Raw genomic sequence first — 72,089 nt, 5'->3', positions numbered from 1 at the left:
TCACAGACAATGTTCAGCCGTGTCCTGTGTGATGTTTTGGCAGCCATGTTGGAGCACCTTGATGAATTCATCAAATTTCCTACTCCTGAGGAGTTGACAGATGTCAAGAGTGATTTCTATGCCCTGGGAGGGATGCCACATGTCATTGGGTCCATTGATGGGACACATGTGGCTTTGGTACCACCACAGGCACAGGAGCAAGCCTTTCGCAACCGTAAACATTACCACTCAATAAATGCCCTTGTGGTGTGTCTTGCTAACATGTTGATTTCCCATGTCTGTGCACGTTTTCCAGGATCAGCACACGCTGCCTACATCATGAGGCATAGCAGGGTGCCACAAATGATGCTGCAGCTGCACAACAAACAAGCATGTCTTGTTGGTGGGTATACTCTGTTGGTCCTGTGTGTTGCGGTATTTTTGGCTCTGACGGCATCTCCTGACCTACTTATTTACATGATGTTTCCATGTAGGGGACTCTGGTTATCCCAACATGCCATGGCTAATGACACCTCTACGCAACCCAAGAACAGCTGCAGATCACAGGTACAACAATGCACACGGGCAGACCAGGCAAGTGATTGAGAGGACGTTTGGCTTCCTGAAGCGCTGATTCCGGTGCCTTGACAAGACAGGCGGGTCCCTCTCATATGCACCGGATAAGATGTGCAAAATCTTCATTGTGTGCATCATGCTGCACAACATGGCCTTTGAGAAGGCAGTGCCACTCATCCGTGATCCTGATGAGGAGCAACACCCACCCGTGGAGGATCCAGGGCTTGGTCACGAGGCAAGTGATGAGGAGGATGATATCCGGAGTCAGCTCATATGCAACTTCGTCTCATAATGGTGAGTCACTGGGTATGAGTGTGCAAGCTTGTAACATTGAGTGGCATGTGTTGCAATGTGTGTGTCCAGCTGACTGAATGCAAAGTGACTTTGATGTGTGTACTGATGTGTCAGAAACCGGTCCTAGGAAGCTTGTTTCTGGTCCAGGGAAGACATGGCTTGGCAGTTCGGGCTGGACTGTCCCCATGAGGCACAGGGTCAGACTGATTTGCATATGGCCATGTCTGAACTGTGGTGGCAGAGTGGGCTAAAGAATGGTGATGGATTAAACCCAGATCAGTTGACTGGGGTGAGTGCTTGCAATGTTCAACGCTCCGTCCATCATTTCCTTTGGTTTTTGCTCGAGTGATGATGTCATGCCACACAGTTTTGCGGAGAGACTTTCTTTGAAATTTGCATGTGTCCAACATTGTTCATGTTTTGTAACTGACCATGTGTGCGGTGAGATTTGTTTTGGGTGACTTCTCGTGTGTCTGTCATTCCCAGTTTTTTGCACCTGTTGTCTGCTCGTGTCATCGTTGTCCTCCTGCTATTCCTCATGAGGATTGCAATGTGTGCTGAATCAGCGTTCCATGCACGGACATGTGGAAATGTCAGTTTGGGTAAGGATTGCAGCAAGGCTTTTTGGTGATGGTACGGGTTGGGAATGTGTGGGGACTCCTTCTGTGCATGTTGTGGTACCATGCATACATGTCTTCTCACCATGGAGCATATAACAAGTAGCATCACTCCCATGACATGATAGTCACCCTTCTTGACAGTCATCTGTAGTGGAGTGTGGAGTCTGCCTCTGAAACATTGCGGATGCTGCGGGTGGACATAGTGTGGGACATCACAACAACTGCCTCTATGGTGATTTGCAGCATCTCTGTGTGCAGCAGGATGTGTTTGGCTCATCCCCTTGACTTGTGTGCCAGTTCATTGGGATTTACAACATCCGTGCTGTGAAGGGGGGGTCCAGCGTATGTCCCACATGTTCTGTCATCTGACTTGTGAGTCTGTTCGTATGGATGCATTTCCCTTTGTGTGAGTTTGTGCACTAAAGGTGTTCTGCACAATCCAAAGTGCCTCATCTCTGTCACTGCAGATCTCTTGCCAGTTTGCATGCATCATCTATGGCATAATTGTCAAAGATTGAGCATATGAGTGTATGTGTACTTCGACAATATGCATGCATTTCTTCATGGCTAAAATTCTCTATTGTGCATGAAGTACCTGGTTGTGTATGTATTTGTGCAGGTTGCTCCCCACGACGGGACGTCAACGCCTGCTGAAGGTGTGTCTCCAGTGCGCAGCTCTGCATTTTGTTGCCTGATCCTGTGGCCGTCATTTTTGTTGATTCTACATAAATTTTCTCGGATTGACCCATGAGTAACCTGACACTCCTTCCTTTACATACACCTGTTGCACTGTGCCTTTCTGACCTCCTTGTCTTTGTGTGCTACTTTTTGCCTAGTTTCTCACCCCTTCAGCTTGCTGCTGCCTCATCTGCGGCACCGCCCCACCGAGTGCCCTGATTCGGCAACCCACACGCCTCCCTTCCCCCTCCACCCATTCTAAATGCAGCCAGGAGCTTGTCTGTGCCACTGTTGCACCAACGCCGTGCCAAAGGCAGGACCGTCTGTGCCTGCAACATGCACAGTGCACAACCCTCTGGTCCTTGCATGACCCACGTCACACAACAGGCTCATGCTGCAGCCACCCTCCAAGCAATGTCCTCCAGACAATCAACCGCCTGCTATCAGCCAACCCCTAAGCGCACACACGACACCTTTGCATGCTGAGTGTGCAACTCCAACTGCCTACACAGCGCTGCCCCGCCTACCAGACCCTGTCAGAACAACCAGGTCATTGGCCTCCTACTCCACACCCGCTCCGTCCACAAGCACGCCATTGGACTCTGTTACCTCCTCAACACAACAGCCCCACACATCACCTTCATGACAGTAACCTGGTCAAAAGCATCCTCAGCACACAACTTCTTCATTGCCATCTCAGATGGATACAAGATCACCCGCAGGGACGGCAACAACAATCCCGGAGGATGAATTGCAATTTATTCCCAAGTACACCCTCAGAGTCACAAATCCGGTTTTGCTCCAACCACCTGGCAACCCTCAGAGTAACACTCATCTACAGATCTCCAGGCCTACATCCACAATTCCGCAAAGCCATCAACACGTACATATGCATGCACGCCCTCACCTCCACAGGCTACATGTGGCAGGGGGCCAGTAACTTCTTGCTGGAGGAGAAACACACCACCATCCAACATTGGTCCATCAACATTTGCATCACAAGTAACACACTGCCCCACACCCCGCTACCGATCCCCCAAAGATGCTTGATGTAAGTCACCACAGACAAGCTGTGTGGGACACTCAAACCAACACCACCGCCACGCCCTGCAACCTCACACACTGGATCAGCTACTGATCCAACAATCTTGCCACATTGACGGACTTTCCTGTGAAGCACAACAACAGTTAAGCCACCTGGGACAAGGCAGACCTACTGGATTCATACAGATCGAGCCAGACTCTTGTGCAAACCTTGCAACACAAAGTACCTTCATTTACCTTACAGCCCTCGAAAACGCCACACACAGCCATCACCATATCATCAGCAAGGACTAGTGGAGATCCTTCAGATAGGGCCGAGGCACCAAAACACACGACATCAAGGAGCTCATCAGCATTGTGAGTGAACAGACAGCAGATCTCCATCCAAAAGACACCCTGCCCTTTCAAGGCAGATCACATCCCTTGCAACTTTCTACCACTGCAAGCTCATGACCATACACGACAGCCTTGGCCCACAGAGGCAGACAGCACTATTATCCACGTGACAAACCCCCCTCAGGTTCTGGACTCCCGTCAGCAACAAATACACCACCTGGCTCATGTGCACCATCCACTCTGGCTCTCCATCAGGCCCCTTCCCACACAACATCTCAACCACATCATTCCCCATCCTTGAAGCCCACGTCCAGGGTGTCCTGAATGTCTCATTTGAGTTTGCCACATTCCATGGGAGCTGGACCCAGGCCCTTCTTCAACAACGGATGGCAGTACCGCAGGATCTCCTGGAACATCACCCTGCTTCCCTACCCAGCAAATGTCATCAGGAAGACACTCAACGAGCGACTGACAAACTTCCTCCGTGCAAACAGCTCCAGGCAACCAAAACCAGAACATCTTCCACAGTAATCACACCACTGCAACCGTCATCATTGCCACCACCAACGACAACTTAGCCCTACTCAACAATGGTGAGACCACCCCCCTTGACCTCTCAACGACATTGTACACCATGTGCTACCACACTGTCAGCTCACACATCTCCAACACTGGTATCCAGAGGAGGGCCCAGGATTAAATCACCAAGTAGCTCAATAGCAAGGCCCAGGCAGTCGGCCTCCACCCTGCAGCATGTAGTACACTGGGGTCATTTGGGATATGCCCCAGGGCTAATCTCTCAGCGTGACGATCTTCAATGTCTCCATGACCCCCTCTCCACCATCACATGTGCACACAACCTCATCATCATCTCGTATGCCATTGACACCCAGCTGCTCCTCAACCTCACCAAAAACCCAGCCATTGCCAGATCCAACCTTCAAGAAGGCATGAGATCCATTGACGAATGGCTGACCATCAGCCACCTGAGGCTGGACTTGGACAGGACTGAGGTCATCATCTGAGGATTGTCCCCTTACGGCTGGGTCAACTCCTTGTGTCCCACCAGCCTGGGCACCGCACCAGCACCCAGTGGCCACGCACACAAGCTGGTGTTCATCATGGACTCATCGCTCACAATTACCATGCAACTCAACACCATCTGTACCTCATGCTGCAACACCCTCTGCATGCTGCAAATGATCCACAGATAGATTCACTCCAAGGCAAGACAGACTGTCCCCCAGGTCCACAACACCAGCCGGGTCAACTACAGCAACGCCCTCTACGGAGGAACAACAGCAAAACTGCAAGAGAAGTTGTCCACATCCAGGGTGCATCCGCACACCTCAACTTCAACATCCCCCGCCCCAGCCACATCAGCGACCACCTGAGATAGCTAGAATGGCTCACTGTCTGCTGCAGGATCACCTTCAGACTCCTGAACCACATTCAGGAGGCATTCCACAACCCCAGACCCAAAACCGACCTTGGATGTCTGTCATCCAACACCCCGTTGGCCCAACTCCGTGCAGCCCACCTTGCCCTGGCCACCATTCATCACATCCACAGAACAACTGCATGCAGGAGATAGTTCTCCCACCTCGCAAAACAGACCTGGGACTCCCTCCCCTGGCACCTCAACATGACCCATGACCTCTACACCTTCATGATACTCTGGCAAATCGGTCTGTCTGAGCAGAATTGCAAGCCCCCCTCAGCAGCTTGAGGCCATCACGGGTGAGGATTGGGCTCCATGTCTGTATTTGGTGGTACATTGTGACCCATGTGTGTCCTCGACTGGACTCAGATCCAAGTGTATGGATGGCTGGAGTTAGTTCCAAGGCATACTTTGACATATCACCACATGTATGTTGTGGACTCATGCTAAATGACTGCAACATAAAATTACAAATATAAAATTTTTTATTATAGGTCTGGGACATGATTTGTGCACAGAAAAAGGTGCAATACAGGGACCATAGAATCCAAAGTTCACAGGGGAAGATGGGATCCTTGGCATTCGAAGTCATCAGAGTCCAGGCCACAGTGTTTGGCATCATTGGTCAGACTGTGACCAGCATGTCCATGTGGCAGATGATGTCAGTCAATGAGGTGATGCTGTCTCACATGGAGGCCAGGTGCCATGCCAGGTGACCTGGGAGATGTGGATTGTCCGCAGCCTCTCACGGTCTTTTCCGTGGATGACCCACCTTCCTCCGGGGACCCTCAGATGCAGGCCTTCACGATGCTTAGGACGCTCCGTCGGACGAATACTCCTCCTCCTCCCTCCCTGTGGCTGGTGGTGGTCTTCGCCTGGTGGCACAGGGAGGGTTTCCCATGTTGTCGGCGATCCGACGGAGTGAATGGCTTATGTCCCTTTGCACCGCCAGGAGCTCAGCCAGTCTTGCCTCCATCCGTCCTTGGTGTTCTTGTTGACTGGCGTGTTGCTCGGCCGGCTGGTTCTTCATCTCTGTGAGGGTCACCACTACCTGGCTGAACTTCCTGGTGTCACTCCGGTATGCGTCCATGATGTTGTCTATGTGTGACATACCGGTCCCTTCAGCTGGCTGGTCAGGTTCTCGCCTCCGCCTGCCTCCACTCCCACAACCCCTGCCCACATGAGCCCGGGCTGCCATTGTGGGCACATCGGGTCTACGGGACTCCTGAGGGATGGCAGTGGCAGTGTTGTCTGCCTCCTCCTGGGTGCCCGGCGCACCTTGTCCCTCCTGGTCAGACTGGCTCAGGTGTTCACTGCGGGCAGGGCTCCTCGGTGTCTCCAGGGATGTGGCAGGAATGGGGGTGGTGGTTGGCACAGATGTTCCTAAACCAGGTGCTGCAGGGGCTTGGACACCAGAGGGTCCAGGTTGGTCGGGGTCATCCACGGAGTGTTGAGAGGCGTCGCTGCTGGTGGGATCAGGTTCCTCCCGAGCCTGGGACTGTGATTGTTCACCCCCATTGTTGGGGGGAGAATCATCACTTTGCCCTGTGTGTGAGAGACAGACAATGTTAGTGCTGTTTCATGCAACATCCATGTTTCATACCTGTTCCTCCAGGTAGTGGTATGTGCCTAGCATTCTCCTCAATGTTCACTTGTGGATGGGTATGTTGCGGGGGACAGATTGATATGTTCTCCTGAGTCTTTGACATGTAGATTTTTGGCTTGGATGCTTCTTCGGCTATATATTGGTGTCGTTGTGTTACATGTCCATTGTGACAGTGGGTAAATCCATTGCCTGTCCTGGGGGTGTCTGCTTGTGTAAGGGGTGTGTGTGACAGGGCCTACTGGTGGGTGTAGTGTGATTTGGCAGTGGGGCTCCCAGGTGATGTAGCTGTTCCCCCATGGCGCATGCTGCCATGACAGTGAGTGTGAGTTCCTGTCCTAGATATCTGACCTTGTTGTCTTGGTGTTTGTGTTTGCACTGGTCACAAGAGGGCCTTGTTCTGCCTACACCGGGGCTAAGTGTTAGCTATCTTGTCAGTACTTTCCCAATCCCTGTGCATTGCGCATGGTGCATGGGTATGTACCTGGGCCATATGGGAGGAGGGCAATTGTGTCTGGTTTGGAGTTCAACAATGCATTTAGTGACACCAACACTCCTACCATACGGGACATCCATTCTCGGGTTGGTGCTTCGTGTAGCATGGGACATAGCATGGCCTTGCTTTCTCAATGGGGCATACACATGTTATTGGCATTAGAGTTGTTTTTGACTGTGGTTGTGGCCAGTGAGGGCTTGGGGGTAGTTGCGTGCATTTTGTGTAGTTGGGGTGTGAATGCCATTACCCCCATGTTACGTAAGTTGTTTGTGTACTCACCAGGCTCTGGAAGTCCTTGAAGTCCATGTACTCCCAATGGCGGAAGCAGGGCCATCACCTTCTCCTCCCAGGGATGGAAATGTACTGGTCTGCGGGGCCCACCCCCTCCAGTGATGTTGCTCTGGGCGTAGTCGTCATTCATTTTTCGCTTGACCACCCTCCGCAGATCGTACCACCTGGCTTGGCATTCAGTCCTGGTCCTTCTGATGGGTGCAACAGCATTCACCCCATCGACAATCCTCTGCCACAGGCGTGATTTTTCAGCTATGCTGATCTGTCTGACCAATGTTCCAAACAGCTGTGGCTCGACTCTGATGACTTCATTGACAAGGATCTCCAGCTCCTCCCTTGTGAACTTTGGATTCTTGTCTGTGGGCATGGTGTGAGGTGAGGTGAGGGTGTGGATGGTTGTGGGTGTGTGGGTGTGAATGTGAAGTTGTGGGTCTGAATGTGAAGAGGGGGTATGTGTGAAGGAGGTTGTGTGAAAGTGTATATGTTAAGGTGGATGGGTGCAGCTGTTGGTGTGTGCTCTCTAGCTGCAGTGAGTCTGTTGCAAAGGCTCATGGTTTGTGTGTGTGGGCCCTTTTTATTGGTCCATTTGTGGGTGGGCCTCAATTAAAATTTTTGGTGGGTGTGTTATAAGGGGTGGTTGTGAGTTTGCCCCTCTGTTTGCCTGTTTGGATGTGGCCAGGTCAGTCATTTCCATGTTTTGTGCACTGTAGACGTGTTTTGTGGTGCTGTGTGAGTCAAATAGACCCTCCTTGTGCTGTTTTACATTGCCTATGTACGGTGCGTACATACGCGATGTTGTTGTGAGGTGCGTACATATGCGATGTTGGGGTACGCACCATACATATACGATGATGTTGTTGTGAGGTGCGTACATATGTGATGGTGTTGTTGTGGGGTGCGTACATACGCGATGTTGGGGTACGCACCGTACATACGCGATGATGTTATTGTGAGATGCTGTACATACGTGAGGATGTTGTTGTGGGGTGCGTACATACGTGATGTTGGGGTACGCACCGTACATACGCGATGATGTTGTTGTGAGGTGCGAACATACGTGAGGATGTTGTGGGGTGCGTACATACGTGAGGATGTTGTTGTGGGGTGCGTACATACTTGAGGATGTTGTTGTGGGGTGCGTACATACGCGATGTTGGGGTACGCACAGTACATACGTGAGGATGTTGTTGTGGGGTGTGTACATATGCGATGTTGGGGTACGCACTGTACATACGCGATGATGTTGTTGTGGGATGCATACATACGGGATGTTGGGGTACGCACCATACATACGCGATGATGTTGTTGTGAGGTGCATACATACGCGATGTTGGGGTACGCACTGTACATACGTGATGATGTTGTTGTAAGGTGTATACATACGCGATGTTGTTGTGAGGTGCATATATATGCATGGGGGGCCTGTGCGACTCGCACCCCGGGAACTACTTTTCCTGGGATACGAGTCGTACAAAGTTTGCTTTGTAGCGGGTAATGTCATTCCCCGTGTATGGGACGTTTTCCATACGAATCCTAAATCGGAAGCCGGTCCGGATCGTACTTGTACGATCGGACTGTATTTTTAGGCTTCGTACGGAAAAGTGTCCGTGTCCATCTCGCACAACTTTTACCGATCTAATTCGTACGGATCGAGCCGATCCATATGTATTTTTCCCATACAAATCGTACTTCACGGGTGGGACGGGACTTGTACGATTAGTACGGGAAAAATTACGGATGCGAGTCGTACGGAAAAAAAAAATACAGGATCGGAATCGGCCCCTATATAGTAAACCTGCATGTGTGAGGATCTTCTGATAAAAAAGATAGGAGAGATGGATATTTCCACTCATTAGTTTGTGAATTACACTTTATAGTAATCAAGTGATACTATTGCAGCACTACTTTGTGTACTAGAAAATGCAGTTTGTGAATCAAGCCAAGTATGTGCATTCATGCGATGCCATCATACTGTTTGGGACAAGAGAAGGACAAATCAAAAGCCATGCTAAGTAGAGACATTTTCTCTAAGGTTCATTAGAAATGGATGCTGTATTTAGACCTAAAGTTAATCCTTACCCGAGTAACCCTTGTATGCCCATACATTTCTCAAAACTAGAAACTCACTACTCAAGCAACGTGTGGCATGCAAACATCCATCACTTTCTGTTACCCAGAATGCCATAAAAACCTAATTGAATGGATGTAAAAAACAATTCCTTAGATTTGGGTGACCGTGTTTACCAGGATCTGCAGTGTGATGCAAAATTGCCTCCCCTCCCAAATTTCACATTTTCCTCAATAAAAAACTATATTCCACATGTGTGGCTGAGCCTATTGCATAGGGCAGATAAAAGCCAAATCTAAGTGTTATTTGGACAAATAGAAATGGTTTCAAATTTACTTGAACGTTTTCTGCAAATTTTGGGCCAAAGATCATCCCAAGAACCCCACGACATGGAGACATTTCAGAAAATGGAAGCTAGTGGGGAAATACCACCAATTTCCCTTCCAGTATAAATCTTATAAATGCCAAACTATATCAACAAATCATTCCTTATATCAAATCAAAAGAATTGTGTCCAAGACAACTTCTGATAAAACCCACATCCACATTTGTGTGGGCCAATAATACAGGACTGGAAAGGGCCAAAACTACAAAAAAATCTGCAAATATGCAAAGTGTTATTTGTATAAATGGAATGGTCTTGATTTCCTGTGTGAAATATCTGATTTATTGAACGCAGTCAGCTGGCACCATAGGAAATCTAAGAAGGCTAGACACCCATGAATATCCTGGAAGGCATGACTTGCTTGGATACTACTATATGTTTCTATTCAGAATGAGTGGCAAATGTTGAACCATGGTAAACTAAGCACAGTATCCTACAATTTAGACACCAGACAATCGTAAAACACCCACAATATATCATTCACATTCTTGTTAAAAAGAGTACCTAATGTGTTCAAACAGAAGTCAAAATTTCAAATGATTACACCATTTGGGCTTAGGGCAGTTGTAACCAAGGAACCCCTACCAATCACAGACTTTTCTGAAAACTAGATAATCTGAGGACTCCATAGAAGAATTGGCTGCCTAGATCCCACTGTTTTTTCTTACCCAGAATTTCATCTGAACCTTCCACTACAGGGTTAATTTAAGTTCTTGGCGATAACTAGACAGACCACTGCATACAACACCCTGGTGGAGGAACCTCCACCCCATTTGAGAGATCAAATACCTGCCTAGTGGGGTTCTCTGTGCTTTTTATGGAACCACCCAAGCACACTGTCAGAGGATTACAACAGCAAAGTCAGTTGAGACACCACAGTCAAAGTACTTCCCTCTCCTCTTTGTAGAGTAGAGGAACCCTGAGTTTGGTGAAGTAGGAGAACTGCATGTTTACGGCTCTTCTCCTGCCCTGTCAAACTCTAAATGAACCCAATATGTTTAAAAAGCACAATTTCTTGAGGAATGTGAAAAAGGCACAATTTGCAGTGAATGGAAAAGGTCCTACCAACCAGCATCCCACCACATCATCTGATAAAAATGACACCAATATCTGTTTTTAGGACTATTGAATGATAAAAGAATGTAAAAAAAATGCAACCATGACAATTGTTATTAGGAACAACAGAATGGTCTCAAATTCTCACGTCAATCGGTTACAGTATTTGGGCCCAGTGTCATCCCTTTATAATGCCAGATATTTCAGAAAACCAGAGATCCTCTGGAAACCAGTGTGGTGTATTTTTCATAGATATCACCACTATTTCTTATAATGAATGCCCTGCAAATATTTAACTATTGTTAAACAAATCACAATTTATTTTCAATTTGGCGAAGGAAACACCAGTATTTGTGGAAAACTGCAGACATTCTTCAATCCACTATTCTAACTCTCCAAAAATGGAAATTATAGTGCATTGGGTCAAAATGTGCCAAAGCAGCTACCAAGCCCTGTTTTGATTGTGGGTGAGTTGCGCAAATACCTAGAAAAAAAAAGAGATGCACTAAAGCTTCATGACACTCAAAGGATCACAGTAAGACGCAACAGTAAGCTGTCAGTCCATGAAGCAAATGAGAAAGGTTTTAAGGTCTTTTCTAATTGAGATCAGATGTTCCTTTTGTTAAAGGGGATTAGGTAGGGCATTCCACAGCAATGCAGCTGCAATAAAGAATGCTTTGCTAGCACTTCTAGCCTTAGATGACGCAGTGCCCTTAAAATGGATAATTTTCTGATCACTTTCACCTGGTACAGGTATAATTTGAGAGAAACAGCAAACGATGATGGAAGAAATGGTTGCGAATAATCTAAATACTAGCAATCACTTGGAGTAGCATTCCAACATATCATTTTTGCCCACTTTGCTACTCTAGACAGAGGCTCAAAAACAATATTGGGCTGCTTGTATTCTAGTTCAGACCTGGATTGGCAGTTCAGACTGAGCCATTCCTAGGGAGGCTGGACCAAGGCTTATTTGTATTTGGCTGGGTCTAATCTGAGGTTGCATGGTGGGCAAGAAAACAATGGGTTTGATAGCTAACCTGAGGGATTGCCAATAGGTAAATTATTTTCAAGCATTCTTCCCAACACTACTTGTGTGTTTGACATTTCCGGAGAAGGCTGTGAAAGAACAGTAGGTTATTCATAGGAAAGGGTTTATAACAGAAGCAAAGAGCCTCAAAATGTATATGTCTCTTGACGGGGAACCAGTGAAGGGACAGCCGAGCATAAGAGAATGTGACAGATTATCCTTAATGCAGCATTCTGAATATGGTGATGCTTATGTATTACTCTGTCTGGATGGTCCAGATAATATGCATTTGTATTGTCCAGACATGGCATTTGCTAGCACTGCTTTTAGATTAGTAGGTCTGAGGATCTGGGAGCACTTTATAAAATGGATGTGGGGCCTTATCATAGAGTACACTTGATGATACTATCGTGGGACCAGTCAGTATTGTTTGCTCAACCTTATGCCAAACCTGGGTAGCTGTGCCTGTGAGCAGTAAGGCTTGGCAGAGGAACTTAATGTGAAGCATTCAACAGCACCAAACAATGAAATAAGAAAATCACACATCAATAAAAACACAAATGAGCAATTTATAAAGATAAAGCGTATTTTTATGAATTTCAAGACACCTTGTTCATTAAAATACACCGGGGGTTCCAGAGTTACAGAATTTCAAATGTTTTAACACTTTTAAATGCAACCTCAAACAAGCATTGGTCATCAAAAAGATTGCAAACTTTTCAAAAGTTTGGAAAAGTTAGTGCGGATACTCCAGCTACAGTTGGGTGACCAATTCTGACAGGGACAAGGTCTAGGGGGCCAGTAGGGATGCTTTGCATGGTTACCTGATCACCAGAGTGTATTTAGAGCAAGTTTCAAACCCTACATCACGACCTCCATAGCAGTCAATGGAGTGGTCCTGATGCTGAGAGAGGCAGGCAAAGATGCTCATTCTCCGCTTGTAGTGAGGTCGACAAGGGTAACTCGGTGGTGGTTCCTTAGACCGCAGGTGTTGTGAGGCAACTTTGACCATAGAGATTGGGGTTCCTTGAATTCCTCTACGTTGCAGTAGTTAGACACCCAATGCTGCATTACTGGTCTTATAGCACCATGGTTGGATGCAGACTCTTTAGTGGGGGCCGATGCCCTGTAGGTGTGAGAAATCCAGACTCTGTTAGCACTCCCAGGTTCTGCAGACCCAGTGCAAGATTTGGCTACCTTAGATTGTCTCTTTATTGTGCCCAATGACTGGTAGCGGCGAAACGTATGCAGTGGCCACCAACTTGTCCGCGTAGCCACATTCAGTAGTTGATGTTCTGGAAATGGTTCCAGGAGATCAGCAGACTGATCCTTGGAGTCACTGTTGCTGATAGAAGTTAGGAAATTGACTGTTCCTAGTTTCAGGAGCCACAGGCAGAGTCCCAGTCTCACTAGCCCAAAAGTGTAGCAGGTGCTGTCTTCACAAAGGTGCAGCATCTCTTTGTGCTGGTAAAAAACTGCAGGGCAGACCTTATTTAGTCCACTTCTCTTCTTCAGTGTGAATTGAGGGGCAGGGTGACATGGTTGCCCAACTTATGCCAGGAAAGTGCCCTGAGAGGACCACATGGTCACTAGCTAATGGGCTACTTGGTCCCCTCCTCTCTAGTGATGATGTTCCTTTGATATGTGATATCTGGCTATACCAGATTGCCCCATTCATGCCCTTTTCAAAATGTCATTAGGAGCAGGGTAGCCCACCCTAAAGGTGTGGCTACCAGACGGCTACAAGCCCATGCATGGCATGGTAAAACCTATTTGGATACAGGTTTCCCTTCCTTGGCTCTATCTCCAAATTGTCAACATGAAAAAAGGCATCCTGCTCGGGGATGATGTCACAAGCTGCTCTTCAAAGGCGGCTTCACCGTTTGAAGCATGCCTTTTGAGCTAACACCCTGAGTGGCCATCCTGTGAGAGGAGGTAACACCTCGCTGTGGCAACTGCCTTTGTTCATGGGCCTGGGAGAGATTCACACGTTTCCCCAGCTGGTTAGAACTCCATCTATCAAGGCCTTTGTGAGCCACTCTACTAGCTAGATTGCTAAATGTCACCTTTCTAAAAGTTGCTAAACTTTACTTGTGACTTTAAATCTGACCTGAGCATCAGGTCAGATTTTATGCCACAATTAATGTGATGCCTTACTTGACCTTGTTAGGCAGTCACATTCAGAAGTAAGCCAGGATGGGTGCCAGCCTATTTCCCTGTGGTAGCCATTGGGGCTCCTAAATTTTCCACAGCAAAACATCAATTTCGAAGTGTTGGTGTTAAGCCATATTAAAAATTGTGCATCTTACTTCAGTATATATAGCTCCCTGCCATAGGGCTCCATAGGCCTTCCTTAGGGAAGACTTACATATATCCTTGAGGGAAGTGGTGGCTTTGCCATTAGGTGTAATGGCAAAGTCGAACTGGCAGAAAAACACTGCTCTTTCAGTTGTCAGTGGCTGGCTGGGATCCATTTTGTCTCTGTCACATGCAGGGTGGCACAAACGGTACTGCAGCCCTGTGTGAACACTCTGTCTTACATGCTCTAGGCACTCTGGGTACCACACATTAGGAACGTATAAGTAAGTCAGTAAGTGCCAATGAGGTGTATCTAATTTAAAATAGTTTTAGTATAGGGTTAAAACACTGGCACTGAGGTCTTGTTAGCAAGCCTCAGTACATTCTCAGAGTCAAAAAACCGTCAGCATCAGTCCCAAAAGGAGGGGGTGAACATGCACAAAGAGGAATTTCCTTGCAGTAGGAATTAAATAAATTATTTTTCATAACATGTTCAACTATAAGAAACCTGCAGAAAGGATTGCATTTATCAAAAGCATAAAAGTAGCTCCTTATCAAATGCTAATCCCCGACCGTCTCAGGATCCAGTGTCGGCCAATTAATGGGGTCTAACCATAATGTTGGAGCCCAATGATTATTTTTACCAAAGGCAAAAAGCTGTTGAATGTTTGAAAGTAGTTCTAAAGAGGAAGGTAACAAAGGGGAGTCGAGTGATCTCAAAAGGCCCTAATTGTACTCAGTAGTTTAATGCTTAATGTCAGGATTTAAAGAGAAAACTAAGAAGGCTAAGCAAAACATTGGGCAAATGGGCAGTATTGCTTGGAACAAAATATTTAGGCAAACTGAGGCAGAGTATGCTGCATTAATTAAAAAAATGAGAAACTTTTATACTAATCAAATTGGGATGAAATGCAGGCTGTGCTGGGAATGAATGGCACAAACAAAGTTTGGAAATTGGTGCTGAGAGAAAAAAAAACTGCCCCTAATTCGATGGTACCTTAAGGAAGCTGGGCAGGTTTTCATTCAAACATAATACTCAAGTGAAAAATAGAGTTTTAGTAGGGAAGGATGCATCCTGGACAAGGAATATCTGTATTATTTATGTACAATGTGTATAAAAAAGGTAATCTCAAAATGTAACCTGTCACTGGCAGAAGGCCCAGATAATTTATCTGCATTTACAATAAAAACACAACATAGATTGCATTTACTATCTTGGGGTATTTTACTGGTAGCTGGAATTGGGACATTATAAGGCTAATTTTGAAATGGGGCTATACCTCTAATCCTAAAACCTATTGCCTCATTTGTCTGTTAGATGTAGGGGCTAAAAGTGTATAAAAAGGCTATCCTGGGATATTTGAATGCTTGGATTGAGTAGCAAGACTCAGTGCCCATCGAACAAGGTTGGTTTAAAGACGCACAGTCAACGACAGATCACTTTGGTCTTTGGGCGCTGGCTCAAAAATCAATGGAAATCAGAGGGAATTTGTGTTGCTGCGTTGTCAATTTCCATGCTGTCTTTCATCTAGTAGATTGAGCTACTCTATAGAGAAAATGATAGAGCAGGAAAATCCATACTAGTTTGTTGGCTATTCAGCAAAAACCACAAAATGGGAATTGTGCCATGGTAGTGTTTCCCAGAAAATTCCAATAACAAATAGTTAATGCAGGGTTGTGTTTTGGCTCCTACTCTTTTTGCACTGCACCTCAAAGACCTACCTATACCCTCATTATCCCGAAGTATGGGTGGGCAACATATACCAAGTTTACTAGGCTACTGATTTAGCTATCTTGGATGTGACGCAGGTGGGTTTGGAAAGGAAATTGAATGATTTGGTTAAATACTGTCAGTCAAACAAATTAATTATTTATTTGAAAGAACTAACACGGTGACAGGTGAAAAAAAAGCAAGCCCTATGGACAATTGGATAAATGGTTGTGAAGGAGACTTCTTATTATAAATATTTGGGTATGACATTTAACAATAAGCTACAATGGAAACACCATCTAGAAAATTTATAAATCAGGGCTATGTCCATTGTGGATGGGCTTAAGAAATGTAAAAGATACTTTGGCAGCCCTTCAACCAAACTCGTTCTCACAGCTTAAAAAGCAATGGTTCCTTCTTTACTGTTTCATGAGGCAGATATTTTAAGCCTAGGATCAAAATATGACTGGAAGAATTTGGAGGGTAAATGTAAATAAGTCTTGGGACTGACCACCAATATTATGATTCAAGAGGTAAGAGTGGAAGCAAAGTTGTGTTCCTGAAATAACATTGCATCTTCTTAAAGCCTACATTTATGGCAGAAGCTGTGAACATCTTGTAAAACAAAAATGTAATTGCTGTGTGTAAAGAACATTTGCAATAGTGAGCGTGTCAGCAGGGTGAGTAAGATAACATTTGCTAAAATTAGCGCACTATTTAAATGTGATGTCCCACTACGAATATCAACAAGCATTTGCAATGCAATCGGTCTCGCATATGGGACCTTATATGTATTTAGCTATGCAGCACATTAGCCTGGTTGCTAAAACATCTACTGTTCTTTAAGATGGAGGGAAAGTAAGCACCAAACTGTGCAACACGCCAGATATGGGAACACAGGGAGAGAAATATTGGCTATCAGCGGGAAATGGTATAGTTCAAAGCTCTGTTTTCATTATAAAATCCGGGCCTCCAGTGGTCATATCACTGGAAATACAAGATTTTAAAAAAAATATTATTGTGTACATGTGCTTGTGGAAGACAAGTCTCTATGGCCTGAAATCTAGGCAATGCTAAATGGGTTGTGGTATTTTACTGACCTCTGCTGGTCATTTTCTGTCAAGAGAGTTAAATAGAGGCAGTTGCCAGAAATAGAAAAAAATAATGTCACTAAGCAGAAAGCAATTCAGGTATTTTACTGACCTCTACTGGTCATTTTATATCAAGACAGTTCAATAAAGGCAGTTGAAGAAGCAGAAAGCAATTATGGTATTTTACTGACCTCTTCTGGTCGTTTTCTATCAAGACTGTTAAATAGGGGTAGTTGAACAGATAAAAAGTCCCTAAGCAAAAGTGGAAGCAGACACGTCCTAGGGCTGATCTCCGGAGCCCACAAAGTACATACAACAGATCTTCCAGACAGGGCAAGTGATGTCTAGGCTTGACCTAAAAAGGGATTTAAAGGAAAGAGGGGCTCTGAAGTCAAGGCGGAGAGACTTGAATTATTTGAACTCGAAGAGCTCCACTATCCCCTTAGAAGCTCCAGGAAAATTGCTGTATCATTTCCATAGCTGTTCAGCATACTGAACCCAGATATGTGATTAGTAATTTTAAAATTATATGCAGGATTGAAAACAGCATTTGCACTGCCTGAGAAAGTTAAAATATTCAGGATGCTAATGTGAAGTGCAATTGTGGCTTAGAGTTGCATTCCTTGCAAGTGCATGTAATATTTGCATGTTTATACTTTTTATCTTCTAGACATTGTGTATTGAAAACAGTTTTTAAGTACTGTGCAATTGTGTCAAGGAAGGATGTAATATGATTTGTATTTAAGATACAATATTGTGATGCACTTGCGCAGTGGGAAGTTTTTTAATGGCTTTAAATGTCTTAAATAGATGAGATAGAAGTATGTAAAGGAAAATGTACTGTATATTTTAACAAAAATGGTGGATTAAATACAAATAATTTACTAGTACTTTACTTTATCAAGGGGAATTCCTTCTGTCTTTGAACCATTCAGTCTTAGGAAGTTAAAATTCATCCAACACCAATTTGCTACTAATCAGTTATTAAAAGCTTATATTATTCCACCACTGGCTTACCAAACTGCCAAATAATCTGGGTGTGATCGGCATATGAGATGATTTTGAAGTTGTGTCCTCTGACAATCTTGACTAATAATAGTTGCATAAATAAATACTGAATAGGATTGGTGTCAAGGTAGACCCCTGCCTCCCTCTGCATAACAAAATAAGGTTTTGAACTATATGAAGGTAACCTGACAGTGAATCTCCTGTTATGTCAGAAAGGATTAGTCAATTCCAGAGACCTTCCAGTTATTCCCACCTCTTGAATCTGTTTGGCCAAAGTGGAGTGATCCACCTATCATATGTGTCGAAAAGGTTAAGCAGATTGAGTCAGAAAAAATGCCATGATGAATATCTAGCCTTAGAGGGCTCAAAACCTAAAATAGTGCTTCTTCTGTCTCAACACCAGATAGAAAATTCACTTGGCTATCATGTGAAAGATATTTTTTTCGAGAAAGCCTCTGAGCTTTTTGTTTTCTTTTAAAAAGACCTTTACCAGAAACACGTACTATCTCCAATAGAAATAAGAGTTCAGAAGTGAAGTGATTGGTGGTACCTTGGCTTGAGGAATATACTTCCAGAGGGGGGAGTGTTTGCCAATAATTCACAATCTTTCTCTAGTTCTCATAAACAGTTGTTTAACATCAAATGTATTGCACTCTTCCTTAACATTATTATCAATATCCACATTTTTCTTAGTAAAGTAGGTAACTATATTGTCACAAAACAACAAGATATCTGCCACCAAAGGTATGAAAGAGTCAGGTATTGGCAGTTTTGGGACAACTCTAATTAAATTCTTGAGGTCATTCTTAGGGGCATATTTACAAAGAAGCGACAGAGCGCGCCGCTGGCCTTCTTTGCTTAACACTGTACTCCGCCACTTCTGAAATGCAGGGCTCAACCATATTCACAACAGCCCTGCGCTTCTCCCTGCACTGGCACCAACATAGGCAACCTTAGTGCAAGAGTGTCTGCTTGTGGGAATGATTGTTCATGTGCAGGAAGGGGTCTCTTCCTGCAATTAAACAATCTTAAATGGCAGTTTTGGTAGCTACTATGTGTGTTGCTTTGCGCAGCACACATAGAAGTTGCAACTCATCATTTTAAAAATGATTGTTTATGTGCAGGAAGGGACACCTTCCTGCACATAAAACATCATGCATGGTGCAGCACACATAAAAAGAGCAAAACCGAGGTTTAATAAAGCAGTTCTCCTCATTGCGCCCTGTTAAGACTAGGTTTTTCCTTCTCCTAATTTTGGCACTGCCCCATATTTACGCCACTCTTGGAAATGTGGGTAAGTATCAAAATCAATGGGTGTTGGGGTGGAATGCCCACCGCAGAACCCATTGCTCACCCCTTTCACGCTAAGTATAGCGTGGAAGTGTGTCTTATTTACAAGGCAGTGTTAAACCACATTAAGCGCGTATTGCCACCACGACGTCCAAAAAAAGTGACGCTCTGCTGGCAATAGGGTCTTATAAATATGCCCCTCAGTTTTCTTTATGAACGCAATGAAATTCATGGAGATATAACTTATTTGGATTCTGCTACATTTCCCTACAAAGGATTAGCTGCAAGCTTCAAACTATGTCTTAAAACACAATTTCTTGTACTGCAGACATTAGACAGCAGCATAATTAGTGGTCAGAGCATGAGTCATACCATCCAGCATTACTATTGTGATACAAAATTAGATAATAAGTGTTGGTTATCCTGCGGTATGGAAATTGAGAGGGGAAAAACTGCGACCCTTTGATTTGGATTCCACATACTCCGAAAAACATTCAGATGGATCCACTCAAATCCAGAAAAACTGTCATGCACACCCTCATCAGCAGCAGACTGGACTACTGCAACGCTCTCTATGCCAGAATCAACAAGAAACTACTTTGCAAGCTACAGACTGTCTAGAATGCCGCAGTCAGACTGATCCTGAGCGTCCCCCGCCACCACCACATCACCCAACACCTCCACGATCTCTACTGGCTCCCCATCAAAAGAAAAATAACCTTCAAGCTCCTCACTTATGCCTACAAGGCCCTCCATAACATTGGACCAGCATACCTAAACAATCACCTCTCCCTCCACGCACCCAAGAGACACCTCCGGTGAGCTGACCTCTCTCTGGCCACCATCCTGTTTATCTACAAGACCAGAACGGGCTCCTGCCTAGCAGACAAAGCCTGGAGCAACCTCCACTGCTGGTAAACCCAAACACTGCCCCAGTTCAGGAAGGACCTCAAGACCTGGCTCTTCGGATGATCCCAGAACTCAACAGAGCCCCCCATCCAGTGCCTTGAGACCCTCATGAGTGAGTAGTTGCACTTTATAAACCCCTGATTGATTGACAAGGTTACAGTCTTAGTACTTTCTTGATCCAGGAAGCGCAGCAACCAGAAGCACCACCAGCGTTTCTGCATTCCCCAATGGGCCTCCACCCACACTCAGTGATCTAAAATTGAGCATGTAAAGAGGCACCAAAGTTTATGGAAATGCCCATGACTGAACCTAATAACATTTTGGAACTCCTCCAGTCTCACCCGTTCTGAGAAGTGTGCATTTGGTGCCTTATAATTATTGTATACATGATATAAAAGTATTCTATGTATTTCATAAAGTAGTCAGATGGATACAGTCTGGGAAGTAAGAACTACAATGGATCCATCAAATTTTAGCACAACATGCATTATAACTTCTTACTTTGTTTAAAAACTAGCTAGCACATCCTGTAACAAAGTATCTTCATGATAGGTGATCCTCCAATGCACGCTGACTGCTTACAAAATATTAATGCCCTGTTTATTAAAGGTCAACACAATTACAATTACCAGAACTCAATATTGTTATAGACCAGATATGCAGAATGGTAGTGGACGTAGGCATAGCTCTAAATAGATGCCCTTCGACATATTTTTCAAAACTCAGTCAATTTTCAGCAATTCTATAACTAAGGTTGCCTTGATAACTTTGTCACCTCGTTCATAAACCAATCATAACTTGTGAGTAAATCAACAAATTACCATAAGTTGATAGTAAGTTTAGTATTCCATTTTTAAATGCAGTCGATATTGTTCAGCTATAAAGAAAAGGTATACTTTAAGAAAGTGCTTTGTTAGTAATTTGTGAGCCGTATCATGATGTTGTTTCCATGATAGGGCTCCATATTGTTATTCATAAACAAATACGCTCATTTGATAGTGTCATAACATGCTTATTATTTTCGATAATTAGAGCAAGTTTTACAGGATTGATTCCTATGAATTGTCGGTGTGTGCCATTTTTAAACTTTGACTATTAAAATATGTAAATGTACAGAATTGACATTTCAGAGGGTTTTAAAATTTGAGCGTATGCTTTGGCTTTTGAAGCAGTTCTTTTGAAAACCTGCTACTTAAGGTATCTGACTATAACAAATAAAAAGTTTGGTGAATGATGAATACTCACACATTATGCTTTGTTTTTACTCCCTGAATGTCTCTTCCAATTATTTTGCAATAAACTTCAAAACCCAGTTTGTTGTTCACGTTCACAATTACTACAATTATATCTGTATTTCTCAATGATTTTCTTGAAGAATCGTTCATAGTGAGTTATGCATACTATATAGCATACATTTTGTGTGGTGAGTCATCTGAGGGTTTAGCCACCAAAGCAATCATCTGGATACACAGATTTGGATGATCCTAGTACAAGTTTGCCTCAACATATTTGGATAACTTAGTTTGCACTGGTACCAATAACATTTTGACCAAATTTGCTGCATCAGCCAAGAGCAAAAAGAACACTAACACCCTTGCGCTATGGTGCAAATGAGTGTGTTTTGGCACTGTTGTAGCTTTACTGGGCCCTTTTTTATCATAACCTTTTTTCATTTTTCACTTGCCTTAGATCCCATTCACTTGGGACTCCGATGGATCTTGTTTCAAGCCAAGAGGGGTCGGACATAGGGGATCCAACTCCAATTACCAATGAGAACAAGGAATTGGGTAATTGATCTACAAACATGTGTATGTATATATATATATCTTATATATATATATCTTATATATATTATCTACTGGCGGTCGCCAGTAGATAGTTATAGTTAGGACCCTGTTTCCATAGGAAATCCGCAACATTCTATTTGGAATAACTTTGGCGCCGGTCGATGAATCCTCGCGAAATTTTCAAAATAGGTGGGGCGCTACACTCCGCTCCTACCCTGAAAGTCTCGGGGGGATTCGTCAAGCGGGGGCTGAGAAAAAAGGGGGGTCCCAAAACGCGTTTTTCCCATGCATTTTTCCATAGGACCTTTAGACACAGCTACAGCCCGAACGGCTGAACAGAGTTACTTGAAATTTGGCAGAGAGGTAGTCCTCAGGTCAAGGAAGTGCCTTTTGTAGGTCTGGTGTAAATCTGTTCAGTAGTTCCTGAGAAAATAGCATTTAAATCAATATATATATGTGGGCGGAGCCTAACCACACATCTCATCCTGAGATCTGATTGGCTGTCAGCACTTCATCCAAGAAGTGTTGGCAGCCATCTTGGGACCAATATACATGATAGCACCTCATTAAAAAGCATTGCAGTTAATAGAAGGTTTTAAGACTTTAGTTACATTATAAATCATTTGTTGATGGTACCATACTCATTTTAGGAATTGTGGTATGTTCTAAGGTGATTTCACCATGTGAAAAAGCCTTCTGCTGGGATATCATGATTGAGAGAAAAATATTTTCTCATGCTTTTACCACAGAGGTTTGGAAGGTGATCTATAAGCTAAACTGAGAGCTTATTTTCTGTAAATTCACATTATCTTTCTCAGTCATGTGAGAATGAAGTCTGACATTCTCAGTAAAACATGTACATCCAACAAGGGCAGAGACTGTCAGTTGATTCCTTTGTGTTCTACTGCAGCTTTCCAGAGTGTTCCAAAGAACTACTAGAGCGCTAACCGTCCTACTTATGATAAATGTATGGCACACCTGAAGCCATCTTGCTTGGATTAAAGTGGTAACTCTTAAAACATTTAATTTAAAAAGGAACAAAATGAGGGGGTTCATTTTTCCATAAAAAGTATGATTAGTGCTGCAGAAAGAAAAATTAGGGCACCTTTTGAGTGACTTCTCAAATCCTCTTCTATTTCATTAAAAAATTCTGACATGCAGACTGAAACATGCACTTTCAATACCAGCAGCAGTTTTCCCTGGTGAGCAGTAGCTTTACTACAGTGATCTAATGAGCAAAAAGAGTGCTAACATTCTGATTTTATGGCAAATGTGTGACACATTTGAATGCCTTCTTGATGGAATCAAAGTAAAAAACTGAAAGTATTTCCTACTGAGGAGACTGCAGTAAATGAGGAAATTAGGAAACTTCATAACAAATAAGTCTCCCAAGATGGCCACCAGAGACAAAAGAGCCCAAATGTAGCCCAAATATCACCCAGATGTAGCCCAAGTATAGCCCAATGACAGAATGTCCAAGAATGTTCTTAAAAACAACTAGAGCACTTACTGTCTTCATTATGACAAAAGTATGGCACACCTGAAGCCATCTTGATTGGAATAAACTGGTAACACTTAAAACATTTAATTTAAAAAGGAACACAATGAGGGGGTTCATTTTGCCATAGAAATTATGATTAATGCTGAAGAAAGAAAATGAGGGCACATTTTGAGTGACTTCTCAAATCCTCTTCTATTTCATTAAAAAATTCTGACATGCAGACTGAAACATGCACTTTTAATACCAGGAGCAGACTTCCATGGTGAACAGTAGTTTTACTACAGTGATCTAATGAGCAACTAGAGTGCTAACATTCAGAATTTATGGCAAATGTGTGACATATCTGAATACCTTCATGATGGAATCAAAGTAAAAAACTGAAAGCATTTCCGACTGAGGAGACTGCAGTACATGAGGAAATTAGGAAACTTCATAACAAATAAATCTCCCAAGATGGCCACCGGAGACAAAAGAGCCCAAATGTAGCCCAAAATCACCCAGATATAGCCCAAATATAGCCCAATGACAGAAGTGTGCAAAACACTTATTATTTTGTGTTTTTGCAGTGTTATATAGTGCAGACTTGTCAGGTATTGGAGTGCTTTACATGAGCATTGGTTACATCACACAAGAACAAATTCATTTTGGTTGTAGACATGGGGAGACTAAGTGATTTGACCAGAATCACAGAATGTCGAGCTGAAGCAGAAACTTCAACCTGGTTCCCCAGTTGCAAAGTCTGCAGTTCTGGAAGTAACACCACATCCTCTCCCCTAAGTGCAACATTTAATCAAGTTGTCAACTAGATAAAAAAACATAAAGATAACAAATAATTTAAAAGTGCTTTGTCGCTATTTGAAAACTCAGAAAATATGTCCTTCTTTTAGTCTTTTAGAGCACTAACCATAATTTTGAAGCCAATAAGACCCTCTCATATATGTAATTTCTAAAGGAATGCTCTAGGTATTACAGTTTTGATTACATTAAGATGATGTCAGGCGTTCCACACTTTTGTAATAAATATAGAATGTTAGCAATCTAGTTGTTCATTAGGATACTGTTGAGAGGCAGAGGCCAGGGGCATGGACTCTGAAAATTGAAGGCAGGTATGAGGGTGCAAAGGCAACAATTTAACCACACTGAGCAGGCAGGAAGGGCCGTGGAAGCACAACAGACTATGGAGAGCAGTGGAAAGGGGGGCAGGGGCAACAAACCAACAATACAGGACTTGCAAGAGAGGCTGTTGGAGGGAAGATCTATTACGGGTCAAGGAAGCTAGGGGCGGTCCCCAGAGCCCCGGGAGCCACCACAGAACTGAGCAGGAGAGTGAGTCAGGGACAAAAGGGGCACCTTAATTTGAGCCGGGGTGCCTAGGAACGCTTGCTCCAAAAATGAAGAAAACAGACATATGAGACATGGAATTGGAGGCAGAATACAATGGCAGTTTAATGAGAAGATGCAACTTCAAAGAAACCGCAGAATAGAGACATAAAGTACAAAATACAGAATCCAGATAATCATACAGCTGTCATGATATTCTCTGTATCTCAATTAATGGACTGACAGAGAGAGAGAGAAAACACATCTATAAATGCATCATGAGAAACAAGTTACACCAAGGAAAATGTTACCTAGGGACACTCACATTTACTCTTAGAGCAAGCATTCCTGCAATTACAATACAACATCTTTTAAATGCAAAAGTAAAGAGAACAATGGTTAAAAAATAACATGACCTTTCATATAGGTAAAATAGAATAAGATACTTCAAGCAAGGCAGAGCAAGACATTTTAAGCAAAGGAAGACAAGAGCTCCCAGTTCTTGGGGAAAACCTGCACAGCCTGTTAACCTACATACAGACGGCGAGGTTGTCCGTCGATATCTGTGGGTGCTCCCTTTTTATATCATTTTGTGGGCTCCTTTGCACGCTACATCTACCTACGTATGCTACCCAAAAGCTTCGTCTGCAGATTTTACCAGACATTTCGTCATTTACCCACTTAATGCTGACAATGGACTGGGTGAAAAGGTCAGTCTCTCAGGCCAATCGCTTATCGTAAGTTCCATAGAGCAAGCAGAAAATAATGGGTATTCTACAGGAATTCAATATATTCATGTATAAAATCTCCTCAGTTCTCCTAACTTGACGCTCTGCGGTTGCCACTTCCTTAAAAGCGGGAAACCTGCCCAGGAAGCAAGTACCAGTCCAGGATGCAGCCTACTGTATGTCGACAGCTTCAGGGGGATGTTGAACTTTGATACCGAGCACGGAGCACTCGGGTAGGGTGGGGGCTACTAGTTTGGAGCAGAAGGCCTCGCAGACCTGCCTTCAGACTGCTATACACTAAAATTGCAGAGCTATGGTCAATTTAACAAAGAGGCCTACATATTGAACAGAAGGGCCTACACAGGGGTTTTATGCTGGCTGAGTGGTAAGGATGTCTCAGGATAATTATATAGCAACACAGGACCCGCTGGTCAATTTAATACGGCCTACAAATGCGGCTGGCAGGGCAAGGACAAGGGTCTCATACTTCAGGTGTGGACAGAACGGGCCAGGGGCCCCCTGTGATACAAAATCTACCCTCCTTCAAGGCTGTGGCAATGTAATAGACCATTGTGGGCAGAAGGAAGAGGCAATGGTAGTACAACCATACATGCCAACAGACCCGATACAGCCAGGAAACGTCCAATGTTTTTAAGCTCAAATGGGCTTTATTTGATCTGTCTCCTGTCTACAATATCCTCTTTTTCAATGTAACTCAAAGGGGAAAATCAATACCCCAGTTTTTTTTCAAAATCTCCCTCTTACCAAGTTCAAAATGTTCGCAAGTATGGTACATTGGATCATGAAAGGAAATTGGATAGGGACATGGACTTGGATAACAGAGGACAGGAGAGACATGGAGAGGTGCACCAAACTGACCCTGCAGGGCAGGCATCAGGGTTTGCAGCAGCACAATACACCACACAGGGCATGCAGGACGGGAGTGCAGCACAACAATCCATAGAAAGCAAGAGGGAGGGGACAGGACCATGCACATGGACAACAGAGAACAGAGGGGCAAGAGGCAATGGTAGCTAGCTGACCATAATGGACAGACAGGAGAGAAGGCTGCAGCATAACAGACCATAAAGGGCAGGAGGGACGGATCAGGGGCATTACAATGGAACAGACAAGCCAGGAGGGAGGGAGTAGGGGTCTGCACATGTAAACAGAGGGCTGGGGGCAAGGGGGCAGGGCAGGAGCAGCAAGATAGCCATGGAGGTCAGGCAGGATGGGCACTAGAAGCAAGACACAACATGAAGAGCAACAGTGAGACTGTGATGGCATACACACAGACCATGGAGGGAAGGTGGGAGGGGGTCAGGGGCAGCTAACTGACCACACAGGGAAGGTGGGAGGGGCCATGGCAGCACAGAAGACCATGCATGGCAAGTGGGAGGGTTAGTGGCAGCACAATGGCTATGATGGGCAAGAAGGAGGGTGCAGGGGCATGCACAAAGGACGATGGAGGATAGAAGGGAGGGTCAGGACCTGTGCACAGACAAGAAAGTTCAGGGGAAGGGGCCTCACAACAGACCACACGGGGCAGGCAGGAGGAGCAGTTGCAGCACAACAGACCAGGGAGGGCAGAAGGGTGTGGCAGTACAATGGACCATGTAGGACAGGAGGAAGAGGATAGAGGCATGGCATGTGGACAGGCAGGGTGGAGGTGGCAGGGACAGGTTACAGTCATCTGACAATGCTAGGCAGGTGGGAGGGGAGTGGCAGCTCAACAGAACACTCAGAGTAGATAGGAGTGGCAGGTCCATGGGACATGGTGGGCAAAAAGGATGGAGCAGGGGCATGCACAAAGACATCGGAGGGCAGGGGGAAGGAGAATAGGGGCAGCAAGCTAAGCACAGAGTTTAAGCAGGAGGTCAATGATGGGGCATAGAATTGGGCAATGGAGGGCAGGAGGAGTGGACTGGTACATCATACTAAATTGAGGGCAGTGGCAGCACATCAGACCATGCATGGCAGGAGGGAGGAGGCTAGTCCATGGATTCACACAACAGAGGATAGGGAGGAGGGGGATGGGGCAGCAAGCTAACTGTTCAGAGAAGGCGGGTATTAGAAACTTTATTGTTTTTAAAACATTTTGTCTGTGCAAACTACTTAAAATATGAACAAGTATGCAGCATAATCTCACTTTTATTCAGGAAGAAGAAGACGTTAGTGACTGTGACTCCGGGCTCACTTGGCAAAAACACCCCCTGACCCTCCACCCCCTATCGCAAAATGTAATGCCCGTGAAAAGGGTAGGTGAACACATTGTTATATAGAACATAGTCCTGAGAGCACGATTGAAAATGAAAACTAGATATAGTGTATGGTATAAACTATGCACCAAAAAGTGTGATATAAGATGAACCAGGCGTGAAATATAATATGCAATACATTGTGCGCAATGACAGATTCATTGGAGAGCGCGAGATAGCACAGGCACTAGCGCGTGCTATGCGATATGCGCCTTGGAGTGTAATATGCACAGGGCAGTGTTGTGTAACCTAACTAGTCTCTAAAGTTGTAATATAAAATATGTGCTGGGGAGTGTAACGTTGCATATGCACTGTGACAAAGATATGGATCCCAAATTGTAATATGTATGGCATAGCACTGTGCGTTATAACATAGGCATCGAGGAAGGCACGTTAGATGGGGCAATATAACCCGTGCGAAGACAAGTGTGGCATGACATTTTCACGGGGTGGTGTTACAGTGCACATGGGCTAGAGAGTGTCATAGCATATGCACTAGCTAGTGGAATACAATACAGAGGTGTGTGGCACTCGGCAGGCAATGGTGGGTGTAACACAGCATTGGGCTCTGTCAGGAGCGCGCTGTGACTCGCAAGTGATGTTCGTCCCCTTTCCAGAGAGTAAAATAAAAAGTATTACACATCCGGCAGTGGATGTGTGTTTTATTAACTGTGAGGGGGGTTTCTTGCATAGTTTTGGTCGAATTTTTGTCGAATCCCCTTTGAATGGCTTGGTGTGCATGTGTATTAAATGTGCCCGTCAATAGCTACCCATGTTTGTATAAATAAACGACAAGGGTGTCTACCGGGATTAGGCACGGTAGAGCATCAGACATGTCAGAGCTTCACTAGTGGTGTAAATACATTCCACGTGGATTCATTGTATGCATAGTCGCCTTTTAATGAATATCACGCAAATCGTCATGGTGATAGGTACGTACGGTTTGTCCAGCATGTCCTAGGTGTGTCTATAAATATATATTTTTTAAAAATAATAAAAAACAGTGGCCGGCCCTGGGGATTGGGGTCAAAAAAATATAATTAGGAGACAGGCCCTGGGGGATGGGGTCATCAGGGCCAATAAATTAGAATAAGAAGGGGAACCACACAGCCCCCCTTCTTAAAAAAATAAAATAAATAAAAGACTGGCATCGTCCCGGAGGCCATGCCCCCTCCATGCAGCACTCTGCAAACGCGCCCCCAACAGGCATCTCCAGTATGCGCCAGGGAGCTGCGCTGCAGACAGGTGTTCTGAGGCCAAGCCCCTTTTTACACCTCTCTGCAACGCAGCTCTGTGGCGCTTACTGGAGGTACCTAGTGGTCTAGTGTGACCCTAGGGACCCTTAGGATTCAAGGGGACTTAATCTCTCAACTTAGAACAGCCACAGGGCGCGTTTACACAGTGGTGAAGGGAGGGGACGGGGCCTGAGGTGACGTGTGCAAACACGCACCATGGCACGTTTTAAATTGGGGATATAATTTCCCTTCAATACTGAGGGCCCCTGGGGGCTAACTAGCCCACCAAGTGCTTCCAGTAAGCGCCACTGAGCTGCATTGCAGAGAGGTGGTCCAGGCCGTGCCACTTTTTACACCTCTCTGCAACGCAGCTCTGTGGCACTTACTGGAGGTACCTAGTGGGCTAGTTGGACCCTAGGGACCCTCAGGACTCAAATGAACTTAATCTCCCAACTAAAAACGGACACAGGGCGTGTTTACACAATGGTGAAAGGAGGGGACGGGGCCTGAGTTAACGTGTGCAAAAACGCCCTGTGGCCTGTTTTAAGAGGTAGTTTTAATCCCCATGCCCTATTATATACTAGGGGCTTATAGAGGAGGTAAGGCTAATCACAGGGGGACCCCAACGCATAATGTTCCCTAGTGTATGTAGGTGTTTTCACTGTATTCTAAGTGTCTTTTAACATAGCACTGGCTCTAGGACTGGTTAGTCAGACTCAGTTACCACCAGTATCCGTCTGAAAAAGTTGAGGGTACAGGATGATTTTGCAACAAGGCTTCTTTCTGCTCTTCTTTTTGTTCTTTCTGCACGTTATCCTTCTTCCTGCACTTATCTTCATATTTGAGGACTTCTGTTGCTTCTTTCTGCACTTCTTTTGTTTCTTTCTGTGCATTTTTTCTTCTTTCTTCACATGTCCTATCTCTGTAGGCATAGTTAGAAATTAGCATTTAAAAAAACTTTGAAATTAACAGAAAAAACCATAGGTTTCAGGCACGTTATAGTTAGGAATTAGCATTTAAAAAACCTCAGAAATTCACTGAAAAAACCATAGGTTTCAGGGGTGTTATAGTTAGCTGGACTTTTCACTTGTACAAAACCATTGAAATTCCCCCGTTATAGTTAGTTCAGCTAACTATAACTCGCGCGCCCGCAATGCACTGCTGATGACGTCACATATTACATCACTCATGACATGGTCAGTGACATCACTCATGACATCACTGATGACATCTCAAATGACATCACTGATGACATCACTGATGACATCATCCTTGTGATAGAGTGGCAGACCTCCTCTCACCCTAATATAACCTTTGATACACACATTCAAAAATAGAGACTAAAATTTTCAAAACAATGGACATACCAATACCAGTTACAACAACCTCTTCAGTAATTCTAAGATCCACATACACATCCACTCATTCACCAACAGTCCAATACAGTCACTCATACATGTACTCACTCATCATATGTACTCATACACCTATACATCCTGTTACACAATGCCACTCATCCATAGAGTTACTCACACACATAGTCACTCATGCTAATAAAGAATCAAACATACATTTACTTGCATATACAGTTATACACACACCACCACACTTACTTCTACGGAAACTTACACATACTTAGTCTTTTAAACAATCACTTATAGAAACACATACTTATTCATACAGGAACTCTTTCAATCTCTCACTCTCACATATACTCACATATATACACCAATAGTCACATATACTAGTTTAAAACATATGTAGTTACTCATAAAGACACTATTGAGACAGTCATTCACTCACTAACACACCCATACACACACTCATCCACCCATACAGTCCTGCACACATACTGTGTTCAACACATACAAACAGTGAGTCACTCATTCATGCACCTATGCACTACGTAATACCCCCCACCGAACCATGCAGACACTCAGACTGATACTCAAAAAACCAACTAATAACCTATATAGACACCCATGTAGCTACTCACCAACCCATGCAGCCACTTATACACAAAGTGAGAGACTGATACAGATATTTACATATTTAAACATTACTCACTAAGCCATGTATTCACTATGATACACTTAATCAGTCAGTTACACAATCAATTTTTCAAAAACAAATCATCTATTTAGACACTTATATACCCATTTATTCTTCCATCGACCTTGAGATATACATATATAAAACATATTTAATTTTCAGAATAACACACATTCACTGGATGATGTCATCAGTGATGTCATCAGTGATGTCATTTGAGATGTCATCAGTGATGTCATGAGTGATGTCACTGACCATGTCATGAGTGATGTAATATGTGACGTCATCAGCAGTGCATTGCGGGCGCGCAAGTTATAGTTAGCTGAACTAACTATAACGGGGGAATTTCAATGGTTTTGTACAAGTGAAAAGTCCAGCTAACTATAACACCCCTGAAACCTATGGTTTTTTCAGTGAATAGATATATATATAAACCTATGGTTTTTTAAGTGAATTTGCAAGGTTTTTTAAATGCTAATTTCTAACTATAACATGTGTGAAACCTGTGTTTTTTTTTGTGAATTTGTAAGGTTTTTTAAATGCTAATTTATGTATGTATTATTATATTTTTTATATATTTATTTTACAATAAACTACCTATGTATATAGTTATAGATTGACTGTATCCTGTAATATGGAATGGCTCAGCTCTTTTTTTTTTTATTTGGATAAAGTTGAACAGCATAGTTAATATCTTCTATAAACTTATAAACATTTTAAAATGTTTTTTATTTTTCAAAGTGTTTTTCACCACGCGCGCACCGTGCACGCACCCCATGATTTTTTAATAAAACAATAAAAAGGCCTAGTACGTTAGGAAGTGTCTTCCGTTACTTGTTTTCACATTCTTTGTGCGCACATGCGTGCGGGCACCGTGCGGGCACCGTGCGTGCTCTGTGCGTGCACGGTGCGCACACCGTGCGCACACCGTGCGCGCACGGCAAGTCATGTGATTATGAAACAACACTTTTCATTGGTTCATAGTAGTTTCTGTTCCAGAATCTTCAAACACCACACCCAATCCCCTCACTATTTCTTCTTATTTCCTGGGAGAAGGTTGCTGAACAGCTACTCGAGTGAAATCTTACTTGAAAATGGCAGAAGAGCAGTCAACTTCAGGGAGTGATGAGGAGACCTTTGTGGAACCACCAAGGAAGAGCAAGCAAAAACACTCTTACATCTGGAATTATTTCACATTTCCAGAGGGCCAGAAGAAGGTGAATGCGCCGAAGGTGACATGCACTATTTGCGGAAGTGTCCTGTCTAGAAGAGATCCGAGCAAAAAATACTCCTTTAAGTATTTATTCCATGCTGAGGCACTTCAGAACAGTGCATCCTATCCGCTATGCTCGAGGAACAACTAGAGCCCTAAGGGACAATCCTCCAGCTGCTCAGCCGAGCACATCATCTGCGGCTGCAGATTCACCGTGCACCAGGCAACTGGACATCCACCCCCTCTTCAAGAAGGTGCACATACATTGCAATGTGTGCAATGCTGTTCTTTGTTACGGAGAGAGCAGCATTAATTTGATTGAGAACAAAATCCAGCAGCACACATGCTCCACCCCAGTTTTTCATTCCCAGTTTTTTTTTTGGTGCTCTAAAAATTTTTACAAAAAATACAAAATTGTTAAAAAACTAAAAAAAAATGCAAAACAAAAAAGACAAAAAAAACATCAGAACTCGCTTCACTTCTCCAAGAAGAGCTATATTCCTAATATACTGTGTTGTAATTTTATTGAATGAATGTGTAGTGTATACATGAATTATTGAAATGATTGAAATGAAGAGTGAAGAGGAGGAAAGGACAGACAGAATGAGTGAGAAAAGGAAAGTATGATCAGTCATGTAAGGGAAGTGAAAGACTGACTGCAACAAAAGGACTAAGGGTAGAGGATACAGGTAAGAAGAGTGAATGAGTAAGGGAATGGCAGTGAGTAATGGAGAGTGATGGAGGGGTAGTGAGAAAAGGGGAGTAAGGGACAGAGATAGGAAAAGGGAGTAACAGATGAAGCGGATGAAGTACAGCAGGGTAAAGGGATTGAAAGTAAGAGAAGTGGAGTGATGGTGAGATAAGGGGTATGAGGATTAGAAAAGGGGGCAAGGGAAAGTGAGAGATGGGGAGTGAGGGGATGGAGGGATTTAGGAAACTGGAGTGAGAGAAAGAGAGTCAGGATTTCAATGTGCAAAGGAGAGTGAGAGAGAGTGAAGGAAAGAATGCGAAAAGATGAAGGGGTGTGAGATACAGACAGGAGGAAGTGAAGTAGGAGAGTAGGAGTGACTATGACTAAAGGATAGTGACAGTTAGGGAAGGTGAGGGAAGGAGAATGACGGAGAAGGTTAAAAAATTAACATAGATAGAAAATGAGTGATGGAGAGAGGAGGAGTGGTAGAAACAAAGGGGCAGATTTATGTTAGACATGCGCCACTTTTACACCGCCGTTGCGTCACTTTTGTGACGCAGCCGCGGCGTAAACCCTGCGCCACGTTGCGCCCTATTTACATCGTGCCGCATCTATGGAGATGCGTCACGGTGCAAAGCCCTGCCCCACATTAAACCTGCGTCAGGTTTAATGTATGCAGGGTGGGCGTTCCAGTGGAAAAAGCCACAGAAAAGTCACGTAGTGAAATCTACAAGATTTCACTTAGTCACTTTTCCGACGCCGCTGCGTCAAAACCTTGCTCCTGCTTGAAGCAGGCATAAGGCATGACGCAGCATGTTAGGTATGGGCAGCCCCTAAACATTGCTGGAGTTGCGTCGTGCTTGCGACACGACTCCAGCAATGCGCCGCCCTTACGCCATCAGATGCGTCACGCATCTGTTTATCCTTGCGCCACGATGCTCTGCATTGTAAACTCGGCGCATCTGTGGTGGCGCAAGGATAAACTTGTGTGACGCATCTTTCCTGGCACATCCCTGCTGATTTGCAGGGATGCACCAGGAAACATAAATCTGCCCCAGAGATGTTAAGGAAATTAAGGGTAAGACAGACTAAGGGAGAGAGACAGAAACAGAGACAGAGAGCAAGGAACTGAGAAGGAGTAAGGCAGTTTGAATGACTGAGACATATGGAGACAGGGAGAGAAACATGGTTGAAAAAATAGTGATGGAGGCAGTAAACCTAGGGGAGTAGTCGAGAAGGAGTGAGGGAGTTACAGATATTTTAAACTTACCTGAACAACAAAATAACTTTATTAGAAATAAATGTTTTTTTTTAATTACAAGAAAAATTGATTCAATTTCCTAAATTTTCTTTCTCGATCTGAAAAAAAAGAAAAAAAGTAGTAATATTTAACAATACATTTTAGAATACAGTACACATATTTTCATATTTAACAAAGTAATTTTTTGCCCTTTTTTTGCTGTTTTCAGAATATATTGAATTTCACTGAAAATAGTGATATCAATTGCATTCATCACTTAACAGCGGGCAAAAAAATAAACAATCTGAAAGATTGTTTAAAAAAGCCCTGAATCTATCCTCAGTAAAACATACCTTGATAGAAATGTAACATATATATTACAAATATCTTCTAAGAACAATAACTATTTGCAATAAATAACGTCTGTAAATCTTGTTGCTTAAGCACATACACCAAACTAATATCTGTCAAAGAAGTCCACATTAGAAACAGTTACCTTTCCATGAGGCCAAATGGTAATTTTTAAACCCTTTTTTGGTGAAATATCCAATGATAATACTATAAAATCGAAATATTGGTTTCTTCAGATGCTGCAATTTGTATCTAAAATTTTGGTTTTAGAAAAATTAAATGCGAAGTGGGTCGCACACCGCTCGTCATACTAGCAAATAGCCCCATAGGATTCTGGAGGATGTAGTGACAGCGGCGGGTACACCTATGCCACGAGTAAAAAGTTTAAAATGCCATCCCTGGACACGTGTTTCGAGGTAATTGCCTCTCGTCAACAGGGAGCAGGTACATATGCGGGGTGCTGTAGACTGCCAAAAATGATCAGGTCTAGTACCTCTCACAGCGCGTGGGTGCGGGATCCGGGCTCGTCAACCCATAGCTCAGGGAGCTTTAAATACAAAATGCGAAGTGGGTCGCACACCGCTCGTCATACTAGCAAATAGCCCCATAGGATTCTGGAGGATGTAGTGACAGCGGCGGGTACACCTATGCCACGCGTAAAAAGTTTAAAATGCCATCCCTGGACACGTGTTTCGAGGTAATTGCCTCTCGTCAGCAGGGAGCAGGTACGTATATGGGGTGCTGTAGACTGCCAAAAATGATCAGGTCTAGTACCTCTCACGGCGCGCGGGTGCGGGATCCGGGCTCGTCAACCCATAGCTCAGGGAGCTTTAAATACAAAATGCGAAGTGGGTCGCACACCGCTCGTCATACTAGCAAATAGCCCCATAGGATTCTGGAGGATGTATTCAGGCTCCTTGAGCCGGTGGAGCTGACGAGCTCATGGTTACGCACCTGCGCGCTACGAGAGGTACTTTACCTGAGAACACTTATTTTAGCAGCCTACACAGTAACCCTACACACTCACCTACTCCCTGCTGACGAGAGGCAACTACCTCGAAACACGTGTCCAGGGATGGCTAACGCTACACTTACTTGCACTCATGACTCGGGCATAGGCGTACCCGCCAACGCTGACTTCAGGGACCACAATTCTTTGGGGCAACACGCTGGTAGGTAGAGCAGTGTGCGACCAATTGGACTTTTGTTAATATTCAGGCTCCTTGAGCCGGTGGAGCTGACGAGCTCATGGTTACGCACCTGCGCGCTACGAGAGGTACTTTACCTGAGAACACTTATTTTAGCAGCCTACACAGTAACCCTACACACTCACCTACTCCCTGCTGACGAGAGGCAACTACCTCAAAACACGTGTCCAGGGATGGCTAACGCTACACTTACTTGCACTCATGACTCGGGCATAGGCGTACCCGCCAACGCTGACTTCAGGGACCACAATTCTTTGGGGCAACACGCTGGTAGGTAGAGCAGTGTGCGACCAATTGGACTTTTGTTAATATTCAGGCTCCTTGAGCCGGTGGAGCTGACGAGCTCATGGTTACGCACCTGCGCGCTACGAGAGGTACTTTACCTGAGAACACTTATTTTAGCAGCCTACACAGTAACCCTACACACTCACCTACTCCCTGCTGACGAGAGGCAACTACCTCGAAACACGTGTCCAGGGATGGCTAACGCTACACTTACTTGCACTCATGACTCGGGCATATGCGTACCCGCCAACGCTGACTTCAGGGACCACAATTCTTTGGGGCAACACGCTGGTAGGTAGAGCAGTGTGCGACCAATTGGACTTTTGTTAATATTCAGGCTCCTTGAGCCGGTGGAGCTGACGAGCTCATGGTTACGCACCTGCGCGCTACGAGAGGTACTTTACCTGAGAACACTTATTTTAGCAGCCTACACAGTAACCCTACACACTCACCTACTCCCTGCTGACGAGAGGCAACTACCTCGAAACACGTGTCCAGGGATGGCTAACGCTACACTTACTTGCACTCATGACTCGGGCATAGGCGTACCCGCCAACGCTGACTTCAGGGACCACAATTCTTTGGGGCAACACGCTGGTAGGTAGAGCAGTGTGCGACCAATTGGACTTTTGTTAATATTCAGGCTCCTTGAGCCGGTGGAGCTGACGAGCTCATGGTTACGCACCTGCGCGCTACGAGAGGTACTTTACCTGAGAACACTTATTTTAGCAGCCTACACAGTAACCCTACATACTCACCTACTCCCTGCTGACGAGAGGCAACTACCTCGAAACACGTGTCCAGGGATGGCTAACGCTACACTTACTTGCACTCATGACTCGGGCATAGGCGTACCCGCCAACGCTGACTTCAGGGACCACAATTCTTTGGGGCAACACGCTGGTAGGTAGAGCAGTGTGCGACCAATTGGACTTTTGTTAAAATTCAGGCTCCTTGAGCCGGTGGAGCTGATGAGCTCATGGTTACGCACCTGCGCGCTACGAGAGGTACTTTACCTGAGAACACTTATTTTAGCAGCCTACACAGTAACCCTACACACTCACCTACTCCCTGCTGACGAGAGGCAACTACCTCAAAACACGTGTCCAGGGATGGCTAACGCTACACTTACTTGCACTCATGACTCGGGCATAGGCGTACCCGCCAACGCTGACTTCAGGGACCACAATTCTTTGGGGCAACACGCTGGTAGGTAGAGCAGTGTGCGACCAATTGGACTTTTGTTAATATTCAGGCTCCTTGAGCCGGTGGAGCTGACGAGCTCATGGTTACGCACCTGCGCGCTACGAGAGGTACTTTACCTGAGAACACTTATTTTAGCAGCCTACACAGTAACCCTACACACTCACCTACTCCCTGCTGACGAGAGGCAACTACCTCGAAACACGTGTCCAGGGATGGCTAACGCTACACTTACTTGCACTCATGACTCGGGCATATGCGTACCCGCCAACGCTGACTTCAGGGACCACAATTCTTTGGGGCAACACGCTGGTAGGTAGAGCAGTGTGCGACCAATTGGACTTTTGTTAATATTCAGGCTCCTTGAGCCGGTGGAGCTGACGAGCTCATGGTTACGCACCTGCGCGCTACGAGAGGTACTTTACCTGAGAACACTTATTTTAGCAGCCTACACAGTAACCCTACACACTCACCTACTCCCTGCTGACGAGAGGCAACTACCTCGAAACACGTGTCCAGGGATGGCTAACGCTACACTTACTTGCACTCATGACTCGGGCATAGGCGTACCCGCCAACGCTGACTTCAGGGACCACAATTCTTTGGGGCAACACGCTGGTAGGTAGAGCAGTGTGCGACCAATTGGACTTTTGTTAATATTCAGGCTCCTTGAGCCGGTGGAGCTGACGAGCTCATGGTTACGCACCTGCGCGCTACGAGAGGTACTTTACCTGAGAACACTTATTTTAGCAGCCTACACAGTAACCCTACATACTCACCTACTCCCTGCTGACGAGAGGCAACTACCTCGAAACACGTGTCCAGGGATGGCTAACGCTACACTTACTTGCACTCATGACTCGGGCATAGGCGTACCCGCCAACGCTGACTTCAGGGACCACAATTCTTTGGGGCAACACGCTGGTAGGTAGAGCAGTGTGCGACCAATTGGACTTTTGTTAATATTCAGGCTCCTTGAGCCGGTGGAGCTGACGAGCTCATGGTTACGCACCTGCGCGCTACGAGAGGTACTTTACCTGAGAACACTTATTTTAGCAGCCTACACAGTAACCCTACACACTCACCTACTCCCTGCTGACGAGAGGCAACTACCTCGAAACACGTGTCCAGGGATGGCTAACGCTACACTTACTTGCACTCATGACTCGGGCATAGGCGTACCCGCCAAAGCTGACTTCAGGGACCACAATTCTTTGGGGCAACACGCTGGTAGGTAGAGCAGTGTGCGACCAATTGGACTTTTGTTAATATTCAGGCTCCTTGAGCCGGTGGAGCTGACGAGCTCATGGTTACGCACCTGCGCGCTACGAGAGGTACTTTACCTGAGAACACTTATTTTAGCAGCCTACACAGTAACCCTACACACTCACCTACTCCCTGCTGACGAGAGGCAACTACCTCGAAACACGTGTCCAGGGATGGCTAACGCTACACTTACTTGCACTCATGACTCGGGCATAGGCGTACCCGCCAACGCTGACTTCAGGGACCACAATTCTTTGGGGCAACACGCTGGTAGGTAGAGCAGTGTGCGACCAATTGGACTTTTGTTAATATTCAGGCTCCTTGAGCCGGTGGAGCTGACGAGCTCATGGTTACGCACCTGCGCGCTACGAGAGGTACTTTACCTGAGAACACTTATTTTAGCAGCCTACACAGTAACCCTACACACTCACCTACTCCCTGCTGACGAGAGGCAACTACCTCGAAACACGTGTCCAGGGATGGCTAACGCTACACTTACTTGCACTCATGACTCGGGCATAGGCGTACCCACCAACGCTGACTTCAGGGACCACAATTCTTTGGGGCAACACGCTGGTAGGTAGAGCAGTGTGCGACCAATTGGACTTTTGTTAATATTCAGGCTCCTTGAGCCGGTGGAGCTGACGAGCTCATGGTTACGCACCTGCGCGCTACGAGAGGTACTTTACCTGAGAACACTTATTTTAGCAGCCTACACAGTAACCCTACACACTCACCTACTCCCTGCTGACGAGAGGCAACTACCTCGAAACACGTGTCCAGGGATGGCTAACGCTACACTTACTTGCACTCATGACTCGGGCATAGGCGTACCCGCCAACGCTGACTTCAGGGACCACAATTCTTTGGGGCAACACGCTGGTAGGTAGAGCAGTGTGCGACCAATTGGACTTTTGTTAATATTCAGGCTCCTTGAGCCGGTGGAGCTGACGAGCTCATGGTTACGCACCTGCGCGCTACGAGAGGTACTTTACCTGAGAACACTTATTTTAGCAGCCTACACAGTAACCCTACACACTCACCTACTCGCTGCTGACGAGAGGCAACTACCTCGAAACACGTGTCCAGGGATGGCTAACGCTACACTTACTTGCACTCATGACTCGGGCATAGGCGTACCCGCCAACGCTGACTTCAGGGACCACAATACTTTGGGGCAACACGCTGGTAGGTGGAGCAGTGTGCGACCAATTGGACTTTTAGAAAAATTAAGTAGGAATTTGGTAATTCTGCAGGCAAACGTTGCTTGAAAATCAATTGAGAATCATTACACAGTGTCCAGCCTTTTTCACATTTTAGATAAACTGTGTAATGACCAGAAGTTATAGAAGGTCCATCATGGAAAATTTTTGCAACTGCAACAAAAGTCTTTCCTAATGTTGATAATTGATTTCCTACAAACTTCTTTATAAAAGTGTCCAATTTTGTTCCATCAGCTCTACAACGTTGCATCATTAAAATTATATACTGTCCATACTTCTTTAAAAATAACGTTGATAACATTTCTGATTTACATTGAGAACATTCCATGTTGTGATTTGCATCTTTAACTAATTTACTAAAAGTCACTGATTTACTCTCTGGTAATGTTAAATGTATGAAGCTTTCAGAATCAACATTAGTACTGCAAGTGTGCATACAGTTTTCACAACAATGTTCCCATTTATAAGAGAGACCAAACATATTTTCTATTTCTACCCCTTCATCTTCCAGTACCATAAGCATATACATTAAGAATTCCTGTGCATCTTGCTGGACATTTTCAGTAAACTGTGTACATCCAGAACATACATCTAAAAGATTTCTAACATCAGAAGCACTTTCTATTTTAGTTTTATCATTACTCATCTTCTCATAAAGGAAACTCCGCAGAGAACAAAATCTTTTTTCATGATTTTGTATTATCTGCTCTTGAAAACTTTCAAGATAAAATACAACATTCAGCACTACATTAGCGTAGCAGTTGACACCAGAGCTATTTTCAAAATGACAACCAACAACCTCTTCAACATTGTCCTTTTTCTTTTTGCTTGCAATCACATCACTCTCCTTTTGTTTTCTCTTCTGTACATCCTCCTTACAGATATTCTCAATTCTCCTTTTCCGACAAACAACACGTTTTTCAAGCACAGGATACTGACCTAAATGAGGAGCATAGCTTCTTCTTAATCTATTATACTCCTTTACACAATTTGCATCAGCACTAACTTTTGAGTCATCAAAGTCTATCATGAATAAACCAGATAATTTTTTCACTTGTGACACAGCAACATATGCCATACCTTCTTTAAACTCACTAGATACAATGTTTACAAAAGCACTATCTACAGTTAATCCTTGAGATTTGTGAATAGTTACAGCATATGCTAGAGAAAACGGAAACTGCTTCCTACGTACATATAAGTCTTTCACAAGCAAAAAATGAACTGAACAACGACTAATGTCTTTAACCTCTTCAATCCGATCAACTTTTATTTTTAAAAATTCAATTCCATCTTTTTTCTGGTAGTTACCAAAACCCACAACTTTACCCATAGCTCCATTCACTAAACCTTTTTCTACATTCAAATTACGTCTTAAAAGTACTCGACAGTTCATACATACATAAAGATTCTTTTCTAAACCAGCTGTTTTTGATATATGTTTTTCTCTAGAGAATCCAATTTAGTTTTCAATTTGCCTGTCAATGTAATAGTTATTCCTTCATGCTGTATTTTATCCACGGCTTCCATTTTCATAATCTCCTCATTTTCCAATTTCAAAAGTTCTTCATTGAATATAGAGCATTCATGTAGTGTTGGCATTAAGCAGATTACAGTATTTTTTTCTGCAATTTTCTTGTATATTTTCTCTGGAACTATTTGTTCTGTTGGAAACAAATTACATAGCAATCGACTCTGTAAAGCTGTTCTGCCATTTTCTGTGAGTAGTCCAATTCTGATATCTTTGAGAATACTTGCAGAATCATCATCATTTGCTTGCCGCATATTGGTAATGAGTTCTTTGTACTCAAAGTATGACCAAATATTCACATTACCTATACTTCCTAATGATTTTTTCGTGTCTTCATGTGCAAGAGTATTAAATACTGGTTGTCCTTTAACTGGAGTGAGCTGCAGTAGATCCCCAAAAACTATAACATGTTTTCCTCCAAATAACACGTCATAGTCTGTCTTTAGAATTTGATGTATTCTTAAATGCACAAAGGCAAGCATTAAGTTTGATACCATGCTTACCTCATCAATAATGAGAACTTTCATTTTCTTCAACACTCTTGAAACTTCAAAACATGCTTCTCCTGTTAGCTTGTGGTATTCTATTTTGTTCTCATGCTCTACTGGTAACATTAGCAAACGATATAAGGTAATTCCTTTTATGTTATATGCTGCTAACCCAGTTGGAGCAGTAACAACACAAGACAAAGTTGAATCAGTTTTTTTCTGTAGGTAGCTTCTAATTACTTTAATTAAGAAACTTTTTCCAGTTCCAGCTTGTCCACTCACAAACATTCTTATTGGTTCAAATGATGTGCATGAGCACTCTTTATTTTCATATAGTAATCCATGATCAATTTGTTTTGTGACTTCTTCATAAATTTGTTGTTGTTCATCATTCAGTTGTTGTTCCAAATTTGGTAAGTCTATTAAATCTTCCTGAGCTTGATTCATAGCTGTTTCCACTTCAGTCATGGCTATTGCAGCTTCATTTTCTACGATTGGTTGTCCTAGGGGATCTTGACTGTGCGTACCAGAACTTTGACTGTCTTGAGAACTGTCTCTAACTACTTCAGCTGCAATTGTAGCTTCTTGTTCAATTTCTTCATTTAACATTTGTACATAATTTGTGAAAGTACTACATTCTATGCTATCTTTACATCCATTAAAGGAATCTTCATAGCTCTGAAAATCTCCAAGTAATTCATCCTCTGAATGCCATGGTTTAAACAGCTGTAAATGTGCTAAGTAGTAAAATTCCTTTTTGTCAGTAGTGTCGCAACTCAGCTTCCTGTGATTAATCAAACTTCCTTTTGTTTGTTTCACCAAACATCCTTCCTCACCAATGACTTTATATTTTCCATTGTTGATGTCTTCTGTGGCATTCCGTGTAAAAATGTAGTTCATAGAGACACATGTTCTCCAGATGTTGACTTCTGTTTGGGTAATATGTGTCCAACATATTTGTTTTCAAAATGTCTGTACTTTCTGGTTCGTTCTCTGCTAAATATTCAATTTCTCGAATAGATTTCAGTACCCGATTTCGCATTCCTGCAAGGCCTAAACTTACCCAAATTATTCTTCTGGATTTGGAGTACAGACTTGCAGATGATAACCTATCTGAGCATTCGTATGACCCAATTTCTCGATGCGATAACCTCTTTAAACTGAAACTGTATAGCTTTTTACTGACAGTCTTCTCGTGAGAAATCTCTTCCCACATTTCTTTCAATTGCGTTTTCTCCGATTTAGTGATGTAAGATGTGACATACCGAGAATCAGAAATAGAATTGTCAGCTACATACTGAATATCCATGTTAGCATTCCACATGGATAAAATGACTGGGTTGCAGTCATTTATATATTTTGACTCTTCTTTTCTTCTTAGGTTATAGGTATTTTTCGGAGATTTTCTTGTAAAAGTATGTCGCACAGCTGACATAAAACTGTTTACTCTTCCTTTTGAAAGAACAGGTCGTGGAAATCCAAATCGACATTTTGTGTAGAATTTATCTTTACTCTTCTACTTTCGTCGACAGTATTTTCCACACCGATGACTTTGGAAACGTAAAACTTGCTCTTTTAAGTTTCTTTCTTCTGTGCTTTTAGGTATAGCACATGTTGCATATTCTTCAATGAAAGATAAAACTGCAACATCAGAATCTGTTCCAAATTTTGGGGCATCCTTGATCCAAACCAGCATATGAATGTGAGGAGCACCTCTTGCTTGGTACTCTTTTCTCCAAAAGAAATCCACAACTTCTCCAAGAGGTGGATTTTTTTTATTGCAGATGGAGGACATCATAGCCTCAAATCTATGATTGAAATATCTGCAAACATTAACCGGATCCAATGAGCACAGTTCTCCTGCTGTCTTGTATTGGATGGTTTTAATATTTGAATTTGCCTCTCGAAGAAAATCCAGTAAATCATCCCAAGCGTACTCAGCACAGCTTAGGGTAAGGAACCATGTAGGAGTTCGTAAATTCCGTAATATACATTTCAATTCTCCATGGCGTCGGTACCAATATTCATTGGTTCCACGCTGACAAGCCATCAGATTAATCAATTGAGATTCCAAATGATCATCTCGCTGTTGCACTTTGTTCATAAAATCCTTTGCAGACACATTATGTAGATGTACTCCAGTTTATAAAATGTGATTTACTGCAAAAGATAGTGCAGACAAGTCACTTTCAAATAAAAGATGGAACAAATAAGGAATACTTTGACGAAATCTTGGATCTTCTGCATATAATCTTGTAGTCCGATATTCAGAAGCAGGAATCTGTACTGGACGTTCATCATATCGTACACCATTTCCTGTAGGAAACAGCTGGGGAAAACAACGAGCTTCCAAGCTCTCCTCCCATACACTCACGGGAGTTCCTTTTGCTTTTTTCATCTGAAACAGATCAATAGTGTTTCCCATAACTTCTTTAGAATGAAGAGGATGTATGCTGAAATGTTCATAAATTTCTTCTTCTTTTGACTTATCTACTTTTTCAATTTGCCCAGTTGGTATTCCTGTGTCTGCTAATAAAACTTCTTCATCTTCATCCATATAAATTGATTCATAGTACTTATTATTTTTTTTCAAATAGACATTTGCTCTTTGTACTTTTCGTACATCTACTAGCTCCTGCCAAATTTTCTTATTCTTTGTAGGTACACCATTAACCAGAATAACTAATGGTTCAGTTTCCAAACTATCTGCATCAATTGTTTCAATATTTTTTTTCAGATCTAATGGCAAATAGACAACTCTTCCTTTTAAACCTCTTTGTAAATCAAAAGGAGGTAATTTACCTGTTTTGGGCTCCATACGAACTATAGTCTGAAACGGATGGACACATTGAATGAGTATTGACTCATAGGTATTTAAATCACTAAGTTCTGCAGGAATATCAACCAATTCTAAATTATTATGTACAGCTCTAGCTGGCATTTTATTTTCTTCTAACTTGTTATAACAGTATTTACAAATACGCTGATCTTCACCCAAATCAAACCAATTTTTCAGAAACAATTATGTAGCAAAATACTTCCACTCATAATTATTTTCTTTTTCACTTTTTTTATAGAGATCAACATTCCTTGTTTGAGTTTTATAATGGCTTCTCCGGCAACAAATACAAGTAATATTTGGTCTTTCATTAGAGATGATAGTAAATGTTGTCATCTAGGGCCTTATGTAGGTGGGCTGGCATTTACCACTTCATAAATACCGAATCATACCGATTCGGTATTTATGAAGTGGTAAATGCAATGTAGGTAATGAGTCGGTAAATATTACCGAATTGGAAAAATTCGGTAATTACCGAATCGGTATTTACCGATTCGCTAATGAGGCATACCTTCCCATTGATGGGAAGGTATGCCTCATTACCGAATCGGTAAATACCGATTCGGTAATGGGGGAGCACATGCAAGGGTGGCAGGGTGTCACATTGACACCCTGTTGCACCCCTGATTCGGCCATGTGTGCACATGTGGCGCACATACATGCCCTAAGGGCATGTATGTCTGCCACATTGCACACTTAAACGTGCACAAAAATGCTTTTTTTCACCTATTCGTCATTTACCACCAACCTTTAGTTGGTGGTAAATAACGAATCCCCACACCCACCACACACTCCGCCTACATCTCATTTCATGATTCGGTATTTACCGAATCGGTAAATTTACCTAATCGGTAATATTACCGATTCGGTAATTTTACCGATTCGGTAAATACCGAATCATGAAATTCTCCCCCTACATCTCAAAAGCCAAAATACCGGTCGGTAACGGTATAATTACCGAAAATCGGCCATTACCGACCGGTATTTGGCTTCCTACATGAGGCCCTTGATCTTCAACATTTTTACTAACAGTGGGTTCTACATTCTCTTCCACATTTTCTTCAATAACTGTGTCATTTCCTGCACTTTCTTGTTCTGGACCAAAGTAACAAAACTGAATATCATCAGTAACCTTCTCTACATCTGATACAGATCCACGCAACAGAGCACTATTCAACTCATTTAACTTTAGTGCTGGACTTTTAGCAAAATACAATCTTCTCACAAACTTTCTCATTTCAGTATGATGTACTGCCAGCATCCTAATATGGTGAAAAACACTTTGACAAACTTTCCTAGAAAGACAAGCCAGAGAATGTCCTTGCAAACCAGTATTCTTTCTCACTCTGCATGGATCTAGTCTTTGAAGCACCTTAACCTTCTGTTTAACACTTTTTTTACTATATTCTCTTAGAAAGTCACGTAATTTATCAATAGATTCTTGTCATACAGTACAAATACTACTACAATTCCAAGTGTACACTGGGGCTTTAGGATGTTTCCCCATAACAGCATGAGCTAACACTTCTTCCTCATTTCTTGGAACCATTTTCTCCTTTTCCATTACACAACCATCTTTAACTTCATAAGTTCGACCACTGGTGTCAACTGCATACAGCAAACTATTACTTTGAAGATAACTCTCTTCATTAAAAAATGGTTCAGTACTTGAACTATGCTTCCATTCTCCTAAGAACACATTACAAAAGTTATTTTTTTTCACTACTCTTTTCCTTTTGCTTTTTGACTTCAATACATTGACTATTTTATCTAATGTATGGATCCTGTTCAAAATTAAAATGAATAGTTTTCTTATTAAATCCAAAGCCTTTGCAACAATTGATTCAATATGTTTCTTTTTCTTATAAGATATTGCTTTCTTCCTATTTTTTTTCACATCCTTTAGCAAATTGAACACCACTCTTCTCTGAAACATTTTTTTACGAATGTTTTGAAATTCTGTTTTTCTTTTTAAGTCATTCTTTCTTGCGTCTGATTTTCCATTAGCATTTAGTATTTCCTTTCTATTGTCTTGTTGTTTTCTTCTTGAAACACTATTTGCAGAGGATATACTTTCTACATTTTTTCTATGTTTGAGGATATTTTAAACAAAATCCTTAGTCTGCTTACCAGAAGACTTTTTCTTTTTTCCAACATGAGGATCTTCAAGTAATTTTTATAGGCATGTTTAATTTATTTCCGTGTTGTTCAGCAATACCTAAAGGAAACAAAAAAAAAATACCTTTATGTAATTTAAATATATTACTATATTTCTTGGAGCTTTTCAAATCCTATCATATGAGCTACCCCTTTCCTACGACTGCAAGTCTTACAAAACCAGAGCAACACGAATTAAATCTCTGACAACAATTCCATAGGGCACACAGACTCATGGTGTGATTCTAGGCAGAAAACGATATTTGATTGGCAATTTCAAAGCACATTTACTACTGTGGTAGAGCAAGTGATAATTACTGTAACATCCTGACACATTTTCCTTATAGTTTAGAGAGGCAGAAAAGAGCACATGTCCTAACAGCTACTTGAGACCATGAGCATGTGGAACCTGGGTGAGTGATTAGACTAGAGCAAAGGAAATGAGCATTGGTGATGTTGAATGTGTTAGCGTTACACACTGCTATCTGAAATACCACACAGTGCTGAATAGTAAGCATGGGAGTGTAGGAAAAGCAGCTGGCTGTGTGCTAAGAGTGTGTTTCTGGAGACTGTGTATTGTCAGGTGCAAGAGAGATCTGCATGGACGCTTGCACAATTGCATGAAGACTGCATAGATGTATGTAAGATCACCTGTGCTAAGGATTAATTGGAGTTTTGAACATGTAGGAACTACCTCACCCATTGCAGGAGTGGATGGAAAATCTGCCCTGTTGTTTTGAAATGTGTTAGCATTTGCCTCGCATCTGTGAGATAGTGATTTCTGCTGAATGCTAACCATCACAGTTCAAGAAAACAAGCTGCCCCTTTCCTACGAGTGAAAGTCTTACAGAACCAGAGCAACACAACTCAAATCTCTGACAACAATTCCTGTGGGCACACAGACTCATTGTGTGATTCTAGGCAGAAAACGATATTTGATTGGCAATTTCAAAGCACATTTACTACTGTGGTAGAGCAAGTGATAATTACTGTAACAGCCTGACACATTTTCCTTATAGTTTAGAGAGGCAGAAAAGAGCAAATGTCCTAACAGCTACTTGAGACCATGAGCATGTGGAACCTGGGTGAGTGATTAGACTAGAGCTAAGGAAATGAGCCTTGGTGATGTTGAATGTGTTAGCGTTACACACTGCTATCTGAAATACCACACAGTGCTAAATAGTAAGCATGGGAGTGCAGGAGAAGCAGCTGGCTGTGTGCTAAGAGTGTGTTTCTGGAGACTGTGTATTGTCAGGTGCAAGAGAGATCTGCATGGACGCTTGCACAACTGCATGAAGACTGCATAGATGTATGTAAGATCACCTGTGCTAAGGGTTAATTGGAGTTTTGAACATGTAGGAACTACCTCACCCTTTGCAGGAGTGGAAGGAAAATCTACCCTGTTGTTTTCAAATGTGTTAGCATTTGCTTCGCATCTGTGAGATAGTGATTTCTGCTGAATGCTAACCATCACAGTTCAAGAAAACAAGCTGCCCCTTTCCTACGAGTGCAAGTCTTACAGAAGCAGAGCAACACAAATTAAATCTATGACAACAATTCCTGTGTGCACACAGACTCATGGTGTGATTCTAGGCAGAAAACGATATTTGATTGGCAATTTCAAAGCACATTTACTACTGTGATAGAGCAAGTGATAATTACTGTAACAGCCTGACACAATTTCCTTATAGTTTAGAGAGGCAGAAAAGAGCACATGTCCTAACAGCTACTTGAGACCATGAGCATGTGGAACCTGGGTGAGTGATTAGTCTACAGCAAAGAAAATGAGCCTTGGTGATATTGAATGTGTTAGCGTTACACATTGCTATCTGCAATACCACACAGTGCTGAATAGTAAGCATGGGAGTGCAGGAGATGCAGCTGGCTGTGTGCTAAGAGTGTGTTTCTGGAGACTGTGTATTGTCAGGTGCAAGAGAGATCTGCATGGACGCTTGCACAACTGCATGAAGACTGCACAGATGTATGTAAGATCACCTGTGGTAAGGGTTAATTACAGTTTTGAACATGTAGGAACTACCTCACCCATTGCAGGAGTGGAAGGAAAATCTACCCTGTTGTTTTCAAATGTGTTAGCATTTGCCTTGCATCTGTGAGATAGTGATATCTGTCGAATGCTAACCATCACAGTTCAAGAAAACAAGCTGCCCCTTTCCTACGAGTGCAAGTCTTACAGAACAAGAGCAACACAAATTAAATCTCTGACAACAATTCCTGTGTGCACACAGAGTCATGGTGTGATTCTAGGCAGAAAACGACATTTGATTGGCAATTTCAAAGCACATTTACTACTGTGGTAGAGCAAGGGATAATTACTGTAACAGCCTGAAACATTTTCCTTATAGTTTAGAGAGGCAGAAAAGAGCACATGTCCTAACAGCTACTTGAGAACATGAGCATGTGGATCCTGGGTGAGTGATTAGACTAGAGCAAAGGAAATGAGCCTTGGTGATGTTGAATGTGTGAGCATTACACACTGCTATCTGAGATACCACACAGTGCTGAATAGTAAGCATGGGAGTGCAGGCGAAGCAGCTGCCTGTGTGCTAAGAGTGTGTTTCTGGAGACTGTGTATTGTCAGGTGCAAGAGAGATCTGCATGCACGCTTGCACAACTGCATGGAGACTGCAGAGATGTATGTAAGATCACCTATGGTAAGGGCTAATTGGAGTTTTGAACATGCAGGAACTACCTCACCCATTGCAGGAGTGGAAGGAAAATCTACCCTGGTGTTTTCAAATGTGTTAGCATTTGTCTCTCATCTGTGAGATAGTGATTTGTGCTGAATGCTAACCATCACAGTTCAAGAAAACAAGCTGCCCCTTTCCTACAAGTGCAAGTCTTACAGAACAAGAGCAACACAAATTAAATCTCTGACAACAATTCCTGTGTGCACACAGACTCATGGTGTGATTCTAGGCAGAAAACAATATTTGATTGGCAATTTCAAAGCACATTTACTACTGTGGTAGAGCAAGTGATAATTACTGTAACAGCCTGACACATTTTCCTTATAGTATAGAGAGGCAGAAAAGAGCACATGTCCTAACAGCTACTTGAGACCATGAGCATGTGGAACCTGGGTGAGTGATTAGACTAGAGTGTGTTTCTGGAGACTGTGTATTGTCAGGTGCAAGAGAGATCTGCATGGACGCTTGCACAACTACATGAAGACTGCAGAGATGTATGTAAGAGCACATGTGGTAAGGGTTAATTGGGCTTATGAACAGGTAGGAACTACCTCACTCATTACAGTACTGCAAGGAAAATCTACCCTGTTGTTTTCAAATATGTTAGCATTTGCCTCTCATCTGTGAGATGGTGATGTGTGCTGTATGCTAACCATCACAGTTCAAGAAAACAAGCTGCCCCTTTCCTACGAGTGCAAGTCTTACAGAACAAGAGCAACACAAAATAAATCTCTGACAACAATTCCTGTGTGCACACAGACTCATGGTGTGATTCTAGGCAGAAAACAATATTTGATTGGCAATTTCAAAGCACATTTACTACTGTGGTAGAGCAAGTGATAATTACTGTAACAACCTGACACATTTTCCTTATAGTTGAGAGAGGCAGAAAAGAGCACGTGTCCTAACAGCTACTTGAGACTATGAGCATGTGGATCCTGGGTGAGTGATTAGACTAGAGCAAAGAAAATGAGCCTTGGTGATGTTGAATGTCTAACGTTATACACTGCTATCTGAAATACCACACAGTGCTGAATAGTAAGCATGGGAGTGCAGGAGAAGCAGCTGCCTGTGTGCTAAGAGTGTGTTTCTGGAGTCTGTGTATTGTCAGGTGCAAGAGAGATCTGCATGGACGCTTGCACAACTGCATGAAGACTGCAGAGATGTATGTAAGAGCACATGTGGTAAGGGTTAATTGGGCTTATGAACATGTAGGAACTACCTCACTCATTACAGTACTGCAAGGAAAATCTACCCTGTTGTTTTCAAATGTGTTAGCATTTGCCTCTCATCTGTGAGATGGTGATGTGTGCTGTATGCTAACCATCACAGTTCAAGAAAACAAGCTGCCCCTTTCCTACGAGTGCAAGTCTTACAGAACAAGAGCAACACAAAATAAATCTCTGACAACAATTCCTGTGTGCACACAGACTCATGGTGTGATTCTAGGCAGAAAACAATATTTGATTGGCAATTTCAAAGCACATTTACTACTGTGGTAGAGCAAGTGATAATTACTGTAACAGCCTGACACATTTTCCTTATAGTTGAGAGAGGCAGAAAAGAGCATGTGTCCTAACAGCTACTTGAGACCATGAGCATGTGGAACCTGGGTGAGTGATTAGACTAGAGCAAAGAAAATGAGCCTTGGTGACGTTGAATGTGTTAGCGTTACACACTGCTATCTGAAATACCACACAGTGCTGAATAGTAAGCATGGGAGTGCAGGAGAAGCAGCTTTCTGTGTGCTAAGAGTGTGTTTCTGCAGACTGTGTATTGTCAGGTGCAAGAGAGATCTGCATGGACGCTTGCACAACTGCATGAAGACTGCATAGATGTATGTAAGATCACCTATGGTAAGGGTTAATTGGAGTTTTGAACATGCAGGAACTACCTCGCCCATTGCAGGAGTGGAAGGAAAATCTACCCTGTTGTTTTCAAATGTGTTAGCATTTGTCTCTCATCTGTGAGATAGTGATTTGTGCTGAATGCTAACCATCACAGTTCAAGAAAACAAGCTGCCCCTTTCCTACGAGTGCAAGTCTTACAGAACAAGACCAACACAAAGTAAATCTCTGACAACAATTCCTGTGTGCACACAGACTCATGGTGTGATTCTAGGCAGAAAACAATATTTGATTGGCAATTTCAAAGCACATTTACTACTGTGGTAGAGCTAGTGATAATTACTGCAACAGCCTGACACATTTTCCTTATAGTATAGAGAGGCAGAAAAGAGCACATGTCCTAACAGCTACTTGAGACCATGAGCATGTGGAACCTGGGTGAGTGATTAGACTAGAGCAAAGAAAATGAGCCTTGGTGATGTTGAATGTGTTAGCGTTACACACTGCTATCTGAAATACCACACAGTGCTGAATAGTAAGCATGGGAGTGCAGGAGAAGCAGCTGCCTGTGTGCTAAGAGTGTGTTTCTGGAGACTGTGTATTGTCAGGTGCAAGAGAGATCTGCATGGACGCTTGCACAACTGCATGAAGACTGCAGAGATGTATGTAAGAGCACATGTGGTAAGGGTTAATTGGGCTTATGAACATGTAGGAACTACCTCACTCATTACAGTACTGCAAGGAAAATCTACCCTGTTGTTTTCAAATGTGTTAGCATTTGCCTCTCATCTGTGAGATGGTGATGTGTGCTGTATGCTAACCATCACAGTTCAAGAAAACAAGCTGCCCCTTTCCTACGAGTGTAAGTCTTACAGAACAAGAGCAACACAAAATAAATCTCTGATAACAATTCCTGTGTGCACACAGACTCATGGTGTGATTCTAGGCAGAAAACGATATTTGATTGGCAATTTCAAAGCACATTTACTACTGTGGTAGAGCAAGTGATAATTACTGTAACAGCCTGACACAATTTCCTTATAGTTTAGAGAGGCAGAAAAGAGCACATGTCCTAACAGCTACTTGAGACCATGAGCATGTGGAACCTGGGTGAGTGATTAGACTACAGCAAAGAAAATGAGCCTTGGTGATATTAAATGTGTTAGCGTTACACACTGCTATCTGAAATACCACACAGTGCTGAATAGTAAGCATGGGAGTGCAGGAGAAGCAGCTGGCTGTGTGCTAAGAGTGTGTTTCTGGAGACTGTGTATTGTCAGGTGCAAGAGAGATCTGCATGGACGCTTGCACAACTGCATGAAGACTGCACAGATGTATGTAAGATCACCTGTGGTAAGGGTTAATTGCAGTTTTGAACATGTAGGAACAACCTCACCCATTGCAGGAGTGGAAGGAAAATCTACCCTGTTGTTTTCAAATGTGTTAGCATTTGCCTTGCATCTGTGAGATAGTGATTTCTGTCAAATGCTAACCATCACAGTTCAAGAAAACAAGCTGCCCCTTTCCTACGAGTGCAAGTCTTACAGAACAAGAGCAACACAAATTAAATCTCTGACAACAATTCCTGTGTGCACACAGAGTAATGGTGTGATTCTAGGCAGAAAATGATATTTGATTGGCAATTTCAAAGCACATTTACTACTGTGGTAGAGCAAGGGATAAATACTGTAACAGCTTGACACATTTTCCTTATAGTTTAGAGAGACAGAAAAGAGCACATGTCCTAACAGCTACTTGAGAACATGAGCATGTGGATCCTGGGTGAGTGATTAGACTAGAGCAAAGAAAATGAGCCTTGGTGATGTTGAATGTGTTAGCGTTATACACTGCTATCTGAAATACCACACAGTGCTGAATAGTAAGCATGGGAGTGCAGGAGAAGCAGCTGCCTGTGTGCTAAGAGTGTGTTTCTGGAGTCTGTGTATTGTCAGGTGCAAGAGAGATCTGCATGGACGCTTGCACAACTGCATGAAGACTGCAGAGATGTATGTAAGAGCACATGTGGTAAGGGTTAATTGGGCTTATGAACATGTAGGAACTACCTCACTCATTACAGTACTGCAAGGAAAATCTACCCTGTTGTTTTCAAATGTGTTAGCATTTGCCTCTCATCTGTGAGATGGTGATGTGTGCTGTATGCTAACCATCACAGTTCAAGAAAACAAGCTGCCCCTTTCCTACGAGTGCAAGTCTTACAGAACAAGAGCAACACAAAATAAATCTCTGACAACAATTCCTGTGTGCACACAGACTCATGGTGTGATTCTAGGCAGAAAACAATATTTGATTGGCAATTTCAAAGCACATTTACTACTGTGGTAGAGCAAGTGATAATTACTGTAACAGCCTGACACATTTTCCTTATAGTTGAGAGAGGCAGAAAAGAGCATGTGTCCTAACAGCTACTTGAGACCATGAGCATGTGGAACCTGGGTGAGTGATTAGACTAGAGCAAAGGAAATGAGCCTTGGTGACGTTGAATGTGTTAGCGTTACACACTGCTATCTGAAATACCACACAGTGCTGAATAGTAAGCATGGGAGTGCAGGAGAAGCAGCTTTCTGTGTGCTAAGAGTGTGTTTCTGCAGACTGTGTATTGTCAGGTGCAAGAGAGATCTGCATGGACGCTTGCACAACTGCATGAAGACTGCATAGATGTATGTAAGATCACCTATGGTAAGGGTTAATTGGAGTTTTGAACATGCAGGAACTACCCCGCCCATTGCAGGAGTGGAAGGAAAATCTACCCTGTTGTTTTCAAATGTGTTAGCATTTGTCTCTCATCTGTGAGATAGTGATTTGTGCTGAATGCTAACCATCACAGTTCAAGAAAACAAGCTGCCCCTTTCCTACGAGTGCAAGTCTTACAGAACAAGACCAACACAAAGTAAATCTCTGACAACAATTCCTGTGTGCACACAGACTCATGGTGTGATTCTAGGCAGAAAACAATATTTGATTGTCAATTTCAAAGCACATTTACTACTGTGGTAGAGCTAGTGATAATTACTGCAACAGCCTGACACATTTTCCTTATAGTATTGAGAGGCAGAAAAGAGCACATGTCCTAACAGCTACTTGAGACCATGAGCATGTGGAACCTGGGTGAGTGATTAGACTAGAGCAAAGAAAATGAGCCTTGGTGATGTTGAATGTGTTAGCGTTACACACTGCTATCTGAAATACCACACAGTGCTGAATAGTAAGCATGGGAGTGCAGGAGAAGCAGCTGCCTGTGTGCTAAGAGTGTGTTTCTGGAGACTGTGTATTGTCAGGTGCAAGAGAGATCTGCATGGACGCTTGCACAACTGCATGAAGACTGCAGAGATGTATGTAAGAGCACATGTGGTAAGGGTTAATTGGGCTTATGAACATGTAGGAACTACCTCACTCATTACAGTACTGCAAGGAAAATCTACCCTGTTGTTTTCAAATGTGTTAGCATTTGCCTCTCATCTGTGAGATGGTGATGTGTGCTGTATGCTAACCATCACAGTTCAAGAAAACAAGCTGCCCCTTTCCTACGAGTGTAAGTCTTACAGAACAAGAGCAACACAAAATAAATCTCTGATAACAATTCCTGTGTGCACACAGACTCATGGTGTGATTCTAGGCAGAAAACAATATTTGATTGGCAATTTCAAAGCACATTTACTACTGTGGTAGAGCAAGTGATAATTACTGTAACAGCCTGACACATTTTCCGTATAGTTGAGAGAGGCAGAAAAGAGCACGTGTCCTAACAGCTACTTGAGACCATGAGCATGTGGAACCTGGGTGAGTGATTAGACTAGAGCAAAGGAAATGAGCCTTGGTGACTTTGAATGTGTTAGCGTTATACACTGCTATCTGAAATACCACACAGTGCTGAATAGTAAGCATGGGAGTGCAGGAGAAGCAGCTGGCTGTGTGCTAAGAGTGTGTTTCTGCAGACTGTGTATTGTCAGGTGCAAGAGAGATCTGCATGGACACTTGCACAACTGCATGAAGACTGCATAGATGTATGTAAGATCACCTGTGCAAAGGGTTAATTGGAGTTTTGAACATGTAGGAACTACCTCACCCATTGCAGGAGTGGAAGGAAAATCTACCCTGTTGTTTTCAAATGTGTTAGCATTTGCCTCGCATCTGTGAGATAGTGATTTGTGCTGAATGCTAACCATCACAGTTCAAGAAAACAAGCTGCCCCTTTCCTACGAGTGCAAGTCTTACAGAACCAGAGCAACACAAATTAAATCTCTGACAACAATTCCTGTGTGCACACAGACTCATGGTGTGATACTAGGCAGAAAACGATATTTGATTGGCAATTTCAAAGCACATTTACTACTGTGGTAGAGCAAGTGATAATTACTGTAACAGCCTGACACATTTTCCTTATAGTTTAGAGAGGCAGAAAAGAGCATGTGTCCTAACAGCTACTTGAGACCATGAGCATGTGGAACCTGGGTGAGTGATTAGACTAGAACAAAGGAAATGAGCCTTGGTGACGTTGAATGTGTTAGCGTTACACACTGCTATCTGAAATACCACACAGTGCTGAATAGTAAGCATGGGAGTGCAGGAGAAGCAGCTTTCTGTGTGCTAAGAGTGTGTTTCTGCAGACTGTGTATTGTCAGGTGCAAGAGAGATCTGCATGGACGCTTGCACAACTGCATGAAGACTGCATAGATGTATGTAAGATCACCTATGGTAAGGGTTAATTGGAGTTTTGAACATGCAGGAACTACCTCGCCCATTGCAGGAGTGGAAGGAAAATCTACCCTGTTGTTTTCAAATGTGTTAGCATTTGCCTCTCATCTGTGAGATGGTGATGTGTGCTGTATGCTAACCATCACAGTTCAAGAAAACAAGCTGCCCCTTTCCTACGAGTGTAAGTCTTACAGAACAAGAGCAACACAAAATAAATCTCTGATAACAATTCCTGTGTGCACACAGACTCATGTTGTGATACTAGGCAGAAAACAATATTTGATTGGCAATTTCAAAGCACATTTACTACTGTGGTAGAGCAAGTGATAATTACTGTAACAGCCTGACACATTTTCCTTATAGTTGAGAGAGGCAGAAAAGAGCACGTGTCCTAACAGCTACTTGAGACCATGAGCATGTGGAACCTGGGTGAGTGATTAGACTAGAGCAAAGGAAATGAGCCTTGGTGACTTTGAATGTGTTAGCGTTATACACTGCTATCTGAAATACCACACAGTGCTGAATAGTAAGCATGGGAGTGCAGGAGAAGCAGCTGGCTGTGTGCTAAGAGTGTGTTTCTGCAGACTGTGTATTGTCAGGTGCAAGAGAGATCTGCATGGACACTTGCACAACTGCATGAAGACTGCATAGATGTATGTAAGATCACCTGTGCAAAGGGTTAATTGGAGTTTTGAACATGTAGGAACTACCTCACCCATTGCAGGAGTGGAAGGAAAATCTACCCTGTTGTTTTCAAATGTGTTAGCATTTGCCTCGCATCTGTGAGATAGTGATTTGTGCTGAATGCTAACCATCACAGTTCAAGAAAACAAGCTGCCCCTTTCCTACGAGTGCAAGTCTTACAGAACCAGAGCAACACAAATTAAATCTCTGACAACAATTCCTGTGTGCACACAGACTCATGGTGTGATACTAGGCAGAAAACGATATTTGATTGGCAATTTCAAAGCACATTTACTACTGTGGTAGAGCAAGTGATAATTACTGTAACAGCCTGACACATTTTCCTTATAGTTTAGAGAGGCAGAAAAGAGCACATGTCCTAACAGCTACTTGAGACCATAAGCATGTGGAACCTGGGTGAGTGATTAGACTACAGCAAAGAAAATGAGCCTTGGTGATGTTGAATGTGTTTGTGTTACACACTGCTATCTGAAATACCACACAGTGCTGAATAGTAAGCATGGGAGTGCAGGAGAAGCAGCTGGCTGTGTGCTAAGAGTGTGTTTCTGGAGACTGTGTATTTTCAGGTGCAAGAGAGATCTGCATGGACGCTTGCACAACTGCATGAAGACTGCATAGATGTATGTAAGATCACCTATGGTAAGGGTTAATTGGAGTTTTGAACATAAAGGAACTACCTCACCCATTGCAGGAGTGGAAGGAAAATCTACCCTGTTGTTTTCAAATGTGATAGCATTTGTCTCTCATCTGTGAGATAGTTATTTGTGCTGAATGCTAACCATCACAGTTCAAGAAAACAAGCTGCCCCTTTCCTACGAGTGCAAGTCTTACAGAACAAGAGCAACACAAATTAAATCTTTGACAACAATTCCTGTGTGCACACAGACTCATGGTTTGATTCTAGGCAGAAAACGATATTTGATTGGCAATTTCAAAGCACATTCACTACTGTGGTAGAACAAGTGATAATTACTGTAACAGCCTGACACATTTTCCATATAGTTTAGAGAGGCAGAAAAGAGCACATGTCCGAACAGCTACTTGAGACCATGAGCGTGTGGAACCTGGGTGAGTGATTAGACTAGAGCAAAGGAAATGAGCTTTGGTGATGTTGAATGTGTTAGCGTTACACACTGCTATCTGAAATACCACACAGTGCTGCATAGTAAGCATGGGAGTGCAGGAGAAGCAGCTGCCTGTGTGCTAAGAGTGTGTTTCTGGAGACTGTGTATTGTCAGGTGCAAGAGAGATCTGCATGGACGCTTGTACAACTGCATGAAGACTGCACAGATGTATGTAAGATCACCTGTGGTAAGGGTTAATTGGAGTTTTGAACATGTAGGAACTACCTCACCCATTGCAGGAGTGGAATGAAAATCTACCCTGTTGTTTTCAAATGTGTTACCATTTGCCTCTCATCTGTGAGTAAGTGATTTGTGCTGAATGCTAACCATCACAGTTCAAGAAAACAAGCTGCCCCTTTCCTACGAGTGCAAGTCTTACAGAACAAGAGCAACACAAATTAGATCTTTGACAACAATTCCTGTGTGCACACAGACTCATGGTGTGATTATAGGCACAAAACAGTATTCCTGGGTGATACCAGTACACCTTAACTTATGGTGAAGACATACTCCATAATATCTTACAAGTTCAAGGCAGTTAAATATCTTCCAAAACATAAAATGTAAAACACAACTTTAAAAGAAGAAACAAATTTCTATTATTTATATCAAAATACACCACATACACCACCTCTCAAATTCATAACTCACCTTTAAAAGTAGTTAGTTGAGAAAGAAATGTGCCACTCACACAGCAGATTATCAGACACAGAATCTCTGAGCTGTACTCCTCTCACCAAAACCACTAAATGGCAAAATGTCCCTCTCTTTTTTCACACATATACATGTTAACTTCAAATCACATTGCTGCTCACATTTTTTTAAATGGAAACACACATTTCTATTGGTTGCAAATGTCAACCCTTTCCAAATGATTCCTACCCCCAACATGACTTCTGCCTGCTACCATAGCAACAGATCATGGAACACTGGTGTGAGCAGAGAGGTCAGAAGTTCAGCACACAATGTTTCTAATCCAAAGAGCAAGAGTGCTTGCCTTTTCAAACCTAACAGCATATCCAAAGTAATCTTCTGTGGGAACACATTGTTCTGAACCAATAAAAAACATGCTTTTAAAAATTTAAACATACAGCTTAGTTTTTAGTGTTGAATGGTCTGAAACAGCCAATGAGCTCTTTTTATTAAAACAAAAGTATGTAAGCCTCCATTTTACAACTCTTTCTTTTCATATTGCCATTCTCCTGAAAGACACCTTCTGAGTGCATCCAGATCTCCATGAAAGATGTTCACAGTGTGGATTGTAGGTCGAAGCTATGTCTACTGGAGTGAAAATTATGCAGAAAAAAGAGGTATTGTGAAATACCTTGCTTTGCCAAAGGTAGACATTAAATGGATTGGTCAGAGAGGGTTAAAGTGGCACCAATTAATGCCTTTGGTGAAAACCTTTCTACATCTCCCACAGCCTGACCTTATAATTGTGCACTGTGGTGGAAATGACCTAGGCACTTTAACTGGGGTAGGTCTGGAATTGCTTGTTAAGGACACCTTTGTGCAATTGATGTCACTTTTTCCACAAACTACCTTTGTATATTCTAATATATTCCAAAGGCCAAAGTGGAACTGGTCCAACCAATATTGTCCACAGTTTGAGAAAGCAAAAAAGCACGTCAATAAGTCTGTTTTTGCTTTCCTCGGAGACTATGGTATGGGTTCTATATACCACAACTTGCGTTACAACATGCAAGGCATTTATAGAGGAGACGGTGTTCATTTCACAGATGAAGGGAACAGAGACTTCCTCTTGAACTTTAGACTCTGCATCGGTACTTACTTGTAGGTACAAAAAAACACTCAATGAACAAAACGGCTCTTTTTAGAGCCAACCAACATCTAAACACTTAAACTTGATTTTTAATTCTATTTTTTTAATGAATTTTTTGCCACCGTGCGCGCACCGTCTGCGCACCGTGCACGCACCGTGCACGCACCCCGCAATTTTTTGAAAAAAAATCAAATGTTTTTTTCACCCTTCGGGATCCTTCAGGGACCCCCTGACAAAGGCTAGGGGGTCAGGAACTCTCTACCCTGCCACCTTTTCATGTTCTCCACCTTTCTTTTAAATGGAAACACACATTTCTACTGGTTGCAAATTTTAACCCTTTCCAAATGATTCCTACCCCCAACTTGACTTCTGCCTGCTACCATAGCAACAGATCATGGAACACTAGTGTGAGCAGAGAGGTCAGAAGTTCAGCACACAATGTTTCTAATCCAAAGAGCAAGAGTGCTTGACTTTTCAAACCTAACAGCAAATCCAAAGTAATGTTCTGTGGGAACACATTTTTCTGAACCAATACAAAACATGCTTTTAAAAATGTAAACATACAGCCTAGTTTTTAGTGTTGAAGGGTCTGAAACAGCCAATGAGTTCTTTTTATTATAAAAAAAGTATGTAAGCCTCCATTTTACAACTATCTTTCTTTTCATATTGCCATTCTACTGAAAGACAGCTTTTGAGTGCATCCAGGTCTCCTCCTCACTCCCTCAAGTAGACTGCTGTTCTGCCATTTTCAAGTAAAATTGATAGCTGTTCAGCTCCTTGTCCCAGGAAATAAGAAGAAATAGTGAGGGCAGTGGTTGTGGTGTTTGAAGATTCTGGAACAGAAACTACTATGAACCAATGCTTCTGAGTGCATCCAGGTCTCCTCCTCACTCCCTGAAGTAGACTGATGTTCTGCCATTTTCAAGTAAAATTGATAGCTGTTCAGCTCCTTGTCCCAGGAAATAAGAAGAAGTAGTGAGGGGAGTGGCTGTGGTGTTTGAAGATTCTGGAACAGAAACTACTATGAACCAATGCTTCTGAGTGGCCTTTATAGAGGAGATGGTGTACATTTCACAGATGAAGGGAACAGAGTCTTCCTCTTGAACTTTAGACTCTGCATCGGTACTTACTTGTAGGTACAAAAAAACACTCAATGAACACAACGGCTCTTTTTAGAGCCAACCAACATCTAAACACTTAAACTTGATTTTTAATTCTATTTTTTTATGAATTTTTTGCCGCCGTGCGTGCACCGTGCGTGCACCATGCGAGCACCCCGTGAGTTTTTGAAAAAAAAGAAAATGTTTTTTTTCACCCTTCGGGATCCCTCAGGGACCCCCTGACAAAGGCTGGTGGGTCAGGAACTCTCTACCCTGCCCCCTTTTCACGTTCTCCACCTTTCTTTTTCACTGTCATACACAAAATGGCGTCCCACACTTCCTGATTTCGACCGATTCGATTGTTGACTGACATCTAACCACCAATCAGAATTACACTCGCGGACATTTGGTGCGCGCAGATATTTATGTACTTTTAACTGCAATTGTCTCAGGAACTACTGAACAGATTGACACCATATATCCAAAAGGCACATGCCTGACTTGAGGACTACCTCTTTGCCAAATTTAAAGTAATTCTGTTCAGCCGTTCGGGCTGTACCTTCGACTAAAGGTCCTGTGGGAAAATGCATGGGGAAAACGCGTTTTGGGACACCCCTTTTTTCTCAGCCACCGCTTGACGAATCACCCTGAGACTTTCAGGGTAGGAGCTGAGTGGAGCGCCCCTTTAGTTTTGAACATTTCACGAAGATAAGTCAACCGGTGCCAAAGTTATTCAAAATCGAATTTTCAGATTTCCTACTGAAACTCGGTCCTAACTATAACTACCTACTGGCGACCGCCAGTAGATAATATATATATATATATATATATATATATATATTCACTGAAAAAACCATAGGTTTCAGGGTCGTTATAGTTAGCTGGACTTTTTACTCCTACAAAACCATAGAAATTCCCCCGTTATAGTTAGTTCAGCTAACTATAACTCGCGAGCCCGCAATGTACCGCTGATGACGTCACATATTACATCACTCATGACATGGTCAGTGACATCACTCATGACATCACTGATGACATCTCAAATGACATCACTGATGACATCACTGATGACATCATCCAGTGAATGTGTGTTTTTCTGAAAATTACATATGTTTTATATATGTATATCTCAAGGTCGATGGAAGAATAAATGGGTATATAAGTGTCTAAATGGATGATTTGTTTTTGAAAAATTGATTGTATAACTGACTGATTAAGTGTATCTTAGTGAATACATGGCTTAGTGAGTAATGTTTAAATATGTAAATATCTGTATCAGTCTCTCACTTTGTGTATAAGTGGCTGCATGGGTTGGTGAGTAGCTACATGAGTGTCTATATAGGTTATTAGTTGGTTTTTTGAGTATCAGTATAAGTGTCTGATGTCTGTATGGTTCATGGGGGGTATTACGCAGTGCATAGGTGCATGAATGAGTGACTCACTGTTTGTATGTGTGGAAGACAGCATGTGTGCAGAACTGTATGGGTGGATGAGTGTGTGCATGGGTGTGTTAGTGAGTGAATGACTGTCTCAATAGTGTCTCTATGAGTAACTACATATGTTTTAAACTAGTATATGTGACTATTGGTGTATATAAGTGAGTATATATGAGAGTGAGAGATTGAAAGAGTTCCTGTATGAATAAGTATGTGTTTCTATAAGTGATTGTTAAAAAGACTAAGTATGTGTAAGTTTCTGTAGAAGTAAGTGTGGTGGTGTGTGTATAACTGTATATGCAGGTAAACGGATGTTTGATTCTTTATTAGCATGAGTGACTATGTGTGTGAGTAACTTTATGGATGAGTGGCGTTGTGTAACAGGATGTATAGGTGTATGAATACATACGATGAGCGAGTACATGTATGAGTGATTGTATAGGACTGTTGGTGAATGAGTGGATGTGGATCTTACAATTACTGAATAGGTTGTTGTAACTGGTATTGGTATGTCCATTGTTTTGAAAAAATGTATTTCTCATTTTGAATGTGTGTATCAAAGGTTATATTAGGGGGAGAGGATGTCTGCCACTCTATCACGAGGATGATGTCGTCAGTGATGTCATCAGTGATGTCATGAGTGATGTCACTGACCATGTCATTAGTGATGTAATATGTGACGTCATCAGCAGTGCATTGCGGGCGCGCGAGTTATAATTAGCTGAACTAACTATAACGGGGGAATTTCTATGGTTTTGTACGAGTGAAAAGTCCAGCTAACTATAACGCCCCTGAAACCTATGGTTTTTTCAGTGAATTTCTAATGTTTTTTGAATGCAAATTCCTAGCTTAACGTGCCTGAAACCTATGTTTTTTTCAGTGAATTTGAAAGGTTTTTTAAATGCTAATTTCTAGCTATGCCTACAGAGATAGGACATGTGAAGAAAGAAGGAAAAACGCACAGAAAGAAAAAAAAGAAATGCAGAAAGAAGCAACAGAAGTCCTCAAAGACGAAGAAAAGTGCAGGAAGAAGTATAACGTGCAGAAAGAGCAAACAGAAGAGCAGAAACAAGCCTTGTTGCAAAATTATCCTGTACCCTCAACTTTTTCAGACGGATACTGATGGTAACTGAGTCTGACTGACCAGTCCTAGAGCCAGTGCTATGTTAAAAGACACTCAGAATAAAGTGAAAACACCTACATACACTAGGGCACACTATGTGTTGGGGTCCCCCTGTGATTAGCATGACCTCCTCTGTAAGCCCCTAGTATATATTAGGGCAGGGGATTAAAACTACCTCTTAAAACGCACCACAGGGCGTGCTTGAACACGTCACCTCATGCCTGTCCCCTCCCTTCCCCAGTGTGTAAACACGCCCTGCAACCGTTTTAAGTTGGGAGATTAAGTCCCCTTGAATCCTGAGGGTCCCTAGGGTCCAACTAGACCACTAGGTACCTCCAGTAAGCGCCACAGAGCTGCGTTGCAGAGAGGTGTAAAAAGTAGCACGGCCTGCACCACCTCTCTGCAACGCAGAGCAGTGGTGCTTACTGGAAGCACCTGGTGGGCTAGTTGGACCCCAGGGTCCCTCAGGATTGAAAGGGAATTATTTCCCCAACTTAAAAATGCGCCACAGGGCCTGTGGGTGCTCTGAGTTGAGAGATTAAGTCCCCTTGAATCCTAAGGGTCCCTAGGGTCAAACTAGCCCACTAGGTACCTCCAGTAAGCGCCACAGAGCTGCGGTGCATGGAGGTGTAAAAAGGGGCGTGGCCTCAGAACACCTGTCTGCAACGCAGCTCCCTGGCGCATACTGGGGATACCTGTTGGGCTAGTTGGCCCCCAGGGACCCTCAGTATTGAAGGGGAATTAATTCCTCAACTTACAACTGGCCAGGGGGCGCGTTTGCAGTGTGCTGCAAGGAGGGGGCGTGGCCTCCGGCACGATGCCGGTCTTTTATTTATTTATTTTTAAGAAGGAGGGCTGTGTGGCCCCCTTTCTTTTTCTAATTTATTAGCCCTGGGGACCCCATCCCCCAGGGCCTGCACCCTAATTTTTTTGTTGAAAAAAATTAATTTGGCCCTCCCAAGGCCTTAATCGGCCCCGGGGACCCCAACCCCTAGGTCATGGCCTTTTTTAAAAAATTGTATTCTTTAGGAGGGGGGCTGTGTTGCCCCCCTCCTCAGGCCACTTATGGCCCCGGGGACCCCATCCCCCGGGGCCGGCCTTTGTTTTTTATTTTTAAAAAAATATATATATTTATAGAAACACCTAGGACATGCTGGACAAACCGTATGTACCTATCGCCATGACGATTTGTGTGATATTCATTAGAAGGCGACTATGCATACAATGAATCCACGTAGAATGTATTCACACCGCTAGTGAAGCTCTGACATGTCTGACACCCTACCGTGCCTAATCCCGGCACCCCGCTGGTGGGTACCCTCCAAGTAGACACCCTTGTCGTTTATTTATACAAACATGGGTAGCTATTGATGCGCACATTTAATACACATGCACACCAAGCCATTCAAAGGGGATTCGACAAAAATTCGACCAAACTATGCAAGAAACCCCCTCACGGTAAATAAAACACACATCCACTGCCGGATGTGTAATACTTTTTATTTTACTCTCTGGAAAGGAGACAAACCTCACTTGAGAGTCACAGCGTGCTCCTGGCTGAGCCCAATGCTGTGTTACACCCACCAGTGCCTGCCGAGTGCCACACACCTCTGTGTTGTATTCCACCAGCTAGTGCGTATGCTATGACACTCTCTAGCCCATGTACACTCTAACACCACCCAGTGAAAATGTCATGCCACACTTGCCTTCGCACGGGTTATAGTGCCCCATCTAACGTGGCTTCCTCGAGGCCTATGTTATAAAGCACAGCGCTATGCCATACATATTACAATCTGGGATCCATATCTTTGTCACAGTGCATATGCAATGTTATACTACCCAGCACATATTTTATATTACAACTTTAGAGACTACTTAGGTTACACACCACTGCCCTGTGCATATTACACTCCAAGGCGCATATCACATAGCAAGCGCTAGTGACTGTGCTATCTCGCGCTCTCCAATGAATCTGTCATTGCGCACAATGTATTGCATATTATATTTCACGCCCCGGTTCATCTTACATCACACTTTTTGGTGCATAGTTTATACCATATACTATATCTAGTTTTCATTTTCAATCGTGCTCGCAGAACTATGTTCTATATAACACTGCGTCCACCTACCCTTTTCACGGGCATTACATTTTGCGATGGGGGGTGGAGGGTCAGGGGATGTTTCTGCCAAGTGAGCCCGGAGTCACAGTCCCAAACGTCCTCTTCTTCCTGAATAAAAGTGAGATTATGCTGCATACTTGTTCGTATTTTAAGTAGTTCGCACAGACACACATTTTAAAAACAATAAAGTTCCTAATACCCACCTTCTATGAACAGTTAGCTTGCTGCCCCATCCCCCTCCTCCCTATCCTCTGTTGTCTGAATCCATGGACTAGCCTCCTCCCTCCTGCCATGCATGGTCTGATGTGCTGCCACTGCCCTGCATTTAGCATGTTGTACCAGTCCACTCATCCTGCCCTCAATTGCCCAATTCTATGGCCCATCATTGACCTCCTGCTTAGCCTCTGTGCTTTGCTTGCTGCCCCTATTCTCCTTCCCCCTGCCCTCCGATGTCTTTGTGCATGCCCCTGCTCCATCCTTTTTGACCACCATGTTCCATGGACCTGCCACTCCTATCTACTCTGAGTGTTCTGTTGAGCTGCCACTCCCCTACCACCTGCCTAGCATTGTCAGGTGACTGTAACCTGTCCCTGCCACCTCCACCCTGCCTGTCCACATGCCATGCCCCTATCCCCTTCCTCCTGTCCTCCATGGTCCATTTTACTGCCACACCCTTCTGCCCTCCCTGGTCTGTTGTGCTGCAACTGCTCCTCCTGCCTGCCCCGCGCGGTCTAATGTGAGGCCCCTTACCCTGAACTCTCTTGTCTGTGCCCAGGTCCTGACCCTCCCTTCTATCCTCCATGGTCCTTTGTGCATGCCCCTGCACCCTCCTTCTTGCCCATCATAGCCATTGTGCTGCCACTAACCCTCCCGCTTGCCATGCATGGTCTTCTGTGCTGCCATGGCCCCTCCCACCTTCCCTGTGGTCAGCTAGCTGCTCCTGACCCCCTCCCACCTTCCCTCCATGGTCTGTGTGTATGCCATCATAGTCTCACTGTTGCTCTCCATGGTGTGTCTTGTTTCTAGTGCCCATCCTGCCTGACCTCCATGGTCATCTTGCTGCTCCTGCCCTGCCCCCTTGCCCCCAGCCCTCTGTTTCCATGTGCAGACCCCTATTCCCTCCCTCCTGGCTTGTCGGTTCCATTGTATTGCCCCTGATCCGTCCCTCCTGCCCTTTATGGTCTGTTATGCTGCAGCTTTCTCTCCTGTCTGTCCATTATGGTCAGCTAGCTACCATTGCCTCTTTCCCCTCTGTTGTCTGTTGTCCATGTGCATGGCCCTGTCCCCTCCCTATTGCTTTCTATGGATTGTTGTGCTGCACTCCCGTCCCGCATGCCCTGTGTGGTGTATTGTGCTGCTGCAAACCCTGATGCCTGCCCTGTAGGGTCAGTTTGGTGCACCTCTCAATGTCCCTCCTGTCCTCTGTTATCCGAGTCCATGTCCCTACCCCAATTCCTCCTGCCTACCATGATCCAATGTACCATACTTGCGAACATTTTGAACTTGGTAAGAGGGAGATTTTGAAATAAAACTGAGGTATTGATTTTCCCCTTTGAGTTACATTGAAAAAGAGAAGATTGTAGACAGGAAACAGATCAAGCAAAGCCCATTTGAGCTTAAAAACATTGGACGTTTCCTGGCTGAAACAGGTCTGTTGGCACGTATGGTTGTATGACCACTGCCTCTTCCTTCTGCCCACAATGGTCTATTATATTGCCACAGCCTCTCTTGCCAGTCCTGTATTGTTGGTTTGTTGCCCCTGCCCCCCTTTCCACTGCCCTCCATAGTCTGTTGTGCTGCCACTGCCCTTCTTGCCTGCCTAGTGTGGTCAAATTGTTGCCTCTGCACTCTCCTACCTGCCTTCAATTTTCAGAGTCCGTGCCCCTGGCCTCTGCCTCTCAACAGTATCCCAATGAACAACTAGATTGCTAACATTCTATATTTATTACAAAAGTGTTGAATGCCTGACGTCATCTTGATGTAATCAAAACTGTAATGCCTAGAGCATTTCCTTTAGAAATTACATATAGGAGAGGGTCTTATTTGCATCAAAATTATGGTTAGTGCTCTAAAAAACTAAAATGAGGACATATTTTCTGAGTTTTCAAATAGCGACAAAAAACTTTTAAATTATTTGTAATCTTATTTTTTTTATCCAGTTGACCACTTGATTAAATGTTGCATCCAAGGGGAGAGGGTGTGGTGTTACTTCCAGAGCTGCAGACTTTGCAACTGGGGAACCAGGTTGGTGTTTCTGCTTCATCTCAACATTCTGTGATTCTGGTCAAATCACTTAATCTCCCCATGTCTACAGCCAAAATAAATTTGATCTTGTGTGATGTAACCAATGTTCATGTAAAGCACTCCAATACCTGACAAGTCTGCACTATATAAAACTGCAAATACACAAAAAATAAGTGTTTTGCACACTTCTGTCATTGGGCTACATTTGGGCTACATCTGGGTGATATTTGGGCTACATTTGGGCTCTTTTGTCTCTGGTGGCCATTTTAGGAGATTTATTTGTTATGAAGTTTCCTAATTTCCTCATTTACTGCAGTCTCCTCAGTAGGAAATGCTTTCAGTTTTTTACTTTGATTCCATCAAGAAGATATTCAGATATGTCACACATTTGCCATACATTCTGAATGTTAGCACTCTAGTTGCTCATTAGATCACTGTAGTAAAGCTACTGCTCACGACAAAAGTCTGCTGCTGGTATTAAAAGTGCATGTTTCAGTCTGCATGTCAGAATGTTTTTATGAAATATAAGAGGATTTCCGAAGTCAAAATGTGCCCTAGTTTTTCTTTCTGCAGCACTAATCATAATTTATATGGCAAAATGAACCCCTCATTTTGTTCCTTTGTAAATTAAATGCTTTAAGTGTTACCACTTTATTCCAATCAATATGGCTTCAGGTGTGCCATACTTTTGTCATAAGTAAGACTGTTAGCGCTCTAGTTGTTCTTAAGAACACTCTGGGACATTCTGTCATTGGGCTATACTTGGGCTACATCTGGGTGATATTTGGGCTACGTTTGGGCTCTTTTGTCTCTGGTGGCCATCTTGGGAGATTTATTTGTTATGAAGTTTCCTAATTTCCTCATTTACTGCAGTCTCCTCAGTAGGAAATACTTTCAGTTTTTTACTTTGATTCCATCAAGAAGGCATTCAGATGTGTCACACATTTTCCATAAATTCTGAATGTTAGAACTCTAGTTGCTCATTAGATCACTGTAGTAAAGCTACTGCTCACCAGGCAAGTCTGCTGCTGGTATTCAAAGTGCATGTTTCAGTCTGCATGTCAGAATGTTTTTATGAAATAAAAGAGGATTTCAGAAGTCAAAATGCGCCCTAGTTTTTCTTTCTGCAGCACTAATCATAATTTATATGGCAAAATGAACCCCCTCATTTTGTTCCTTTGTAAATTAAATGTTTTAAGTGTTACCACTTTATTCCAATCAAGATGGCTTCAGGTGTGCCATACTTTTGTCATAAGTAAGACTGTTAGCGCTCTAGTTGTTCTTTAGAGCACTCTGGGAAGCTACAGTAGAACACAAAGGAATCAACTGACAGTCTCTGCCCTTGTTGGATGTACATGTTTTACTGAGAATGTCAGACTTCATTCTTACATGACTGAGAAAGATAATGTGAATTTACAGAAAATATGCTCTCAGTTTAGCTTATATATCACCTTCCAAACCTCTGTGGGAAAAGTATGAGAAAATAGTTTTCTATCAAACATGGTTCGTGATATCACAGCAGAAGGCTTTTTCACATGGTAAAATCACCTTAGAACACATCACAATTCCTAAAATGAGTATGGTACCATCAACAAATGATTTATAATGTAACTAAAGTCTTAAAACCTTCTATTAACTGCAATGCTTTTTAATGAGGTGCTATCATGTATATTGGTCCCAAGATGGCTGCCAACACTTCTTGGATGAAGTACTGACAGCCAATCAGATCTCACAATGAGATGTGTGGTTAGGCACCGCCCAGATATGTATGTGATTTTACTTTTGATTTTCTCAGGAACTACTGAACAGATTGACACCATATATGCAAAAGGCACATGCCTGACCTGAGGACTACCTCTTTGCCAAATTTCAAGTAATTCTGTTCAGCCGTTCGGGCTGTACCTTGGACTAAAGGTCCCTATGGAAAATTGCATGGGGAAAACGCGTTTTGGGACCCCCCTTTTTTCTCAGCCCCCGCTTGACGAATCCCCCCGAGACTTTCAGGGTAGGAGCGGAGCGGAGCGCCCCACCTATTTTGAAAATTTTGCGAGGATTCGTCAACCGGTGCCAAAGTGATTCCAAATAGAATGTTGCGGATTTCCTATGGAAACACGGTCCTAACTATAACTATCTACAGGCGACCGCCAGTAGCTAATATATATATACATATATATATATTACCTACTGGCGGTCGCCAGTAGGTAGTTATAGTTAGGATCGTGTTTCCATAGGAAATCTAAAAAATTCTATTTTGAATAACTTTGGCGCCGGTTGACAAATCCTCGCAGAATTTTCAAAACTAATGGGGCGCTCCGCTCCTACCCTGAAAGTCTCGGGGTGATTCCTCAAGCGGGGGCTGGGAAAAAGGGGGGGTCCCAAAACACGTTTTCCCCATGGATTTTTCCATAGGGACTTTAGTCGCAGCTACAGCCCGAACGGCTGAACAGAATTATGTGAAATTTGGCAGAGAGGTAGCCATAAGGTCCATGAAGTGCCTTTTGCAGGTCAGGTGTAAATCTGTTCAGTATTTCCAGAGAATATATCATTTAAATCAATATATATATCTATACGCGTGCAGCCGTGCGCGCACTGAGCAAGTCCTGTGCGCGCACCCTGCCGTGCGCGAGCCCACTTCTGATTGGTTGTTAGATGTCAGTAAACATTCGAATCGGTGGAAATCAGGAAGCGGCAGCCGCCATTTTGCCTCTCGCATAAAGAGGGGGTGAGAAACAAAGGGGGAGAACGTGAAAAGGGGTCAGAGTGGGGAGATATTGACCCACTAGGCATTGTAAGGGGGTCACAGTAGGACCTTGTAGGGCAAAAAAAAAGATTTATATTTTGAAAAAAAATATCGCCGAGTGCACCCGAAAAAAAACTTTTTTGGTACCTACAAGTAAGTACCGATGCAGAGTCTAAAGTTCAAGAGGAAGACTCTGTTGCCTTCATCAGTGAAGTGTACACCATCTCCTCTATAAATGTCTTGCATGTTGTAACGCAAGTTGTTGTGGTATATAGAACCCATACCATAGTCTCTGAGGAAAGCAGAAATAGATTTGTTGACGTGCTTCCTTGCTTTGTCAATCTGTGGACAAAATTGGTTGGACCAGTTCCACTTTTGCCTTTGGCATATATTAGAATATACAAAGGCAGTTTGTGGAAAAAGCGACATCAATTGCACAAAGGTGTCCTTAATAAGCATTTCCAGACCTACCCCAGTCAGAGTGCCTAGGTCATTACCACCACAGTGCACAATACAAAGGTTAGGCTCTGGGAGATGTAGAAAGGTTTTCACCAAAGGCATTAATTGGTGCCACTTTAACCCTCTCTGACCAATCCATTTAATGTCTACATTTGGCAAAGCAAGGTCTCTCACCATACCTCTTTTTTCTGCAACTTTTCACTCCAGAAGACATAGCTGTGACCTACAATCCACACTGTGAACATCTTCCAAGGACATCTGGTTGCACTCAGGAGGTGTCTTTCAGTAGAAAGGCAATATGAAATGAAAGACAGTTGAAAAATGGAGGCACACATACTTTTTTTATAAAAAGAACTCATTGGCAGATTCAAGCCATTTTACAGTTAAAACTAGGCTGTATGTTTAAATTTTTAAAAGCATGTTTTGTATTGGTTCAGAAAAATGTGTTCCCACAGAACATTACTATGGATTTGCTGTTAGGTTTGAAAAGTCAAGCACTCTTGCTCTTTGGATTATAAACATTGTGTGCTGAACTTTTGACCTCTCTCCTCACAGCAGTGTTCCATGAGCTGTTGCTATGGAAGCAGGCAGAAGTCAAGTTGGGGGAAGGGTACATTTGGAAAGGGGTTGAAGTTTTCAACCAATAGAAATGTGTGATTTCATTTGAAAAAAAGTGGGAAGCACTGAGATTTGAAATTAACATGTATATGTGTGAAAAAAGAGAGGGAAACATTGCCATTTACTGGTTCTGGAGAGAGGAGAGAGGTGTAGAGCTCTGATATTCTGACTCTGATAGTCTGCTGTTTGAGTGCCACATTTCTTAAACAACTAACTAATTTTAAAGGTGAGTTATGAGTTTGAGAGGGAAAGTATGTGGTGATTTTTGAGATAAATATTAGAATTGTGAATCTTCTTCAACAGTTATGTTTTACATTTTGAGGTTTGGGAGATATTTAACTGTTTTGAACTTGTAAGATATTATGGAGTATGTTTTCACTATAAGTTAATGTGTACTGGTAACAATGAGGAATACTGTTTTGTGCCTACCATCAAACCATGAGTCTGTGTGCAGAGAAGAATTGTTGACAGAGATTTAATTTGTGTTGCGGTTGAAAAGTAAGACTTGCAGTTGAAAGAAAAGGACAGCTTCTTTTTAATTGTGATGTTTGGATTTAGCAGAAATCACTTTGAAAGAAAAGAGAGGAAA

Source organism: Triturus cristatus, chromosome 8 (genome assembly GCF_964204655.1).
Source record: "Triturus cristatus chromosome 8, aTriCri1.1, whole genome shotgun sequence".
Lineage (NCBI taxonomy): Eukaryota > Metazoa > Chordata > Amphibia > Caudata > Salamandridae > Triturus > Triturus cristatus.
Note: the sequence above shows the minus strand (reverse complement) of the source record.